Below are 72,089 nucleotides of genomic sequence, written 5' to 3'. Positions count from 1 at the left end.
TATTGCGGCGTTAGCCCGTTTTCTCTTGCTTTTTCGAGAAAGAGGAAGAGGTTGTGTTCGTTCCGTTCTCTACGACGCACTCACACGTATTACGGAAATTTTGTGCTCAAAAATAGGCATCGCATTCTTTTTATGCGATCCCTCATATATTATGGCTGTACACAGGCCAAGAAGGCAAGGCCGAAGCGCACAGCTTACATATGTATCGTGCTGGTTCACCAACCGCAGTGATCGCTGTGCTGAGCAGCGCCATCGGCCTCATGCAGGAAGGCTAGCGTAGACATATAGTAATTTGAAGCCTATACTAGACTTGAAATGCGCGAGAACGATGCCGGTGCATCACAAATATTTGACAGCGCCTGCCGCTTAGATGTTTCGTGGTTGCCTTAAGTTGGCCGTGCACGAGCATGCGCTCTTATGCTTTATGTTTTACTCCCTACGCCAAGCGATCAGATAGTGAGCAGATTTACCATTTCAAGCTGCTAATACAGAGACACCGATTTTCTTTGTTGAATTAAAACCGATATAAGCAAAATAGTTCACAACACATACACACGCCGCGACTGACAATGAGCGTACACCGCGGCTGACAAAGCGCGTCATATTTTTGCGCCCCCAAGAGATATTTCCGCCTACTGTAGTTACCGATGCACCGAAAGGCTTCCCTGACGACCTTATATGAATGGACATGGCGTAAATTTCGCAAAGTACTATCTAAAACATCTCGAAATCGTTCCGCAGCACACGACAGTAATACTTTTCAAGCAGCGCCGCGCCGGGTCGCCCAAGCCAGAGAGGAGAAAAGGCTCTCCGCGCGCCTTATCCTCCTCGCCCGATGAAAAGGTCTATAGGTACATCATTGCTACCCAAAGTATACGATGGCCACGCTATGAGAGGGGTAATGTCAATAAAACAAGGGTAACTGGAGATCCCTGGGAGGGACCTTTGGTCTGTAGTGGACATGATGATGATGATGATGATGATGATGATGATGATGATGATGGTCGACGGCAGTAGAGAGCACAGCAGAGTGTAAGATGCGCGTTCTATAGTTACCCGCTGTCCCGCTTGTCAGTGACCGATGAGCCCGGCCTGCTCCCGAACAGCAGCGTTTTCGGCGCCCTGCGGTCGTTGATCAGGTCCGGCAAGGTTCGGAATGGCAGCACTCGTTTCTTCCACACGAGGAGTAACTGTTCGACATGCCTCAAGAACACGCCTTGGTTACAAACGATGATGCGGGTCTGTCGACAGAGAAGGGTCGAACAGTAAATTAATTTTTAAAATTCTGAAAATTAGTTTCCCTGTAGACAAGAACAAGAACTTCCATACAATAACTTCGTCGAGTGAATATTGTAGAAGCGCTTACCTTTAATAGGGGCTTTACGCTTTCCGGTGCATATATTTCCGACTAAACTAACTATATTGCCTCAAAAGTGTTATAACATCGCTCATTAATGTGTACTGCAAAAATAAACTACGTAAAAACATCCTTAACTTATGTGAATAAACTGACCTTCCGAGTGCGAATTCCACTTCTCTCAACTCCTCCGAATGAGTTTTTAGAATGCCGCCATTTTACAATACCGCAACATTTATTTGTTTATTTTCATTTTTGTTTTTTATTGTCGTGTTTGTTTGTTCGATATAAAAAATACAAGCACAATCGGATAAACATTCTGAAAAATGTCCCGCGCATTGTGCAGTATTCTTTCTTTCTGCTTAGTTTTAAGGGACCTTAAGTTCAATTTCACAGCAGATAATGCATTCCCTTGAGGGAATGCATCGTGAAAGACACGAACCAATCAAGACGCGGAACAGAGACCGACGCACACACGGGCGCTGCACGTCTGCACGCAGGCGTCATCGTTCCGTTCTCGTCTTTCGCGCGGCTTTCGGATTCCACATGCCGAACCAAATGGCGCAGGTTTCCATACTGGCCACCTGTGGGACAACATTAAGCCATCGTTAGGTGGTCACGTGAAGCCAGTACCTTGTGCTGTAGCAGTCCATCTCGTCCCATGACCCGCGCAAAGACCTTGGCGGCTACGTGCACGTCCAAGGCGCTGAGAGTGTCGTCCACGAGGTAGACGTCACTGTCGCTGTACGCCGCGCGTGCCAGTGCCAGCCTCTGCTTCTGGCCTCCGCTCAGGGTTTCGCCCTGCCCGAGGTAGGTCGCGTGGGAAAAAAAGAAAAGGAAGTGCAACCACACGGAAGCTGCACTCACTCCCCGTCGCCTATAACGCAATCGCAACGTGTTGGTATAGAACGGGAAACATATGCGGCGTATTGCACGGTCTCGGCAGATTGCACTTCGCTACGTTTCTTGACGTTACGGCTACAAAAAAATAAAGACGAGACGCAATCATGCCTCCGTGATGACAAGAGAAACTGAGGCTTTAAATGAATGAAATCTTCATAAATGAACAGCGCGAAACGGACGACGGACGAGGATTCAGACAACACGAGTGCTGTGTGGGGTGCGTCTTTCGTCCGTTTCGTGATGTTCGTTTACGAAGACATGAAACCTGCCGACTCGCCCATCTAAACTGCCTGATAAAAATGCGAATAGCATTATCAAGAATAAGAGTAAAACAATGACCACCAGGAAGAGGCGAGTAAAAGATAAGCAAAAAAAAAAGTGATTTGTCAAAGCAAGTGACCTGGCGTAGAAACGAAACAAATCTGTCGGAACTAAATGTGCGACCATAACACATTATCGCTACTGGTATATTTATTGTTTACCTATTAATTATCAGTACTTGAACTTCGACTGAGATAATAATAATTTAGTATTTTCCAGTAGACAAAGAATCTAATGTAGCCAAGCTCATATTGTCATGCACACATTCATTGCTGAAGCCTACGTCCAAGCCACTCGTCTAATAGAACAAGAGCATATTGAGTGCAGCTCTGATAACCTTATCGTGGCTCCATGCTCAAAAAATGCAGCCAGAGAAACCGGAACAGAACAGAGTGCTAAAAGTGAATATTAAGAAGGAATATTTTCTGCAAACAGAGCCTTTTCCACGATGTTGATTTCCCAACTGCACAATGAGAACGGCCTACGAATAAAACAGCGTTGAGACACAATATGTATTACTTTTTTTTTAGCAAAAGTTGTTCTTGAAAAGTGACCCAGAACATTAACCTTCTAAGGGACACCAAGAATGCTGGTGGCTCATGGGGAAAACATTTGAGCCGATAATTAAGGAAAATCACAATGTCAAGAGAGCTCTACACAAAGTAAGCGAAATAATAATAATAATAATAATAATAATAATAATAATAATAATAATAGACCAACACTAGGACGCAGGCAACCTTAGAGGGCCGCACCTTCTCTCCAACTTCGGTGAGATCTCCAGCAGGCAACAGCTCGAGATCCCTCGTGAGGTCACAGGCTTCAAGGACGCGCCAGTAGCGGTCAGCATCCATGCGCTTGCCGAAGAGCACGTTGTCTCGAATAGTCATGTTGAAGATGCAAGCCGTCTGAGGCAGGTAAGCCACACTACCCTGTATTTAAATATGACGTAAGAATCAAGACTACACACGCATGCGATAAACCTGACAGTAACTTCTGGCAAATTTTGGAGGTATCGAGATTTTAACTTTGAAACGTAAGAATCACTGATAACCATTAGTTTCAAGGTCAGAATGTGAGGAGCCTGGAAAGAATTCGCTATCTATAACTTATGAAGTACGAAATACGAGACTGCTAGCAAGGAAAAGTACCTTGCGTGCTTCAATGCCAACGTCGTGGTAATTGTCCCGGAGGATGCCAAGGTTAACTTTCTATTTATGCGGGTCGATGAGCAAAACGAGAACAAGGTGAAAGCGGGAGCTTTCGTTTCGACCAGTGGGCTTGTCTTCTTCAAGGCCACATATGCTTTCCTCGGCATGGTATATATAGCTAGGCTTCTTCTAAAGTGGACAGGGAGAAAGCGGGTGGGTGCCGCAATGAGTGAAGGTGTGTTAGCGGCGAGATGTACAATTGAGAATAAAGGAGTGCACAAGGCCGGTGACACGGTCGTCTGCCAGCCACGTGTCAACGGTCGTGTGTCAGCCGGCGTGTCAACGCGTGCATGGCAGCCCTATATTACCTGCCTCGCTGGCGGTCGCGGGCTACCGTGTCTTTGAAAGAGATATTAGAAGGTGCGGCAGAAACCGGTGCTCGGGAGAAAATATATACAAAAAATACTGAAATGGAATAAATAAATAAATAAATAAATAAATAAAAAATAACAGGAATAAGAAACGAAATAAAAAACAAAGAACTAAGCAACCAAACGAAGTGTTGTTGCCTCTAGCTTGAAATTTAGCATAGCTCCCTTTGAAAGCACGCTCCAAGATACCAAGCTACCACGCCACCAAGCTCCCTTTGAAGCGTTTATGCTTACGGGTTGCAATGAAATTATGGGGTTTTACTAGCCAAACCACTTTCTGATTATGAGGGGCGCCGTAGTGGAGGACTACGGAAATTTGGACCACCTAGGGTTCTTTTAACGTGCACCTAAATCTAAGTCCACCGGTGTTTTCGCATTTCGCCTCCATCAAAATGCGGCCGCCGTGGCCGGGATTCGATCCCGCTACCTCGTGCTCAGCAGCCCAACACCATAGCCATTGAGCAACCACGGCAGGTGTTACGGGTTGCAATGTCCTGAACTTATGGATAAGGTATGATTTTCTGTATTTTTATTTTTGTTCAGAACGGGAATTTGACTGTAAGATGTAAAGTTTAACTTCATCAAAGTTATGACCTGGTTGGTTGAAATGCTCGGCGACGGCTTTGGGAGGAAGCTTTTTCGCTGTGTCCGCGCGATGTCCGTTTAAGATGACGTTGGTTGATTGTCCCGTTTCACCGATATATTGTTTCTTACAGAATGAACATTCAACCATATAAATAACATCGGAACTTGTACATGAAAAGCTATATTTGATTTCGTGTGTATAACTATTTGTGGCGCTTTTAATTCTGATGTGACTTTGAAAGTGCCTGCAGGTGTTGCACCTGGGGTGACAACGTGCTTTTATTACGCAGGAACAATGTTGGGTGATTTTTGCGTGCAGTAACATGTCTTTAATGTTTCTGTTGCGGTGATAGGTAACCCTTGGTACATCCGGGAACGCTTTGCTGAGACGCTCGTTACTTGACAATATTGGGTGGTATTTTCGTAGGAAGTTGTTTATGTTTGTAGTGCATTAGAATATTTTTTGTATAAAGGCTGGAGGTCAGTCAGATTATGGTGTAGGCTGTTTCATGGGACAGCTTCAATCTGTCCCATGAAAATGCTCGCGTACGTGGGAGCGAATGGTGTTCCCATGCTAGTGCCGAAAGTATGCAGGTAGTGAATAGAATCGAATTCGAAATAGTTGAGCGTGAGAACCAACCTAAGGAGGGACAGGTAAACTTAGGAGCGGGTGCTTGGGGATTGATTGCCAGGGATTTCGATGCGGCTTCAATTCGTTCAGTCATGGGTATGTTTGTGTAAAGGGCAGAAACATCCAAAGTGACTAGAATAGCGCGGTCGGAAAGAATTTGGTTGGCGTTGATGCCGTAGATAATTCGAAGCAAGTGGGGCGTGTCTTGAACAAAAGATGGGAGGGTGGTAGCTATGTTTGACAGGTGGTGATTTAAGAATTTAGATAGTGACTAAGTAGGTGTGTTATTTTTTAGACACAATATTATGTGTCTTGCCACCACCACCGCATTTCCTCTGCGGTGGTGGTGGCGCGCGGCATCGCAGAACGTGTAACGAAGTTCTTCGATACTTGCAGTTGCGGCTATCCTTCCCTGGAAACATCGCCCACGTGGCACCGGCGCTCACAGAGGAATCCTTCCATGATTGCATCCAGCGCTGACGTCATCGAGCTGCCTTAACTGAACAAGGCTCCCCTGGCATCGGTGCATCTGCTCTGCGGTAGTGGTGGCGAGCGGCATCGCAGAAAGTGCAACCAAGTTCGATACTTGCAGGTTGGTGCTGCTGCAAACTGTACCTTTTAGTAGAAGTGGACACGGCAACCAAGCCATGACGATGTCACCTAATGTGCCCCTACTTGTGTAGGTTGGTGGCTGGAAATTTGGTTATCGTAGTGACGATCCTTGCTTAATTGTGTTGCCGTGTCCACACACTATTATAAACCGCATAACTGTTTTGCGCTAGCAGGCCTTTTGCTTTCATTGTCAGGGAATGTCGAGGTAAACCCTGGACCTATTACGGATTCAATGTTCCAGAAACTATTAGAAACGCAAAAAACAATTCTGTTTAACATTTCGCAAATGCAAAAGAAACAGGCCTCAACCGAGTCCACTGTGATTCAAGTACAGAACAGATTACTAACCACTCAGAAGAAATTAGAGTGCATAGATAAAGTGTCAAGCTGCAAAAACTTTAGAATGCAATTGATAGGAGCGATATTGAAGTGAGCGCTCTGTGTAGACAGGTTGACGACTTAGAAAACCGCTGGAGACGAAATAACATTGTTATTAGAGGAGTAACAGAAGAGGGCCCCGAGAATGAAGACGACCTACTGAGGAAAATAAATCACGATATATTTGCGTCCATTCCTAATCAGAAACTGAATTCTATAGAAAGGATACATAGAGTGGGAAAGAAGTTTCCTGGCAAGGATCGCCCTGTAATCATTCGAGTTTCAGATTACCGGGTCAAAGTAAAAATATTGAAGAACTGTTTCAATCTAAAGGGCACTCGCATTAACATGAGTGAGGAGTACTCTCAACGAGTTACTGAAATACGGAGAAAGTTGTGGATCTCAAGTCTAGAAGAAAGAAAGAAAGAAAGGAGTGAATGTAAGACTTATTTATGACAACGTGCTCATGAACAATGCCCTATACACCTGGAATGAAAATTCCAAGGAAAAGGTCAGGTGCAAAGCATCTGCTAAGCCCAACCACCAATGACCTTTAAAACCCAAAGCAGTTGGCCTTAAAATCCTGAACTTAAATGCTCGAAGCGAGTTGAATAAGAGCCACTTCATTGAAAGTTTAACCCTAGAACATAATACTGACATACTGGCAATCACCGAGACATGAGAGAGAGAAAGGGAAAGGAAAGACAGGGAGGTTAACCAGAGATTATCTTTGGTTGGCTACCCTGTACTGGGGGAGGAGCAAGGGGATGCGATAGCTGAGAGAGAGAGAGAGAGAGGGATTAAAAAAAGGAAAAAACTACACACACACGCACGTACACACAAACTGTTTCGGTGGGTACTGTCACGCAGCCCGCAAAGGCGTTAATAGTGTTATGCAGTGTCACCGTACAATCCTGCTCCCCACAGTGAAGTCACAATCTGTCAGAAAGTCCAGTGTCATTTAAATACCGCAGCAGCGCCTTCATAGCCGATCGCTTTGATGTTCGCGTAGGCCAGTTTCCAAGGATCCTGTTTTCTGTCATTGGGCGCTTGTCCAGTTTGTCTAGGGTGGCTAAGAGGACTGCTCTTTGTGGGTTGAAACGAGAGCACTGACAAAGAAGGTGCGCGATTGTTTCTTTGCACCCGCAGAAGTCACAAAGTGCGCTCTTGGACATTCCGATAAGATAGGAGTACGCATTTGAAAATGCTACTCCAAGCCATAGACGAGCTATAAGGGTGCAGTCGCGTCGTGGAAGATCGGGCGGAATACGGAGTTGTAAATTAGGGTCCAGGGTATGACGGTGTGCACTTGTGAAATCAGATGAATTCCACTGAGGTAATGTCAGGTCGTGTGCAAGTACGGCAAGTTGTTTCGCTGCGTCAGCTCTCGAAAGAAGAATGGCAGCGCAGTTGATTCCGTCATGGGCAGATCGGGCAGTTGCGTCCACTCGATCATTGCCATGTATGCCACAGTGACTAGGCAACCACGGATATATGATATCGTGTCCTTCGCCATCTATGCGATGGTGTACTTCTCTGATCTCTGCGACGAGCTGTTCATGTGATCCATGGCACAGTGCTTATAGTACACTATGTAGGGCTGCCTTGGAATCGCAGAAGATTGACCATGCATTGGATGGTTCCTGCTGGATGAAATGAAGAGCCGCACGCAAGGCTACCAGTTTAGCAGCTGTCGTTGATGATACATGTGACATTTTTAGTTCTAATTTGACAGATCTTGTTCGTATCACCACAGCAGCAGCTGAATTTGCAGATGTGACTGAGCCATCGATATAAACGTGTACGCGGCCACTGTGCACCTCATGTAAAAGTTCTAATGTGCCCTGCTTCAGGGCAAACGACGGCATGTTATCCTTCTTCGTGATTCCTGGGATGGTGAGGCGTATTTCAGGTCTGTGCATGCACCATAAAGGTGAGGATGGTCTTGCTGCAGGCATGTAGTTCGATGGCAATGAGGAATGGAATGGAATGGAAAACTTTATTGACTCTTTTAAGGTTTTAGCGGGTCGAGGCCGAAGTCTTCATTCTTGAAGCTTGGGTCCTCTTCAGCCATGGATGGGCCCCTGGTCCAGGCCTCCACTGAGCCGGGCGCCTCGCACGCGTGCGCTATTAAAGCTCTTTGAGCCTCTAGCTCGCGGCTGGTGAGCCAGCTCTCCCATTGCTCCGCACTTGGTGTTTTGTGTTTGTGGAATGCCTGGTTTCTTGGCAATGAGGAAACAATTATACGACTGATAGTTGTGTGTGGCCTTTCTGCAGGTAAAGCGGCAAGCTGGTGAGAAGGTAGTCGGACACCGTGGCGAATATGCGCTCTGAGAGCGTCGGTTACCAAGTACGTTGATATTGGGTAATCTCGAGCTATGACAATCGTTGCCGCTGTAGAGGCACACCTCGGAAGACCGAGAAACGTCCTTAGGGCTTGAGCTTGTAGTCCCTGGAGTACACGCAGGTTTGTCTTGCAGGTGTTACTAAGCACAGGGAGGCTGTATCTTGCGAAACCGAGGAATAAGCCGTTATAAAGCTGCAGCATTGACCGCACCGATGTGCCCCATGACTTTCCGCCGAGATATTTGAGCATATGTATTATTGTGATCAACCTCTTCTTTAGGTATGAAACGTGCGGGCTCCGTGATAGGTCGCGGTGGATAATTATCCCTAAAAAGCGGTGTTTCCGTGCATTTGCAACTGCTTGTCCGTTGACACACACAGGGTAACGCTTTATTGCTTTCCGAGTGAAAGTAACAAGGCAGCATTTCTCTGAAGACTGCTCTAAGTTCTGTTTTCTCAAGTACAGTGATGTTAAGGTAGCTGCCTTTTGTAGCCGTGCTCATACCTGCAGTCGTGTTACAGCAGACGCCCAAATGCAGATGTCGTCGGCATAGATTGATACTTGAGCTGTGTTGGGCAAGCATATGACTAGGCCAACGAGCACTAGGGTGAATAGCGTCCGGCTCCCAACACTCCGCCTTGCGGTACTCCACGGAACGTTTGGTGTTGAGTCGGGGCGCCATCCTCGGTCATGACGAAGAAATGCACGGTCAAATAAATGCACAGCCACTGAAAAGTGCGGCCACCGATTCTAGCTTCAATCAGAGCGTCTATAATGGCATAATGTGCTATATTATCATAGGCGCCTTTTATGTCAAGGAGTAATGCCGCAGTGAGTCGTTTCAGACGTTTCTGATGTTGAACAAACGTGACCAAATTGATGACATTATCTATGGATGAGCTCCCACGCCGGAAGCCAGCCATAGCATCTGGGTACACGTTGTAATTTTCCGGGTACCATTCCAGGCGAGTCAAAATCATTCTTTCCATTATTTTCCCTACGCAACTAGCCAGAGCGATGGGGCGGTACGATGACAAATCTAACGGTGATTTACCAGGTTTGAGAAGCGGAACCAAGCGGCTGCATTTCCATTCACGTGGAACCAAGCCGTTGCGCCAAGACTCGCTGTGAAGGTTTAGCAAAGCATGAGTCGTGCTTTCTGCCCAAGATTGGCGAGCGCCGCATAGGTAACGCCGTCCGGCCCAGGGGACGAAGAGCGCCTGCAAGTCACCAGTGCCGCTTCAAGCTCCTCCACCGAAAACATTACATCCATGCGGGAATCCCGTGGCACAGGAGTGGCACATGGTGTAAGTGCGCGTTGGAGCTGCGAGCTGGCAAGTCTTGAGCAAAATTTTCAGCAATGTCTATTTCACTGCGACCTTGGTGCAAAGCGAGGGATTTGAAAGGAACACGCTCTTGCGGTGATACGCGAAGTCCGCGCACAGTTCTGCATATCTGAGATAATCGCTGACGTGGTTCCAACGGCTCACAGAAATGTTTCCATCTTTGAGATTGCAGTGCATCAATGCGGCGTTGAATCTTCTTTTGCATCCGCCTTGCCTCTCTGAGATCATGGATGGATTTGGGTCTCCCGTATCTTCAGCCCGCCGGCGAATTGCTCGTAGTCGTTGCAGTTCGGCTGCAAATTCTTCGCATTTCGGGAAAGGCTGAAAAGCACGCGTAGCATCTTGCATGGCTTTTTGAATTTCGTGTTCCAGACTTGAATGGTTCCCTCGCTGACATACTTCCTCCATGTGCGACCGGAACGCCGACCAGCCAATCCTCCGCAGGGTCGTGGAGGGGCGTTTAGACAGTCCCTTTATCTTCAGGTACGTCGGAATGTGGTGATTTGATGTCTAGAAACCATTGCACGTTTCTTTCAAGACGCCGAGTAAACAGGGACAAGTCTAGGCAGCTGCTGTATGTAAGCCCGCGTAAATGTGCTGGACTACCATCGTTGAGGCAGTAAAGGTCGTGCTGTGCGGCAAAGGATGCTAGTCTCCTTCCCCTGGAGTCCATCTTCAAGCTCCCCCAAAGCGGATGGTGAGCATTAAAATCTCCTGTAAGAATCGTAGGGCCGGGTGTCGCTGATAGCACGTCGTGCAGTCGTTTAGAGTCGAAACCACGTGAAGGAGCAATGTAAACAGCGACGAGTGTGAACCTAAGCTTATTCGTTTTCACAATTAAACAAACGTACTGGTTGTCGTCGTGAGGCGCGACTGGCTGCAACACGTATGTCAGATAACATCTAATATATACAATATTCTTGCTCACATCACCACAGGTAGAAGACATGAATGCTTCATAGCCAGAAATGCCTATAACATTCCGAACGTTCGGTTCGCAAATTACGAGGATGGAAAATCGGTTTTCGAAGACATAGTGTCTAAAATCTGAAATTCAAGATTTGAGACCACGGGCATTCCAATGCAATGGAGATGCTTTCTTGACTTCCTTGTGGAAGGGCAGTGAGGGGCGGGCCATGGTGCTATGCGATGCTTTCGAGTACTGGACTCAGCGCGTCCAGCAGTGCGCTACGAGCAGCCGGAGTGTCCATGTTTGTCAGTAGTAGACGCATGACATTCGTGAGCGATTTGAGCATAGCAATCACTTGTGAATCCTTGTCTCGCATTTGGTCAACTGAAGTGACATTTGACGTTAAGTGGTGAGTCATGTGCTGTGGCTCTGGCGCGTGGCATGTCTTCGGCAGTGCTGACCACACGTCACTTGATGAAGCAGGAATAGCAGGGCCGCATTTATCGTTGACATTCGTGCTTTTACTGGAGACAGATTGAACAGGAGGCGGCGTTGCCGGACGAAATTTTTCCCTTGAACAGGAAGAGGATTTCGTGGACTTTCGTTTCCGGGAGCGATGTCGCCTTATCGCTGCAGAAGCATCTCTGTGTGATGATCCGTCTCTGGCCATTTTTCGCAAGATTTTCTGCTCTTACTTTAGGCGTGGATAGTCTTTTGAGGATGCGGCGTGCGAGCCTTGACAATTTGGGCATTTGAGCTCTGTTGCACGGCAAGTGTCAGTGTCGTGTCAGCGCTTGTCTGTGGTATTTGTTTCCTTGTGTCCTCGTCTTTTTCGCGCTGTTTCACCTCAGTTCTAAGTGTCGTGTTGTTCGGAACAACGTGGGCATGTCGCTGTATTCAGGCAGACAGCACTCGCATGCCCAATTCTTTGACACCTTCTGCACTGAAGGGGTTTGGGTACAAAAGGTCGTACCACATGCCGACAGTGGCCGACTTTTACATTTGATCGTAGGCAGTCACCTTTAAACACGAGCCTTACACAGGTCGACTTGTCAAGGCACCGAGCTTGTAGTAAGGCAACACCATCTGTGGCAGGTTTGATTAAGATTGGCAGGCCGCTGTCGCCAATGGATGTACAATATCATAAACGACACCAGCCGTGGTTTCGTTGTCCTGCGAAATGAGGTAGGGGACATTGATGTTGCCCGGGAGCTTTACTGCCATCAAAGCATTGATTGCGCTTTGGTTGTGGACATCAATAGCCAGGACGTTCTTTCGAGTATTAATTCTGATATCCTTGATTTCTCCTGGGACAGGAGCCTCCAGAGAAATGTAAATCGTTTGTCTCTTAAGGAGGTTGAGGTTGTCGGCAGGGGCGTCCGGCACAAAAAGAATTGTGTGCGCCGATGGCCTTCACTATGGCATTACGGTAGACTTACTTGGCAAAGACCGTCCGCTGATGTTTCTTCTCTTGGCCTTGCGATGTACCACTCTTTCGAAGCCTTTGTCATCTGAGGCGACATCGCTTGAGCGGGGGTACAGCACAGTGTCCTCGCTGTCAGTTTGACTTGGAGGGCAATTTCTCTTCCTCGGGACGGTACCTGCCGAAGCAATCACGTCGCGTCGGCAGTCTGCCGACTCCACTGCCACTGCCGTAGCAATGGGAGCGGTGTCTCCCAGTAAAACACGGGAAAAAGCCGAAAATACTGCAGCGCGAAGGAACAGTGGTCTCTACGAGAATCACTTACCGAGACATGCAACCTGTGCAACCGAGACATGGTTGCACAGTGATGTACATGATGTGAAAGTTACACCACCAGGTTACGTCTTAATAAGGAAAGATCGAGACGGGAGAGGCGGCGGGTTAGCACGTATGATTAAAAGCGACATAGTGTTTCAAATTTTACCAGGTCCTGATGCCATTGAGGTGGTATGGGTTAAGATTAGATTAAATGATCTCCCTGTGTACATTGCAGTTATGTACACACCCCCCTGTTCCCCTGTTACGACTCTGACCGACTTAAGATGTTTTATGGATTCGAATATGCAACACAACGACAAAATAATTTTGCTGGGTGATTTCAACTTGTCAGGTATTCAACGGGCTTCACATTCACAGCACATTGTGAACATCTTTTAGACTTTGCCTTTTGTTTTAACCTATGCCAAATTGTGTCAGAATACACACGTGTTTTTAAGGCTGCTTCCTCTATTCTCGACCTTGTATTTGTATCATCGCTCCTGGAAGCGAACGTGAAATCTTGTGATGCAATTGAGGGCATCTCTGATCATAAGATGGCTATCTTTTCCTTAGATATGGCACCTGGCAAGTTGCATAGTCATTACGAAAATACAGTTTTGAATTTTGAAGCTGCCTATGAGTTCTCTGTTTTAGAAATGCTTGAAAACAATTCGATACATTTGTTTTCCTGCAAAAATCAAATGCAGGTACGGATAGACTATGGGATTATTTCTCGCAGGTGGTCACTGAATGCATTCAAATGTTTATTCCAACACGCCAAAAGATGATAGCAAAGAAAAATCCTTGAGTAACACGTGAGGTGATCCATGCCAAAAGGCAACTGTAATGGACACTCAAAGAAACCTTGCCCTGAGGGGAAGAGAAATTCACATTATGAGCACGGAATTGAGGCGTCTTGTTAAGAAATCCAAAGATAATATTTATAATGTTAAGTTAAAGAAATTCTTACACGAAGCGCCAGAAAAATTCTGGAGATACGTGAACCCAAAAACACAAACCAGTCTTAATGCCGATAAAGAAGACCTACAAGCACGTGCTGAAAGTTTTAATGCTTTTTTTTTGTCAGTGTTCACCCACGATGATGGACAAGTACCGACTTGTAATGAGGCTTCTGACACGCCGGCCATAGAGAAAATAGCGATTAGTGAACAAGGGGTATAGAACCTGCTCCTTAAAATCGATAAAAAGAAAAGCGCAGGACCTAATAGAATACCAAGTGAATTCCTATATAGGTATGCAGTTTGGGTTTAGAAGTATTTAACAATTATTTTCCAGTCCTCAATAACCAGTGGTTCCTTTCCCAATGCTTGGAAGGACGCTAAGATCGTACCCATACACAAAGGTGGTAGCACTAACGACCGCAAAAATTTCCGTCCCATTTCACTTACAAATACTTGTTCCAAGCTTCTCGAGCATATTGTCTCCAAACATCTTTTGGCATATCTAGATGTTCACAACGGAATATACCCTCAGCAACATGGATTTAGAAAAAGCCTATCCACGACTACTCAGCTCGTTGAGCTTGTTCACGATCTCGCCTCTGCAATAACCTCCCGGGGTCAGGTTGACATAATATTTTTGGATTTCGCGAAAGCGTTCGATAAGATGTCCCATGCTAAACTGTTGTTAAAAATAAATGCTATCTTTAAAAACCCAAACATAACGCGATGTTTTTCCCCCTATTTCTCCAATCGCAAGCAGTACGTTCAAGTCAACACTAAGAAATCTACATTTACTAAAGTTATTTCTGGAGTTCCCCAAGGTAGTGTCTTGGGCCCACTGCTGTTTTTGATATTTATCAACGATTTACCTAAAGGTATTACAGTCACTATAAGGTTTTCTGCAGATGATTGCGTAATTTATAATCCAGTTAAATGTCCTGCTTATCAATCAGAACTAAATCTAAACCTCCAGAAGAAAAATAACTGGTGCATTACTTGGCAGATGCATCTAAACGCGGCCAAATCCATTGCAATGAGCGTTTCCAGGAAAAAAGCTTCCTAGAATGGCTGTACTCCATAGGTGATCAGGAGCTTGCCAGAGTCGAACAACACAAATACTTGGGTTTATGGATAACTTCAGATCTGCGATGGAATTTACATACTGACTCCGCTTGTGCTAAGGCCAACAAAGCGCTGTGGTGACTTCGGAGAAATGTGCACAATGCCAGCCCAGAAATCAAATGTTTGGCTTACAAGGCACTCGTACGGCCAATCATGGAGTACGCAAAGGTGGTGTGGGATCCGTATACAAAAAGTAATTGCAGTAAGCTAGATAGAATACAAAGACAGGCTTCCCGTTTCATATTTAACAAATACCAGCGATTGCACTCGCCAACTCAACCTTGTAAACTAGCTCACCTTCAACTAGTAGGACAAAGGACAGAGTATGAAAGGCTTAAATTACTCTTTCTAATAATTAAATATCAAGTAAGAATTGACAGATCAAAGTACGTAGAAATAAAAACTGGGGTAACATCAAGACACCGGAATAACATGTACATTCCTCCTCCGAGACACCACAACGATTGCTTCAGGTACAGTTTTTTTCCGCGGGTGATCAATGAGTGGAACACGCTGCCAAATCCGACTGTTTCGTCTAAATGTGTGCTTTCTTTCGTTAAAAAACTTTCGTTAAAAAAGCACAATGCACGAGACTGACGTAGTGGCCGCGTCGCGGTAAAAGCTTGTCCTCCCTGCGTGGAGGGAGCCTAACCGACTCTGCAGGCATTTTCGCTAAAGTTGTTCTCTCTCTCTCTCTCTCTCTCTCTAAATGACTTAGTGTGTAAAGATGTATAGTGTATTTTATGCATTGTTTGCTGTGCTTCAGAGTCAAGAGCTTTGGTTATCCCTTGTCAATCATTGTTATATGTTTATAGTTGTTTGTATAAGGAGTGCTTATTTTTGAGTATGTATGCTCCTGTCCACCCCTGTTATAGCCCAAATGCGGCTGACAGCATAATGAAATGAAATGAAATGAAATGAAGTCTTGCTTGCTCCCTGCCACCACCACTGCTGCTTCTAAGGTTACTTTGACGCACCATTTTTTATCAGAAATGTCTCTGTCTGTACTTTGTATAGTCTGCAATGACAGCCTTCCAGAATCAGGCTCGTACCCAATGTGCACAGAATGCGGCTTTGGCTACCACCTCGGCGCATGCTCAGGCGTGTCTAAGTCCGCGTTTGAGGCAGAAGACGACGCGACGAAGAATAATTGGAAATGTCAGACGTGTGTTGTATTACCAGCCCGAATGGCCGCTGACGTGCGAAAAGAGAAACACGAACAAGCTTCAGGAGTTGAACGGATGCTGTCTGAAATTAACAAGGAGTTGATGCAACTACCTGCCATTATGAATAAAATTGAAGAACTCATGCTCCTGAAGCACACAGTAGACAAATTAGAGCAAACTGTGCAGCATTTCTCGGATAAGTAGGATCAAGTGCTGGCTACAATGAAAACACATTCTTCAGAGATAGCTGCTTTGAAAAGAAAGGTCGAAGAAGCGGTGGCAAACAGCGGCAAATAAGAAATTCCTAAACTGCGACAGCAAGTTAACCAACTTGAGCAGTATAGTAGGCACCAAAGTTTTGAAATTCATGGACTTTCGCACAGTGAGAATGAAGTACTGCTTGACAAAGTAAACAACTTAGCGAAAACACTGCAACTTGCCGAACTCTCTCGAGCAGATGTTGAACGTATGCATGGGCTTCCAGCTAAACCAGGCAACGAACCTGTAGTGCTCGTCCGTTTTGTATCCCGTGTCATGTGGGGCGTATGGATGACAAAAAAGAGTGATTTGAAGGCAAGGAAATCGAATGTTTACTTCCTTGAAAATTTGACGCCAGAAAACAAGAAGCTTCTGTGGGAACTGAAGCTACGATCACAGGAAAAGCATTACCAATTCGCTTGGCAGAGGGACGGCAAACTGTTCGTGCGCAGGCCTCAGGGCGAGCGCGCAATTCGTATTGCTTGCGAAGCTGATTTGAGTCTGATACGCTCACTTTCTCGTGCCCTCTGGGCGTTATAGATTCTTTCTTTTCTCATGGCTGGTCCATGCGCATAAGCTTACTATGACAGTTCTTTATTTGCTTCTGCCGTAAATGTCTCGTTTTTTCTAAAAGATAACAAGCTATCTATCGTTCATTTAAATGCTAGGAGCCTGAAAAAATAAATATATGGAAACTGAAACTTATTTGGAATCTCTAGAACATAAATTCGAAGTTCTTGCTTTTACCGAGAAGTGGTTCACAAGCGCAGATGATATTATTGATTTTGATGGTCATAAATGTGAAGGTGTTTATCGTAAACACCGCCGTTGGGGAGGTACTTCACTTTATTGGAAAAACGATCTGTCCTACGAGCTGCTGTCTGAATTCTCGTGTGTTACTGATTCCTATGAATGTGTTGCTGTAAAATGTTGTAAATATCTAATTGCATCAGCGTACCGTCCCCCTTCAGGTGATCTTGATGATTTTATTATATTCATTACCAAAATATTGGAATATACCTCTGAGCTGAGTCCCCCGGTTGCTTTGGTTGGCGATATGAACATTAACTTATTATTACCTACTGGTCACACTCAACAATTAAATGACGTACTACATTCTCATAATTGCACTAACACAATTTGTTCGCCAACCAGAACAACGCCAGATTCTGAATCAATAATTGATATATTCATAACTAACCACGATACAAATGATGTTTTTTCGGGAATTCTCACCTCTGATTTAAGCGATCATTTGCCAGTATTTCGTTTTTTGCCACGACATGAAAACAAAAGAAGGCGTTTTCGATGTCGGCTTTCTTTCTCTCGCCACTTTAACCATGAAAATGTGAGTGCTTTTCGCTTAGTGATAGAGAATACAGATTGGCCTAAAGTGTATAGTGAAAATGATCCGGATATTTCGTTTGATGCGTTTATTCAGATAATAAAGTCGTATTATGATGCTGATTTCCCATTACAACAAGTAAGGACCTACAAGAAAGCTAAGAAGCCATGGGTAACTCGAGAGATGTATAAAAGAATGGAGAAACGTGACAAATTATTGGATACATTTATTCGGTACAGGGATCTTGCTATACTACGTAAATACAAGAAAATAAGAAACAAGTTGACGTCAGACCTCAAAAAAGCTGAAAACAGGTATTATGAGCATATGTTTTTCACGGTATGAAACAATCCAAAGAAATTATGGAATGCAGTTCGCAGGTTAAAAGGAACACAGTATAACACAAACCCGAATACTCAAACGTTTGATGACATTGAATAGAGTGAAACTTCCTTGGCCAGTAAATTCAATGATCATTTCTTACTTGCTAGTGGGTCATACCACTCTAGTGGTTCATTACTGGCACCTGAAAAATTTCTAAACTACGAGACCTTCAATTCTATCTTCCTATCATCTTGCACTGAAATGGAAGTGTTTTCCGTTCTTAAGGCTTTGAAAAAGGATACTGCAACAGAGACTGATGACGTAAAAGCAGCACCAATCATGTCTGTTGCTGATGTCTCGGCTCCATTATGCCATATCTGTAACAATGCTTTCGCGAATGGCATTCTCCCCGATTCTATGAAAATTGCCAAAGTGATTGCATTCCATAAGGGAGGCTCTGTCGCTGATTTAAATCATTACAGACGGATATCCATACTGCCTCTTTTCTCAAAAGTGCTGGAACGGCTCCTAAAGTGCAAGCTAACTAAATTTTTAGATAAAAACCCCGCCCTTGTGGACCAACAGTTTGGCTTCCGTGAACACAGATCTACTGAAATGGCACTTGTTAAGATCAAAGAAAAACTTCTGAGTAACATTGAGAACAAACTATATACGGCTGGTCCTTTCCTGGGTATTAGAAAAGCTTTCGACTCCATCGAACACACCGTCCTATTTAATAAACTGTCATACTACGGAGCTCGCTGAGTGGCCCTAAAACTGATACAAGATTACTTCACTACGAGACAGCAATAGACTTGTTATAATGGGTTTTGTTCACAAAAGAAAGAAATTGCACTCGGTGTCCCTCAAGGGTCAATTTTGGGTCCACTATTCTTTATTCTATACGTAAACGATGTTGTAAACATACATACCGCTTACTCCAGATATAGTCTTGTATGCTGACGACAAAAGTTTGTTTTTCTCAGGTGATAGTCTACGTCTGCTAGAAATTACAGCTAATAATTGAATAGATCAATAGATCAGATAGTTCGGTTATCAGCGAACCAGCAAGTTAAACGTCACTAAAACTAAAGATGTGGTTTTTAAGCCTAGAAATAGGCCTGATGACGGTGGTTCTTGTGTAAAGTTCAGTAGTTGTGTAATCGGGCCGACTTCAGCTTTTAAATTTTTAGGTGTACTTTTTGGTGAGAACCTGAGTTTTACACCTCATGTAAATATTCATTCAATATTCATTCTAGTATTTGCAGGTCAATAGGCATATTGTTTAAGATTAGATACCTTGTTCCTACTTGATTGAAACGACGTCTGTATTATGCTTTAATTCAGTCCCATCTTAGTTATTGCCTGTTGGCATGGGGTACTACATTCCAATCAAACTTGGATCGACGGATATGTCTCCAAAAACAAGCAGTTCGCTGTGTTGAAAACCTTGCACCCCGCGATCACACGATACCTTTTTTTTCTTGAAACATGGACTTTTATAAATTAATCAACTATACGAACTTAAGCTCGCTATATACATACGAGGTGAACTTGAGAAAAATTCACTCATTTTCATCAAAACTACCTCTGAAGTTACACCCAATACGATTTCAAGCTTGACAATATTAGAGTTTCATTTTGCAGGACCAACTACGCTAGAGAACAACTAGCATACTTAGTCTCATCCTTCGTAAATGTACACCCTAACACGATCACTATCGCGCAAAACTTCAGATCATTAAACTGCTTTATAAGTGCCATGAAAAAATATTTGCTTTTCCTTTCTGATTGACCTAGAGCTAATTGGTTTCTTATGTGTTTTGTGTATAATTATTTTAAGTCGGTTTCATATTGTGCATGTATATATATTCTTTCGTATTCATATAACTCTGTTGGACCTTAACTGTTTTTACTTGGAAAGTTGTACAATGATTCTTGTATTTAATGCACGTATGCTTGTAATGTATGCTATGTATGTGTAATCCACGCTATTGATATGTGTGTATACCATATATTATGATGTGATACCTTACCGCTGAGCAATGTATGGGTAACAGGGCCTTAGTCAGGCACACAATGTTCTGCCTTTAGCCTTGCCATCCAAGACTTTCACTGTGTCTAAATCAATGCTGAATAAATAAATAAATAAATAAATAAATAAATAAATAAATAAATATGCCAACCTGGGATTTCTGCTGTAAATATTTCTTTGACCGGTACTTTATGTATTTTAGGAAGAAGATTAAAGCGGCCTGCTTTTTTGTTCTTCTGCATCATGAAGCGATATTCAGATTGTGTGATTAGTTCCCTGGACAGGAGCTCCGCTATTGTCTTTTTCACGGTATTGCTGTAGTCTGAAGTTGGGCTAGAGTCGAGTGTTGTGTAATCGGTGTGGTTGCTCAGTTGTTTGGAGGCCTCATTCTTGTACTTTCCTATGGGTCAGATTACAGCAATGATGGTCTGCTGGTTTTATTCCAATATCATTCCTTTCTGCGAGTTCTTTAAGGATTTGGTGCTGAGCGGGGCCAAATTTTTGCGTTTCCTGAAATGCCGCACTGACTAGTATTTCCTTTGAGGTTAGCTTTATGTATAAATTCAGGTGTGGGCACTGTTCGGCTTCCGGTGTCCACGTGCTAGGTGGCCTAAGCGAGCGTCTATCTTGTTTTTCTCCATCTGGCCTATCGAAAAAGAACTCCTTGATGCGCATGCATTTTGAAAACTCTGTTATACCTTTGTGGAGTTTCTATTCTTTTATTGCGTTGTTCGTGGGACAAAATGTTAGACCACGTTTCAGGAGATCAATTTCATCCGAGCTTAGACTCTGGGATACGTCTACTACGTTGCTGTAGTGCTCTGGATGCTCGCCTGTAGGACTATCGGTGGAGCTATGTGCTGTAGGGGTTACATTAGTTTTCTTTGATAGTCATGTAACAAAACCAGCACACAAAGGCGTCAGTATCGTAATGTGGCCCATAGAAAAGTACAAGAATGAGGCATACAAACCTCTGAGCAACCACACCCATTAAAGAAAACCCGACTCTAACCCAACTTCAGATTGCAGCAATATTGTGAAAAACACAATAGCGGAGCTCCTGTCCAGGGAACGAATCACGCAATCTGAATAACGCTTCATGATGCCCATGAACAAAGAAGCAGGCCGCTTTTATATTCTTCCCAAAATACATAGAGTTCCCGTCGAAAAAAATATTTGCAGCAGAAATCCCTGGTCGGCCTCTTGTGTCTAACAACAACACACCTACCGAATCACAATCTAAATTCTTAAATCACCACCTGTCTAACATCCCCACCACACTCCCATCCTTTGTTCAAGACACGCCCTACTTCTTCGAATTATCGACGGCATCAACGCCAACCAAATCCTTTCCGACCGCGCTATTCTAGTCACTTTGGATGTTTCTGCACTTTACACTAACATACCCATGAGTGAAGGAAGCCGTATCGAAATCCCTCGTAATCAATCCCCAAGCGCACGCTTCTTAATTTTACCTGTTGCTCCTTAGGATGGTTCTTACGCTCAACCATTTCGAATTCGATTCAATGCGCTACTTGCAAACGTTCGGCACTAGCTTGGGAACACAATTCGCTCTCACGTACGCGAATATTTTCATGGGATAGCTTGAAGCAGCCCTGTCGAATTCCTACCCTTTAATACCCCATACCTATATTCGTTACATTGACAACATATTTATAATATGGTAACATGGCAAATGCGCGTTAACCGACTAAATTCACCATTTCAATCGCTTTCAGCCGAGTATTAAATTTATTGCTCACCACTCTCCTAGTCAGATCAACTTCCTCGACACGACGGTCTACATAGAAAACTGAGAACGACACTTTACCGGAAGCCTACGGATAGCCATCGATATTTAGACTACAACAGTCATCACTCACGACACTGCAAGCCAGGAATCTTTGTCGGACAAGCGAAACAGATAAGAAGAATCTGCAGCGAAGACAACGATTATATCCACCACTTAAACGACCCTTAAACAAAGCTAGCACAAAGAAACTATCCACAAGTTGTTCTCAATAGAGCTTATGATGTCGCGTCGAGATTGGAGAGGCAGTCGGAATTATTGAAGAAACAGCCTACACCAGAATCTGACAGACCGCCAGCCTTTATAACAAAATATTCGAATGCACTCCCAAACATAAGCAACATCCTACGAAAATACCACCCAATATTATCAAATACCGAGCGTCTCAAGAAAGCGTTCCTGGACCTACCAAGGGTTGCATATCGCCGCAATAGAAACTTTAAAGATTTGTTAGTGCATGGAAAAGTCAACCAACATCATTCCTCCGTAATAAAAACATGTTGTCGCCCCAGGTGCAAAACCCGCAGGCACTTTCAAAGTGACATTAGAATTAAGAGCACCGCAAATAGTTATACACACGAAGTTAAATGTCGCTTTACTTTTACAAGTTCCCATGTTATTTTTATGCTTGTATGTTCCTTCTGTAAGAAACAATATATCGGTGAAACGGTACGATCAATGAACGTCAGATTATACGAATATCGCGCGGGCACAGCTAAATATCTTCCCAAAGTCATCGCCGAGCATTTCAACCAACCAGGTCATAGGAAGGGAGGAAGGAAGGAAAAACTTTAATGCTCTGTTTACAGCTTTCAGCGGCTAACAGATGTCTTTATGTTTTACTGAAGTCTCCGTCGTCTTGAGTGGTCGGCGCCCCTATTCAAGAGCACCGCTGAGCCTGGCCACTTTGAGAGTGTGTGGCGCCAATCCTTTTTGGACTGTGAGCACGCCGCTGGTGAGCAGGCTCTCCCACTGTTCCGCACTGGGTTTTTTTCTTTGTGGAAAAAGAAGTTATTTCTGCACTCCCATGTGATGTGATATAGTGTTGGGATGGCTCATACCATGGACATGTGTCCCTATATTGACCGGGAAACATTTTATGTAGGATGTGTCGATTGGAGAACGTTCCCGTCTGCAGCCTTCGCCAGCCGACTGCTTCGTGTTGTCATAGCTTCGATGCACTTAAAGTGTAAATCTTACAGTCAAATTTCCGTTCTGAACGAGAAAGAAAATACAGAGAATAATACTTTACCCATAATTGCAAGATATTGCAACCAATAGGCATAAATGTTTCAAAGGAAGCTTTAGAATCTATTTGTTATGCTAAATTTCAAGCTATAGGCAAGAACACCTAGTTTTTGGAGATGCAATAAAGAGGAAGAAGAAGTTGTCTGAGGTGGTGGCCCTGTTCCTTTCTGCTCGCTTTTAAATTCAGTTTTAGCTAGTTTGTTTACATTATGGCTGGACTTTATCGCTCTATAATTCAGGGAGAAGAAGTGTAGCGACCTACGAGCCCATTGAAGCCAGGTACGAAGCCTTGTTTGCCTTTTCCCTCGCAGACGTCTCCAACCGCGACGGCGGTCGGCAGCCGAGAACGGCGGCACGAGCCCTATGGCCGCCAGCGTGTTTTGAGGCACATGGGGGCATCGCGGGAACGCGTCCACGATTCTGCCAACACACACCATGTGTATGACATCATCAAGCCCGCACGGCTACACTCTAAAAAAATGTTACATCCCTTCGGTTCTTCCTTGCCACACAACGATAACCGGCATCTGCCTTGCTTGCGTTTCCTGTCTTGAAAACGCCGCGCCGGCTACTTTCCTGTCGGGAGTGCTATGTCATGCTGATAACGCGCTTGCAGTTCGTTACTGGGAAATACCGGGCTCGCAGCATTAAAGAAAGGAAATACGGACGAGACAGATGATGTTTATTGTTGTGTGGCAAGATACAACCCAAAGCGTGTAATTTTGTTTTAGAGTGCTGATCAAAGCGCTGATGCGGTGATCATGGTGGAGCCCAGCGAAGGTGAGACCAAGAGACTTCGTCTTGATGAGACATCCAATCAGGAGAACGACAGTCCTTCAAACTATGACCTAAGCGAATATGAAGCCATTGACTGTATTGAAGAATCTGTCAAATTCGTCACCTACGAAAAGAAAAGAAGTGAAGGAATCCCGGTAGTGTTCCGACCATCAGAAGGAGGACACAATTTTTCGCACGTGAATCCAAAATCATACTAAATGATTGTCTCGGCAGCAAAGGAAAAAGTTCAAACGTTCCGAGTAAACAGAGACGGCAGTTTTTCAGTTAGTCTTACCTCAGTGGCATCTGCGAAAAACCTGATTTTACCGCACGAAGTCGCAGGACTAAGAGTTAAGCCCTACATACCGGCTTCGTACACTGGAAATGTCGGAAAGATTCGTCATGTGCCACTTCAGTACACTGAAGGGCAACTGCTCGAATTTTTGAAAGATTTTGGAGTAATATCAATCTGCCACAAGCAAGATACTGCCGTCTGGAGGATGGTACAGTTGGATTGCGCTCTTTGCACAATTTGATCCTTCACTTCAGAGATGACAAGCCAATGCCTACGAGAATCCACTTGGGCTTCACCAGTCACCCGGTGGAAGAATACCTTGGTCCTGCCTTGAGGTGTTATAACTGTCAGAGGTTTGGACACCTGGCGAAAAACTGGTGGGACACGTCGGTGTAAAATCTGCTCCGAGAACCATGAGCATGCGGAATGCAAGTCTGTGAGACAACCTAAATTTGCAAATTATGCGGGTAATCACACGGCTTCTTTCTCAGGATGTCCACAGAACAAGGCCACATCCATGCTACGTAAACGTGAATTCGTTCATGGGAAGCAACCACTATACAAGGAGCCCCTTCCGAATCTAGATGCAGTTAGCCCAGCGAATAATCACCAGTTTACAGCAACTGAACAAAAATCAAAAGAACCATCGTATTCGTCGGCATTAAAGCAGCAAGCTGCGCAAGGGTCTCAGAGACAGCAGAGTCATCATTCTGCTACGGCCACTGAAGGCCACACATCACAACAATATCAACGACCTAACCTAGGACAACCTCAGCGATCTTCTCAGAACACCCCTCAACGATCACATCAGACGGCGACTGGAACATCGGCATTCCAGGATAACGCCGCGTCACTCAGTGTTGCACAGATGATTCTACCCGTGCTGCTTGCTGCAGTTCGAGCAATTGTCACAGCTCTACCTCAACCAAACAGCCTTCCAAAGGTAAAGGCACTGTTGTCTGTGGAACCATTAATGCGCCAGCTGTCCACATAAGTGCTACCGGATGGCAATCCTGAATAGTCGTTACGAAAGTGTCGCAATATTTCTGCTGATTTTCGCAAGTTAGTAGCACAATACAGCTTCTCTGTGCTGTGAATACAAGAGGCTGGAGTACGTGATGACTTCCGTCTTGCTAATTACATAGTATATAAATCATCTCGTCCAGCTAGAAACAATAGAACCATGCTCTCCATTCGAAAAGAGTCGTCTTTCAGTTATAGTGTGACATTAGTATACTTATGTTACCGAAATTGTTGTTACGATTTCACTATTCTTGTAATGATTTTTCTTGTTTTTTAGATTCCTATGTGAAAAACAGTACTTTCTTCCTTTCTTGTTCCTTTTAATTAATTATTTATTTATTTATTTATTTATTTATTTATTTATTTATTTATTTATTTATTTATTTATTCCATTTCAGTATTTTCTATATATATTTTTTTCACGAGCAGCGGTTTCGGCCGCTCCTTCTAATATCTCTTTCAGAGACACAATAGCCCACGACCACCAGCGAGGCAGGTAATAAATAGAAGGAGAATGTTTAAAAAACAGCGGTGAAAACGTACACTGGACAGCACAATAGAGGACGGAACGCACATAGAAAGATGCTGTGCACGCCGTTGACACGCCGGCTGACACACAGCCGTTGACACGTGGCTGACAGTCGGCCGTGTCACTGGTCTTCTGCACAGCACTCCTTAATTCTCAATTCTACACCCTCACCGCTGACACACCCTTCGCTTGTTGCCGCACCCACCCGCATTACCCCTCTCCCCTTTAGAAGAAGCCTACCTATATACACTGTGCCGAGGAAAGCATATGTCGCCTTGAGAAAGACAAGTCCACTTGTCGAAACATTGGCTCCCACTTTCAACTTGTTCTTGTTTTGCTCATCATCTTGAATTTCCATCTCTCACCTTTCGGGTGTTACTCATGCGCGTGTTATTTCTATAGGCACTACGCTGCATCTTCGCAATAGCGTACAGTAGCGCGAAATTTGCGGGTCTCGTCATACAACCAGTATATAGAACGAGAGAAAGGTAATTAAGGCAGACAACTGGGCTAGTTTGAGCAGTTTGACATACTTAAAGCACTGAAAAAGCACAAGCCCACCACACAAAGAAGATAGAATTGATCAGCACCTGTTCGGTGTTTCTGGCTTCTCTCTTTCGGTTTCTTGTTGCTTTCAAGCGCTTTAAATATGGTAAACCGAAAGGTATGCTCGTCCATTGCCCACTGCTGGTCGCCCTCTGCGCGACGTCGGCTGGATGGAAGTTTCACAGAAGTATCAGCGGTTCACACTAGGTGAACCATCCTGCTTTCTCTGAAACACGCAGCCGGCTTTTGTTGCTGATCGGCTGAGAAGAGCCCCAGCATTCCGTGCACTGTACAGAGTTGTTTAGTCGCGGTGCAGGGTATTGGGAGAGAGAGAGAGGGGCTCTTCAGTGAATCCAGGAGGTGTTTGCCTGGAGGCACGTTTAGCATGCTATACTCCAGAAGGGTATGAAAATAATGAAATGGTATGCATTGAGGTATTACGGTAATGTGTACGCAACGTTAACGCTTTCATTTCTACACTTTCCTTTTATAGGTATATGGTAACACAGCAACTATTCCCCTTGAATTGTGCAGTGAAATATAGTTGAAAGCTTTGTTCAATCCAAAGTCCCAGCATTAGCTCTGGCGCTTTGTTGTCACCTCGTTGCACAATGCAATGTTCCGTATTTCCTCCTGTTCCGCAACAATGTCCGCAACATGTGAAACCTTGCTTTCCTAACAAAAGTACAGACAATTGTCGCATCAGTAGCCTTCGCTTTTCATTGCTGGCCAGCCACACAGACATTTAATGAAATGCGCACGACTAGGCCTAGTCTTAGCTGTAATTCCGACTTGCGGTAGCAAAATATGTACAAAAGCAGAAAGAAATACTAATGTTATTTGTTAGGCTTCAGAATCTTTTGCCACAGCACTGTTAATTCTAAGTACGGGTGCATCTGTCCGCGTAGAAAAGTGGCGAACTTGTGCTTAGAATTATTTTTATATTCGTTTTTTTTTCTTGCTTGCTTGTTTGCTTTTGTTTGGTTGACATAACACATTTTGTGCTAGAATCGGAGAAGCTATCCCTTTAGTACACTACACACCTGCTGATAGTCTTAAATAGTTCATGGCTGTCCGTAGGCACGCACGAAGCCTACTGGCACCACCGAGTGCTATCTACGTATATTAAGTTGCTACCAAAAAGCGACGGAAAGCTACGCTAAACTAGACTTTTTTACCGTTTGATGACATCACCTCTGCTCTCACTTACGTTTCGCATTTTGAAATAAAGGACGCGCCCGCGTTCTACAGCTTCCTTGTGCTGCTTTCGTGAACATCGAATACCAATGGGTGAGCTTACACCAACGCGCATGTCTCCCTCGATGCAGCGCAGGTCGCCGAGCACAGCTGCCAGCAGTGCGCTCTTTCCGCTCCCCACGAGCCCAGCAACGCCGACAAAGGCGCCTGGTGTGATGTCAATGCTGACGTCGCAAAGTACCGGCTTCTCCTCCCCAGGTGCCTGCTCTCTGCCTCCGTCCTTGCCGCTCCAGATGAATGAGCACTTTCTTAGTGTCACAGCGCCTATGAACCGGATAGTGTCGTACTAAATAGTATGATAGTTAACCGCCACTCAAAACATTGTGCAATAATAAGTTGTCAACTTTTGTTCAGATATGCGGCAAATTGTCTAAGAGGAAAGTGAGGTAAACTCCAATTCCCCTATTCATATATGCGTAAAGCGCGGAAATTATTTCATTAGACAACCGCTGAGCCAATTTCAATATATATATATATATATATATATATATATATATATATATATATTCGCCTTTAACAAAAATGGTTAAGCTTTGCCAGCAAGACGGAGCAGAAATTTAATTTATGACCTCATCCTCTATTAAAAAAATAGAGCAAAATCGGCAACATAAAATAAATTGACGCAGAAAGGTTGACATTTCGTTTCTGTTCCAAAAGCCAACATCAGAGGTCTATAAGCAGGATCTCTTACAGGGTCTAAAGCACGGAAATACGATATATCAGTGTATCCTTAACTGAATTTATTAGACATTTTAGTTACCTGTGAAAATTATTCCAGTTATTCATGGCTTTGATAACTCGCCTGGTACAATATTTATTAGGGTTTTGCGAAGGACGTACCTTGAAGTTACTGCTAAACTTCGTAGCGGCGCATAATTTATGTTAGCTTTAGATTATCGATAGGAGCAGCTTTCTTATTACTATTGCTGAGTTACAAAACTTTAAATTTATTAGCTGGTTCTTTTTGTTCTCTTTATTTACTTTCTATTGTCGGCATAATCTGAATTTTTTCTAATAGATGCTACAAACCGCACCAAATTCAGTGTATTCGATGCCCAGGCGTACAATTCCTCCTTTTCCCGTGCATTGAGCGGCCGCTCCTGAGGCAAAGCTTCCTCTTAAACGAAACGTGTGCAGCGCTTGCTTCAATGCAAGTTATAAACAAAACACCCTACACGGGCAACATATATAGTGCAGATGTTGCTATTTTCCATTCTACTTAAGCATAACTGCAGAGATCATCCAGTCAGAAGCCAGTTTTAAACTCCGACAGCATGCGCTAACAAGACATTCCAAGAAGAGCCACGAATAGTTTGTCAGGCTAGTGTGTAAAACATATGAATGCGAAAAATGCCAACATGCCGCAACAAAAGGCCGCGAGTAGCCACAGCAGTCACAAATAATCCTTGAGCCAAGCCTCGCCAGCCCAAGACTTTGTTCCAGATTAGCACTATTTGTTGCTTAATACGCAGGTGGTGCAGGTACCCCAAACCACGCAGTCGCGCAAAAGATGACTGCGCTGGCAGTCTCTTCATTAAGGCTGCGCTGGCAGGCTGCGCTGGCAGCCTCTTCATTAAGCGGCGCATTCTGTTTTATACGCTCCTTTTGCACTACTCGAATGCACTTGTGGAGTAGTAAAGACAGAAGGTCAAGTGGCAGGTAAACAAGGCACAGAAAGAGAGAGGCTTGGAGTGATCACCTGAAATGGCGAACAAGCAGTGTCGCTGGAGCCACAAGGTGATTGTTTTTTGTCCTTTTCTCCAAGTGTTGGCTGCAGCGACGTTCCTTGTTCGACCACTATTATGTAATCCCCAGGAGTAGCATTCAAGAAACACTAGACTGACAAACGCAACAAACGCAGGCGGTCAGCGAAAACAGAGGCAACGCGGAGAACCACCAACCTTTTTTCAAGTTAATGCTCTGCTTGTTATTATTCCTTTCGAAGGTCTCTTCCTCAGCGGTGAGAGTCTTCGTCATTCTTCGCAAGCCTTCCGACACCTGAGAGGTCGGTACGCCAGAATTAGTAGGTGTGCCGGCACTGTCGAAGCATCACCCTCAATTGGGACACTCAGGCCTCTCCACACAAAACATAAAATACACGCGTATGACACGTCACGTGAGTGACCGGCTAACACTGACCGACAAATTCGAGCGCCCACCTGCTGGTCAATGGTGCAATGCCCGTACGTGGTCTTCTGCATTCCTAAGGATTTTGCAACTGCACTAGCTGAAAACCGTGGCGTCGGCATCACTTTGAAAATCCGTTCTTCAACTGCTGAAAATTTTCAGGCCTGCACTATGCACCCGGTGTCCGCTATGGGCAGGAACATCAAGTGTTCAGATTTTTTAGGAATCCACCGATGGTTTAAGAAAGAGACATTTCTTTGAAGTGGTTTGCACAGCTACAGTGAGTCACTGAGGTCAGTAGACTTCCCGCACGCGTTGCTTTGCGAAAGTGCCACGTATGATGCCATGGAAGAAGAAAGTCTGTCTCCGAAAATGGTCTAGACTCACGCCGTTTTAAAGAATGTCCTTTAAAGAAAGTCAAAAGGATGTCGCACTCCAAGTCATCACGAGTACAAAAACATAAGACGGGTAGTTTGTTTAAAGCTTCACGCGTAGTACACGGGTGTTTTGGCCATTTCAAATAGGGAAGCAGTAGGCTTTCGTAAACTCCGCCTCTAGTCAGGGGCAGCACATTAAAGCCCTGTCGCGGCGTGACAGTTGCAATGCAATTTGCTGCTTCAATGAACCATGACTGCAGATTATACTGCACACAGCTGCTATGGCTGACCGCAGGGCCGGAAAGCTAGTGAAGACCTAACTTCTATTTATATGTTGTTGTCTCCTGAAAGTGTCCGTAACTAGAGTTTTTGATTAAATCTCGGCCAATGCAACGCCTCTCCACACAAGTAATGCATGGACTATGCGTGAAATAAATCCGGCGCTGAAATTCAGATGTGGTATGATAGCTTGAAATGGCCTACGAAATACGCACCATACTTCGATTGCGGAGCACAGAAGCCATGTTGACTACCACAACATCCATAATAGACAGCATGTAGAGGGCGGAGAACGACCGCGCTGCTGTCAGTGTAGCCGGCCTGTTAACAGCTGCGTACGTTCCGAGGAGCATTATGGTCATCTGTAATGAAAGGCATTTCGTGATCACCTTCGTGATATTTCCGGAAATAAAGAAGAAGATCGTAATGCAAATGTCGAAATAAGGGAAAGAGTGGGAACGTGCTTGCGCTATACAGTATTCATACAATACCGAAACCGGAGGTGCAGGGGTGCCAGAAACAGTTGTGACCATGGCACCCTTCGGGCGGTGCACGCAGGTTTTTGCGCCGTTGTTGCTTTTGCAATCTGTCTTTTTTTTTTCATGAATGTTTACAACTTTAGCTATCGCTCATTCTTCAATATTTTTTTTCCTTTTATTTTTTTTTAAAAGTACTAAGTGACCGGTTAGTTGTTGGCCGACAAAGGCAAATAGTTTCACGCAAGGGTCACTCCTATGTCGCTCTAAAACTCAGTGTGCTGCAAGCATAACTGTCACTTTCGCTATTTCTAATTGTGGTACACAAGTAGAGGTGCTTCTCGCTTGTAAGAACCGGTGCAGTTCGTTCCCGCCACCTGAAAGTCGGACATCGGGGTCTCACCATGGAACTGGAAGAGTTCTGTAGAGAGTCGATGAAGCCATCGAGAAGGTTGGCGAGGAAGATGAAGAACACCTCCCTCTCGCGGAAGCGACTCATCACCCGGACAACTGCGTCTTCCCAGGCGTAGAACTTGACCAGCCGGACACACGACAGAGTGTCGGCCATCTTCCTCAACCGCTCGTCCCGGTGGCGGTTGACGCGCTTCTGTTAATGCAGCGTCGAACAAGAACGTATAAGGCTCAACCACATCAAAATTGCTGCATGACACGTTTTTCATGTGTAAGCATTCTTTGGCGAGGTCCCAATCCCTGTCACGCGAAAAATTTAATGCCATGTATCTGCACAAAGTTGCGTAATTTGCAAAGTTGACATTTAATCGTTATGATAGTGTAAATGTAGATGATTGGAAGCTTTTAAGTTATAAGGAACAATTTAATGCAATAAGAAATAAAAGAAAAAAAGAATAGCCACCGAGATACCCAGGGCTCCTTAGAAAATACCTGGGGAAGCTTATAGTAAGCGTGGGCCAACTTAAATATTGGGCGTGGGCCAAATAAAATTTGAGGGTGGGCCAACTTAAATTAGGGGGTGGCCAACTTGGAGGGTGGCCAAACTTAAATTTGGGCGTGGGCCAAATAAAATTTGGGGGTGGGCCAACTTAAATTAGGGGGTGGCCAACTTGGTGGGTGGCCCAACTTAAATTTGGGAGTGAGCCAGCCTAAAATTGGGGGTAAGACAACTTGAATTTCGGACGTGGTCCACTTTCTCAAATCGCACTGGAAAGCCTAAATAGGCACGCGAGCCTTGGATCCCTCGTTGATTGTTAAAGATGATACAGCATTAAAACACCGTGTACGCAAAATTTGTGAAATCAAGAGACCCAGGGTTGCTAGCAGAATTCAAAGCATATAGAAATCAGCTTACGTCTATGCTGAAGAAGCAAAATATTCGCATTATATCAATTTATTTTGCGAGAAAGATACGCAAATGCCGGAGGTGCTATGGCGCAAGATAAACGCGTTCATTTACCCAGCCAGATTGCCAGCTATCTCGGATAGCATTTTGAATGAAGGTGTTTAGCTATCAAGGCAATCGCTCGCGGTTGCCTTTACAGCGTCTTTGCGCAGCCGTCACATGACAGCAATGGCCAAATTGTTAAGAACCCTCTCTCTGGTAAATATTTTATTGGGAGCACTAGCCCGGATTCGCTTTTTCTTAGCCCTAGCTAGTTGCGCAGAAGTTTTTCCTTATCTTAATTTAATGAAGAATAGCAGAACCAAAGACGCAGATGGAATTCAAGCAGACCCCGTATAATACGTCCTTGACATTATTACCCCAGTCGCCACGCGTATTTAAATCCTTTTGTCAAGCGGTCTTTTTTTCCTAAAACGGTGCAGATTGCACGAGTGGTGCCAACATTTAAGCACGGTGACAAGAACATTTTGAATAATTACCGTGCTATATCAGTCCTCCCGGTATTCTCCAAAGATATAGAGAGAAAATAATGCACTCTCGAATCATATCGTACCTTAATAAGCATAACCTTCTTCAAAATTTACAGCACGGTTTCAGAAAGCATCGTTCCATCGATGCGGCACTAGCTACGCAAAAATAAATTACCATGGAAGCGTTCAATAGCAAGGAAATCATAATAAGTCTGTACTAACTTTTGAAAAACATTCGACCTCATTAATCCCCCCCTTCTTCTTTTAAAGCTCCAGAAATACGGCGCCCGTGGGACAGCACATGCGCTCCTCGAGTCATGCCTTACACGCAGAACACGGGGCGTAGATATCGGCAATGCGAAGTATTCTGTGCAGCCTGTTAGTCCCCCAAAGCAGCGTATTAGGACCATTGCATGTTATTGGGTATATATGTAAATGACATCGTACACATCACAGATAATGCACAGCTTGTCGCGTACGCCGATGACACTACAGTATTTATTTCAGGAACAGTAGAAAGTTAATTAGAGCGAACAACCAATGTGGTTTTCGAAAGCTTGGAGACTTGGGCAGACATTACGCGCCGTGGTTGCTCAGTGTCTATGGTGTTGGGCTGCTGAGCACGAGGTCGCGGGATCGAATCCCGGCCACGGCGGCCGCATTTCGATGGGGGCGAAATGCGAAAACGCCCGTGTACTTAGATTTAGGTGGACGTTAAAGAACCCCAAGAGGTCAAAATGTTCGGAGTCCTCCACTACGGCGTGCCCCATAATCAAAAAGTGGTTTTGGCACGTAAAACCCCATATTTTTTTTTGGGGGGGGGGGGGGGGGGCAGACATTAATCACCTAAAAATAGACTCTGCAAAAACAAAGGTGATATTATACCGACCTAAATGCAAGAAATTATCACACATAATTAAGGTTCACTTAGGCAATGACGGCATAAATTTTGTAAGCTCCGCAAAAATTCTTGGAGTTAATTTTTCAGAACATTTAAACTGGAATGAGCACACTGAGCACATTAAAACTAAAATTTACAGCGCTTTCGGCATTATATGAAGGTTAAGGTACATACTTCCTGTGAAAGTTAAAATTTTGCTTTATAATTCACTTGTCTCCTCCCTTCTAGAGTGTAGTATTGTGTAGTGCACAACTGTTGCTACAAATCTAAAAAAGAGCTGCATATCCTTCAGAAAAGTGTAGTCCGGTGTATAGCCCCCCAAATGTCCCTTACCTCTACCTTTCAAATATGATATTTTACCGGTGTTTTCTTTATTTCACTACAAGCTAACGATGATGTACAAATGCTTCCTCTTTTATAACGAAAATTATTCTCTCTCTTTAGCGAATTTGAAACAAAAAACCATGTGTAAGGAATATGAGGTTCAAAGAACCATGGGCTGTGCCCACTAGCAGAGCATACGGTTACACACAATCATTACGTTACACGATGCTTGTACTAATAAATAAACTATTCAAGAAGGACTTTCATCCTCTGTGCGCTTCTACTAGAGCCATCGGAGAGGTTTAACTTGTCCGGTAGTCGGGTAAATGCAGGCGGACAGGGCGTGGGGTCGGAGGCGTAAACGTGAGCGTCCTACATGGTGCAGCCACCGCGTGGCGCATAGCTCAAAGAGACAAAAACAGCTAATATTACAGTAACTAAGTGTATTTTAATTCGCTGCTGATGTAAATTTTTGGTAGCAACACGATTACACCAGTGCCGAAAATTTACACCAGCAGCGAAGTAGAATACGCTCGGTTGTTTTTGTTCTTTAGGCTTTTAGTGCACGAAAAGGGACGAGAGACAGAGGTACGACGCGGACACAGCGCCAACTTCCAATTGTTTTATTCTACGAAGCGGCACACATATAGATAACAGACAACAGCATACGCATGCACATATGTACTGGTTTCTAATCAAATGAGAGAGCAACGAGACATGTGTAATGGAAAGTTAAGATGATATCGAAGATGAAAAAGCGACCATGCATAGCCCCCCAAAATTTTTTTTTTGTAATTGCAAGATTACAATTCTATCACCATCAAGCCCCCCTCTGTGTCACGTTTAAAAAATCGAATTCTTTTTTTTTTTTTTTAAAGATCGATTGAAGGCGCGCTAGCACAAGCGTTCCCCAAACTAGCGATTGTCGCCGCTTCAATAATCTCACGTGTTGTTTGCGTTGGGTTTCTTCCTATCACACCACAGTGCACTGCACTGATTATAAATGGGACTGCATCCATGCTTTCTGCAGTGAAAAGCCAGATAGATGCCCCACTCCTCCAGTTCGAACATTATTTGCGTGTTCACGCAACCTATCATTTACGCACCTTCCCTGTTTGGCCGATGTATTTTTTGCCGCACGACAGGGGCAGTTCATACACGATATTGTTCTCGCAAAGAACAGACTTCCCTGTGATTTGTCTGGCAACTGTTCTTCTCAGAACCACAGTAGCTGGCCTTGCACAAGTTGGACAGCTTGATTGGCGCTGAAAAATGACGCTTACATTTGCGTTATTGCCAATCTTCTTCAGTCTGTGCGAGATATCGTGGATGTACGGTATTATTGCGCGTTTCTACTTCACTCGCGCAATTTCCGGTGAAGTAAACTTCTCATCCTGTCGCCCGCGTTTAGCGGTCTTAAGGAGACCTTGGAGGGTTAACTTAAGGAGAACCTGGTGGAGTGGGGCATCTGGCTTTTCCCTACAGAAAGCATGAGTGCAGTCCCATTTATAATCAGTGCACTGTGATAGGAAGAAGCCCAACGCAAACAACACGTGAGATTATTGAAGCGGCGAAGATCGCTAGTTTGGGGAACGCTTGTTAGCGCGCCTTCAATCGATCTTTCAAAAAAAGAATTCGGCTTTGTAAACGTGACAAGAGGGTGGCTTGATGTCGATGGCATTTTAATCTTGCAATTACCAAAAAAAGTTTTTTTTTTATTTTGGCTGTGCATGGTCGCTTTTTCATGTTCGATATCATCTTAACTTTTCATGACATATGTCTCGTTGCTGTCTCATTTCATTAGAAACCAGTACCTATGCGCATGCGTACGCTGTTGTCTGTTACCTATATATATATGTGTACCGCTTCGTAGAATGAAACAATTGGAAGTTGGCGCTGTGTCCGCGTCGTACCTCTGTCTCTCGTCCCTTTTCGTGCGCTAAAAACCTAAACGCTATGGAATACCAACAGGCACAAACCTACGCTCTTTCATGTTTTTGTCTCTTTGAGGTGTGCGCCACCAGGTGGCTGCACCATGCAGAACGCTCACGTTTACGCCTCCGCCCCAGCGCCCCGTCCACCTGCGTTTACCCTAATACCGGACAATCTAAACGTTTCTATTAAGTGTTCTTGTCGGGACAAACTGTCATGGTATAGCAGTGTCCTCTTACTGTATTATTCGCTTAAAAGTTCTTTTTGTTTTCTATTTGTCTATGCAATATAAAATCACCTCCTTGTACGCGTATTTACTTTGATCAGTGTTCTAAGTATTTGTCGTTATGAAGGATGTTCGCTCTCCGCGACAGCTGTACTGCTACGTAATAGGGAGTTGGGATCCTTGCGAAGTCGCTACTGCGAGTTTTAGTCCCGTCTCCTCCTTTTTGACGAAGCAAACTAAAATAAATTGGAATGGGATGAAAATTTGGGGTGGGACAAGTTGAAATTTCTGGGTGGGCCGACCCGAATTTCGGGATGGGCTGACTTGAAATCTGGTTGTGGGCGAAGGTAAATTTGGAGGTAGAGCCAACTCAAATTTGGGGATGGGACAAGCTGAAATCTGGGGGTTGGCCAACGTGAAATTTGGGTGTGGGTAAACTCAAATTTCGGGGTGGGTCAACTTAAATTTGGGGATGGGCGAATTTGAAATCTGGGGGTGAGCTAACTTTAATTTGTGGGTAGGCCGAGTTGAAATTTGAGTGTGGGCCAACTCAAATTTGGGGCTGGGTCTATTTGAAGTTTGCATGTGGGCCAACCTAAATTTAAGGGTAGGTCAACTGAAATTTTGGGGTCGGCCAACTTCAAATTTGGGTTGGGCTTACTTGAAATTTGGGGTTGGCACATCTGAAATGTGCGGCTGGGCTAACTTGAAACTTAGGGCTGGACCTACTTAAATTTGGGAGTAGGCCAACTTGACATTTGGGTGTGGGCTAACTTGAGATTTTCGGGTGGCCCAATGTTTAATTGAATGCTGCTGAACGTCCTTCGAGTAATGAAGACCGCGCGGGCAAGCGAGCCCGTTTAGACGCGTGGCGCGTTTTCATCGGGCCTCACCGAGGCGCAGTCAGAACGCTACGAGAGGCTCTGCGGACAAAGAATGCGCGCATAACAACAGCGAGGGTGACACGGCATCGCGGCGATGCACTCTGCCCTCAACTGCGGCGGCCGGCGTTCACCTGTCGACCGCTCTGCTCCGTCGAGGCGCGCTCGTGCCCGGCTCGATCGCACTGAAGGGGCCGCGTGCGGCGAGAAAAGTTGACCATTGCCTACTGAAGCCTAAGCATTCTTTGCCACCGGAAAGGCCATGCAGAGACGCGGATCAGCTTGGAAAAGCAAGTAAGCAAAAACGAAGCCGAGCCAAACAATATTTACGCATGAGCAGACAATTCGCAGAATTTCTGTAGCTTTCTTAACGAGATGAATGTGTTTAATGCAGTATGAAGAACACAAGATACACGCATAAACTCGCATTTTGCTAAATACTAGCGTATCAGCAATAAAACTGCCATTTAGGCGAATTGGAAATTCTTCATTTCAATATATAACAGCGCAGAAAAACCAGGACAAATAGGAAGAACGCACACACCACAAGCGCTGACGACTTGGAACTGCAACTTGAAACTGAAGGGTTTAAATTGATGTATTCACAGATATCAACAAGCACAAACGAACACGGGCTTTTCTCCATGTCCTGATTTTCGTGCGCTGTTATAAATCGAAACAGCGTCAACATTCACACCTACGTGCCCAAAATAATAATTCGGTACGACAAATTTCTTTTTTAATCGAGTTGTAACAATATGGTGTAGGTTGAAGTTCCCCTATATCCAATACGATCGAACTGATTATGTCCGTCAGATTTTGCCCTTTTAAGGCGATATGATTGCAATGTATACCGAGTGCTCAGGCTATACAGCACTTGATAAGGGGGCTCGAGCGATGAACTTGCCCTCCGTATCTGGAAAGCTAGGTGCGTTTGTATCCAGCGACATACCACCTGCTCCTCTACTTTCTCCTCTTCCTCCTCCTTGGCGACACTGTTTGTACTGTTTTAGAACACAAACCCTAATGTTACATTCCGATGACACTACGGGGATAGAATGGCAACGACGCTTGCGACCGGGACAGATATGCATGCTAATCAACAGTGGTGGTCACCCAGCAGGCCCCAGGTGCATCGGTGTGAATCTATAGTAGCTTGATTCTGTCGTAATAAAGGCTACGTTTTTAAAGTAGATATACGCAACGTGTTAGAACACATCCAGCCTTCAACAAACCTGTAACGTTTATCAGTGGGGCAAAGTACTTGCCCAAAGTCCTGTCTGCACTTTCGAGGCCGGGATGAAAAGAGTTAGAGATGCCAGCTGCCAGGCGACGCAGCCGATGACGGGCAGAACACCGACGCGCTTGGCCAGCATCCACAAGACCAGCGGCAAGCAGAGGAGGCCGCTCACAGATTGGGAGATCACAATGGCAGCGACGTTGAGCTGTGCGCAATCCACTCCCACCAGAGAGACGAGGTAACCGGTGGGAGTCTCCGCAAGGGCGCGGGCACTCATGCGCGTTGTCTGAAAAGGGAAAGGGTAACAAATTGACGCTCAATACAACTTCTTTAACTACTTCATCCATTTTAAGCCTATCTATCTATCTATCTATCTATCTATCTATCTATCTATCTATCTATCTATCTATCTATCTATCTATCTATCTATCTATCTATCTATCTATCTATCTATCTATCTATCTATCTATCTATCTATACTCTTACGCCAAACCAGTGACCGAAGTTGTCTATCATATTAGGTCATTATGTGGTCGTGATGCCGTCGTGGTCGTTCCATCGTCGTCATTCCCGCTTCGTGATCTGACTCTCGTCATGCCGTCGTCGTCCCACACATCTGCGATGACCCAGTGAACCAAGATGTCTACCAACTTGGGTCACAGGGTATATGTTTTCGTGGTCGTAATGCGATCGCAGTCGTTCATCATTGTCATCACAGCTTTGCAATATCGTCATTGTAACTTCAATATCTGACTCCCATCATGCCGTCGTCGTCACATAGTCGTCGCCGTAATGTCGTCATCACGCAATCGTCGCCATGGTGTTATCTCACCATCATCATATTGTGATGATGGTATGATGATGACAGTATTCTGTAAGAGACCTTCTAGTGGATTGTCCATTTCGGCGGCTGCTGATTGAATGCAGCTGTACGAGCGAGGAGGAGACGAGTGGCCCTAGCCAATCAGGAACGGCCGAAATAAACAGTCCAGTCTGTGGACTGTTACAGAATGCCTCCCCAGAAAGCGTATTTTCTTTACACGATGCATGCAACGACATGTGCATACGTGCTTACTGCAACATGGGCCTAAGGCTTATCCAAAAGTTTTCGTCTGTTTGTCTGTCCTTCTTGCCGCTTGCCTGCGGCAAACGGCCACTGCCAACTCTCCTGCCCCCTCTCCCCGGTGTGCACTCTCTCACTACAGCTCAGGTGTTCACGTTCCTCGCCAGTCATATAACCAGAGTCACGAACACCAGGCGCGGTTACATTCGTGTGGGAGAAGTTTTGGTTTTCCCAAACTAAAAGAAAACGCTGTGAAGCATGAGGCGCGACTAACCTTCGTGAACAGCGCTGCTTCCATGAGGGCCTTTAGTTGTACGGTGCATCGCAGGGATACGTATTCCATGAAACCAGAGAGAAACACGTCCATCACGCAGCTCGATACAAAAAGCACGGTCAACGCTCGGTCAGGCTGACTGCTGAAGTCCTCAATCAGTGCCCTAGAAGGAGATAATTTCTCATGCACTTTATGGTACATAAACTGTGCACGAAATCCTTCTCGTGGCGCGTTATTTACAATCACACAAATACATTTGAAATACGATGCACATGAAAATGCATATGCAAATTTCGACACATAGTACCGCATATTTACCACTCACACAAACAAACTAAATATGCTGCAAAAAGAACAACAAAAAATTTAATGTTGTAATGACCAATTTGCAAGCAGCATATATGTTATATATAGTAGATATTTATAGATACTCAACCTTTTACTAGCAAACAATAGAACAAAAGAAAGAACGTAACTGTTTTTTACTGCAACTGGTTGTGTTTTCATGTGTTTAGTGTTGTTGGGACGTTGTATGCCAAAGTTTGATACTTATAAGTTGTACGAAATCGAGGTATAGACCATATATGGGTGTTTCTTGTAGGTACTGTAATAACACCACGCTCTAGACATGATAAGGCTGTAATAAAGTACGAGAGTTCTCTGTTTGAAAAGTAGAGTGTGTTCAACAAACGGTATGAGTAAATGTTGTGAACGCGAACTATACTGAACCTTTGAAACGATTTGCAAGTGGTTCCCAGACGTTCAATGTTTCCAATGTAGCGAATTATCCTTTTTTGTAGAACAAGTGTTTTATTTATGTTTGTTTTTGTTGTTGTGCCCCAAATCAATGTACAATAATTTAAATGTGAGTTAAACAATGCGTGATATATTTGAAGTTTGGCCTTGAGTGGCAGCAGACTACGGCAGCGAGACACGACTCCTGTTACAGATGAGATTTTCCTACATAGGTAGTTAACGTGAGCATCCAAACTTAAGTTCGATGAAAAGTAAACCCCAAGTATTTTATGCGTATCAACAATATCTATTCGCTGTGAATCAAGAATTACTGGCTGGTGAGTAGGCACTATATTGGTTTTAGCATGAAATATAACAGCTTTAATTTTATTTAGATTAATCTCTAGTCTATTTATTTTTGACCACGACGAAGTCTCCGAAAGTACGTCGTCAGCTCTGGATATTAAATGAGGCAGGTTAATGTCAGAGATAAGTATCGTTGAATCATCTGCGTATATTACGTACTTAACTGTTGTGTCCATGTTCACAATATCGTTGATATAAACATTGAACATCAGGGGACCCAGAATACTCCCTTGCAGTACACCGCAAGTGGTAAGAATGACGAGCTACATTTATTAATGTGTACACTCTGGAATCTATTTTGAAGATAAGATTTAGTAAAGATAAGCAACTACCACCAATGCCATCTGATTCTAGTTTGTGCAAAAGAATGCTGTGGTCGAGGGAATAAAAGGCCTTGCTGAAATCTAAAAACATACCGAGTGTGAATTCGTTTTTTTTCAATGTGATGAACTATAGCTTCTTTCAGTGTCAGCAGTGCAGTTTCAGTAGACCTGCCGCTTCGAAAGCCAAACTGTGCATCTGTTAGAACATTAAATTTATTGAAGAACCGCGTAATTCGATCAAAGAGTATTTTTTCTAGGCTCTTAGAGAAGACAGGAAGGACAGAAATAGGTCTGTAATTACTTTCTATGTTACGATCTCCTCCCTTAAAAATGACTGATATTCTGGCTCTTTTCATAGCTTCTGGAAAAACTCCAGATTCTATAATTAAGTTAAAGATATGTGCAAGAACTTCTGTGATGAAATGTATAACATGTTTTATAGGAGAGATCTGAAAATCATCGGCATCGAGTGATTTAGTATTATTTAAGCGCATAAAAGTGTGATACACTCCATTTTTATCTGTTGGATCAAGAAAGATGCTCTGCTTCATATTACGGCGTCCTGTAGCCAATTTCATATGTTCATTACATGGAGTTATTGCGTTTAAGAAGTGGTTGTTGAAGTGATATGCGAGTGATGTGCCAGTTAAATCGCGACCGCCAAGTGTTAAGGATTCAGACAGAGCATGTTTATTTTCACACCCAAGTATATTATTGATGAGCTTCCAAGTGGCGTTACATCGTTGTCGACCAGCATTTTCAAAAATACGACGATAATAGGCTTCCTTAGCACGTCTGAGTTCTGCATTTACTCCATTCCGAAGTTTATTAAATTCTTTCAACACGGCCATAGAGTGTGTGCGCAAGAATGAATGATAACAGATATTTTTACTTTTTATCATTTTCAGATGCTCACGGGTGACCCAAGGTTTTTTAGACTTTTTCACAGGTTTGAAAGTTTTGAAAGGAAAATGTTTCGCGTAGATACGAATAAAAATTTTAATGAAGTCATCATAAGCGTCATTTGCAGTTTTCTTCTCCTTTACAGTGGACCAGCTTTGATTCATTATGTCGTTTTTGAATAATTCAATACTCTCAGCTGTTATTTGTTGAATAATCAGCTGCTCCTGTCGTAAATTTTTATCTAGTGGTTCGTTATCGTAATTTAGAAAGACAGGACAGTGGTGACTAATATCAGATGTGATAGTACCTGCGCTGTAGACAATAGTGTCAATATTTGTCACGATAACATCTAAAGCCGATGCTGTGGAACATGTAATACGAGTGGGTGTCGTAATTAAGTTAGTAAATCCAGTGGAATTTAACAGGGTGTTTAGTTCGCGGGAGACATTGCTTTCTTCCATCATATTAATATTGAAATCTCCTGCAGAAACCAGGTGTAAGCTGTTATTGTATTCCAATATTGTATTCATTGTACTCCAATATGAAGTAATACGCAATTTGATCAATACTTAATCTAAAAGCGCTGTCGTTTCAAGCTGTTCGAGCAGTTTTACGTCCGGGAGTGTGGCGCCCTCTCTGTGCGCCCCCCTGACTCACAGCGCGCATTGAGCTGCAAGCAGAACATAGCCTCCGAGATGGGCAGCTCATAGCGGGCCTCCGACGCTTTTTCGAAGTGTGCGTGACGCACCTCCACTAGTTTTCACGGGTGCGGAGGAAACGCGCTGTTTTGCAATGAAGGATTAATCGGTGCTACCTTAGCTCTGAATTTCTGATTATTGCCCCTACCAACACGTAGATCAGCGTTTCAACCAGAGACTTCCATCGGAAGCGCAGGAACCACTTTGTGACAATCACATCTTCACCGAAGAGATTTTGTTGTGAGGTGGCAATGGTGGCGCTGGCTACGGCTGTCACAGTTCTTGGGCCAAGCTCAATCGCGGTTCGTGCGAATTAACCGTGCGCGCGGACCGTGGCAAAGCGAGCGGCCGCGGCTTCACATTGCGTCAGCATCTTTGGAAGTGGCACATGGAGAGGCAGCGCCGTCGTCCCTGATACGCGATTGGCTCGACGCGCATTTGATAGCGCTGTAATACGATAGCGCACGAGCGCAGTCACGTGGTTTTATTCCATATTTCGCAGGCTTTCCTTAAACGCCGAAAAACAATCGCCGCGCACCATGTGCGTTGCCACAAAAAATTTGGTCGGTCGTTTCAAAACCCGCTTTACAACACAACGAAACGCACCTCGCCCTAAAGCGAATATTAAAATTTTTGCATAATGCATCTTAGTTAATTACCTAATTAGGCGGGATATAAAAAATACTCTAAAAAGCGTCACCAACAGCAAAGCATATGCCGTTGGTTTCATTCAGCTGCGGTTAACCACTTCTTAAATCCTTGGCAAAAGTTACGTGAAACACCCTGTATAAACCTTTCCTAAACCATTTTTCCATATCATACACATTTTTGTCTATACGATATTGACAGGCTTACGTCAGGGTACACGTAATCAGTGTTAACAAGCTAACTTTCTTATCAATTCGTGGTCACAATCTTTTCAAAAACTCTGTAGTTAATAGTCGAATAGAAGCGCGAAGCCATAAGCACATAGCCTTGAAAAGACATTTTATACGAATCTCTGACAACTCCTGTGGAAATTGCACTAAATAAACTTTGTCCTCGTCACGAAATAAAATTTCGCACAAGGTGCATTAGACGCGCCCCTTTACAACCTGTGCTTCTAGAAGAGCGCATTGTATTCTGAGCTCAAGGAAACCGTCAACTATTTTACCTTTCTTCTGTATTGATTGGTCCGGCTACACATAGCGTAAATGCTAAACTGTAGGCGAAAACGAACAACAACAAAAGCGGATGCCCAGATTGCTCCAATGCAAAGCTCAAAGCAGAAGTAAAAGAAGTTCGTGGCATGACTCACTCAAGTAACGGCACCCGGATCATGTAATTTGCGAAGAATGCGAATCCTGTAATGACCACCCAGAGAGCCTCATACCACAGTACGCGTACGAAGCCGCATAAAATGTGAAATCCGGAATTGTGTCCAGTCCTGCAAACGAATAAGTTTCAGGTCGAGCAATTTGTTGTTGTCGTCATGCGTTGCTAACAAGAAAAGAGATTGATTGTTTGCGTTAAATTACTATCGTTCATTGCGCACCAAGTCTTATCTTGCGCACCATAACTTATCTGCTCAGCATTATAGTTTTGACAAAGGAAATTCGAGCTATACAATCGCATGTCGTGATCTGCGGCACCTTGCACGAACATTTAATAACGAAAATAATACTGAATTTAAGAACCCATTCTGAAATGTTCCATAGAGAATGTTATTGTCCGCACAAGAGCGCGTTCTCAAATTAGTTATTATTTTCGTTATTAAATGTTCGTGCAAGTCACCCTTGGTCAACATGCGGGCGAACAAAGGAAGACTCAGACTGGCGTCAAAGTTTCGACAATGGGACAGCTAGGTCTTCTTCAGAGCAGCTCTATGGACTGAGACCGCTGCACTATACGGATATTTGACAGCGCTAACATGGAGAAAGGACGGCGAAAGAGGCGACAAACGCCGACTCTTTCGCCGTCCTTTGTCCAAGTTCGCGCTGTCAAACATCATGGATCAACACCTGTAGCTCGGCCGCATACCTTACTACACTACACGGGCTTTCAAAGTTAAGCCATCAGTAAATCTAATAAAAATGCTATGCTGGCTATGCAGTTCTGGTTTACACAGATGGTTGGTTACTTTAGCGTACACAATCGCCGCGAATAAGTACAAGCAGCAATACATATTTCGCAAAAATTTGTCAGATCGCTTTTATTTTAGTATCGCGATTATAGTATAAGTCTTTATCAAGAACTTCCCAAGCGTCGTATTCAAATACAGCTACATTTTGTTTCATATCTCCAGAGCGTTTCTGTGACGAGATATTCATTATCAAATTTGACACTGAGAACGCGAAGTTGACATTTTCAAAGACGACAGTCCCCACAAAAAGACTAAATTTATTTATTTATTTATTTATTTATTTATTTATTTATTTATTTATCCAAAGAGAGAGCTCTTCGTTAACGAGTGTCCTGAGGTTATCAATGTAAACAACACCTATAACATAATCGCGGTCCGTCTTTCCACCAGTGTGTTTTCCCGTGCGGCTATGCTCAGCGAGATGCAGGCGGATTTGGCTATAGTCCGCTGCCTTCCGCACTTTCTCGGAGCCGCATCGGAGAAATCCTGCGACGCATCCCGCGTGGTGGTCAGGCGGAAGCACTGCGAGCAACGCGTGTCGGCGGCGCATCTGCCGTGACCGCCATGCGACCCACGTGCAGTGTCCGTTCTGCAACACACCTATATAGAAATCGTGAATGTGAAAAACTTCCTTCCGGCGTCTCCCGGACTTCCTCGAGCCCGTCTTCGCCATCTCCTGGGCAACAAGCGCCCACCCGCAACGTCCTGCCGATCTCGAACGCGGATTCCATCAAAATCCCCTCTGTTACTGCCGAAGCCCCCAGCGGTTGAAGACGGTGGCACGTAGAGGGCTGTATATTCGTCGGCCCTTCTACCATTCCTTATTAGACTTTCTACACGAAACAAATGTGTCGTTTACCCATACACCTACCTTCGTATTAGGTCTAACAGAGAACTTCTTAATATAAATAGGCTTATTAGCTATTTCGTCAATTATGTATTTGACGACATTAGTTCGTGAAAATTTTGCTCACCAAACTGCATACACCACCTGTGGAAGCAGGATTTGCGAAACCCTAGTAGCCTTCTTTTTTTTAAATTATTGAGTGTCTAACTTTAAGGGCTCTTTATACAGCTCTATTAAAAAGACATGCATATTCATTCAGTGTAGGCATTCATACCATTTGTGCAGCGAAGAACGTAAATGGCGGACAAGAAGCCGGCTTTTGATTCTTCGTATAACCGGAAGAATGTCGCTCTTCACTGTCCTGGACCGAAGGCCAGCATTGATGATATGCCTGTGGTGAAGAGTAGTTCCAACAGGTCAGAGGCAACTGCTAAATGAAGGTGTTCTTCCAAAACACTTTGCACACCTAGGCGTCGCGGTGATATCATAATATAACCACGCAATCTGTGCAGGATAGTTTATTTCTCTGATGGCCGCGACCTCACAAATTCTGAGCCACATTTTATGTCCCGAGCAACTGTTCTGCCTATTACTATTACAAGTCCCGATACGTAATTATCCAGGGAAAACACGGGGAAGGCGCGAGATGGAAACTCAAGACGATGAGCAAAACGAGAACAAGGTGAAAGCGGGAGAATGTTTCGACAAGTGGACTTGTCTTTTTCAAGGCGACATATGCTTTCCTCGGCATGGTATATATAGCTAGGCTTCTTCTAAAGTGGAGAGGGGGTAAGCCGGGTGGGCGCGGCCACGAGCGAAGGTGTGTTAACGGCGAGGGTGTAGAATTGAGGATAAAGGAGTGCTGTGCACAAGGCTGGTGACACGGCCGTCTGTCAGTCACGTGTCAACGGCCATGTGTGAGTCCGCGTGTCAACTGCGTGCAGAGCAGCTCTCTATTAAAAAAAAATAAATTATGGGGTTTTACGTGCCAAAACCACTTTCTGATTATGAGGCGTGTCATAGTGGAGGACTCCGGAAATTTCGACAACCTGGGTTTCTTTAACGTGCACCTCAATCTAAGTACCAAGAGTGTTTTCGCATTTCGCCCCCATCGGAATGCGGCCGCCGTGGCCGGGATTCGATCCCGCGACCTCGTGCTCAGCAGCCTAACACCGTAGCCACTGAGCAACCACGGCGGGTTAGCAGCCCTCTATTGCCTGCCTCACTGGTGGTCGGGGGCTATCTTGTCTGTGAAAGATGTAATACAAGGAGCGGCAGAAACCGGTGCCCGTCAAAAGAAATATATATAAAGAAATACTGAAATGGAAAAAAAATAAAAGGAAAAGAAAGAAAGAAAGGCGAAGAAAATAAACGAAATAAAGAAAAGGAAAGAAATGTAAAAAAAGAAGAAAGATGAAAAAATAGACAAAGCAACCAAACTAAGTTTTGTCGCCTATAGTTTGAAATTTAGCATAGCGAATAGATTCTAAACTTCCCATTGAAGCGTTTATGCCTATTGGTTGCAATGTCTTGAACTAATGGATAACGTATGATTCTCTGTATTTTCTTGCTCGTTCAGAACGGAAATTTGACTGTAATATGTAGAGTTTAAGTTCATCAAAGTTATGACCTGGTAGGTCGCAATGCTCGGCGACGGCTTTGGGAAGCTTTTTAGCTGTGTCCACGCGATGTCCGTTAATTCCGACGTTCATTGATTGCCCGTTTCGCCGATATATTGTTTCTTACAGAAGGAACATTCAAACATATAAATCACATCCAAACTTGTACAAGTAAAGCTAGTTTTGACTTCGTGTGTATAACTATTTGCGGTGCTTTTAATTTTAATGTCACTTTGAAGGTGCCTGCAGGTTTTCCACCTGGGGCGACAATATGCTTTTATTACGGGGTGCTATGTAGACCGTCGTGTCGAGGAAGCTTATTTGACTAGGAGAGTCGTGAGCAGTAAATTTGACACTCGGGTAAAAGCGATTGAAATGGCTAATTAATCGGTTAACACGCTTGTGCCGTGTTCCCATATTATAATTACGTCGTTGATGTAACGAAGATAGGCGTGGGGTTCTGAAGGGCAGAATTTCAACAGGTCTGCTTCAAGCTGTCCCATGAAAATGTTCGCATACGTGGAAGCAAATGATCTCCCCATGCTAGTGCCGAAAGTTTGCAGGTAGTTAATAGAATAGGATCCGAAATATTTGATCGTGACAACCAACCTAAGGAGCGGCAGCTAAACTTCAGGAGCGTGCGCTGGGGCATTGATTGCGAGAGAGGGATTTCGATACGGCTTCAATTTCTTCGCTCATGGGTATGTTAGTGTAAAGGGCAGCAACATCCAAAGTGACTAGAATAGCGCGGTCGGAAATGATTTGGCTGGATTTGGTTAGAAAGGATTTGGGAAAGGATTTTGATACGTAGTTATGTTGCATGAATGAGAAGATACGCAGTTTCATGCCGTAAGGGTCGCATACGTGGGAGCAAATGATCTCCCCATGCTAGTGCCGAAAGTTTGCAGGTAGTTAATAGAATAGGATCCGAAATATTTGATCGTGACAACCAACCTAAGGAGCGACAGCTAAACTTCAGGAGCGTGCGCTGGGGCATTGATTGCGAGGGAGGGATTTCGATACGGCTTCAATTTCTTCGCTCATGGGTATGTTAGTGTAAAGGGCAGCAACATCCAAAGTGACTAGAATAGCGCGGTCGGAAATGATTTGGCTGGATTTGGTTAGAAAGGATTTGGGAAAGGATTTTGATACGTAGTTATGTTGCATGAATGAGAAGATACGCAGTTTCATGCCGTAAGGTTCGCATACGTGGGAGCAAATGATCTCCCCATGCTAGTGCCGAAAGTTTGCAGGTAGTTAATAGAATAGAATCCGAAATATTTGATCGTGACAACCAACCTAAGGAGCGACAGCTAAACTTCAGGAGCGTGCGCTGGGGCATTGATTGCGAGGGAGGGATTTCGATACGGCTTCAATTTCTTCGCTCATGGGTATGTTAGTGTAAAGGGCAGCAACATCCAAAGTGACTAGAATAGCGCGGTCGGAAATGATTTGGCTGGATTTGGTTAGAAAGGATTTGGGAAAGGATTTTGATACGTAGTTATGTTGCATGAATGAGAAGATACGCAGTTTCATGCCGTAAGGGTCGCATACGTGGGAGCAAATGATCTCCCCATGCTAGTGCCGAAAGTTTGCAGGTAGTTAATAGAATAGAATCCGAAATATTTGATCGTGACAACCAACCTAAGGAGCGACAGCTAAACTTCAGGAGCGTGCGCTGGGGCATTGATTGCGAGGGAGGGATTTCGATACGGCTTCAATTTCTTCGCTCATGGGTATGTTAGTGTAAAGGGCAGCAACATCCAAAGTGACTAGAATAGCGCGGTCGGAAATGATTTGGCTGGATTTGGTTAGAAAGGATTTGGGAAAGGATTTTGATACGTAGTTATGTTGCATGAATGAGAAGATACGCAGTTTCATGCCGTAAGGGTCGCATACGTGGGAGCAAATGATCTCCCCATGCTAGTGCCGAAAGTTTGCAGGTAGTTAATAGAATAGAATCCGAAATATTTGATCGTGACAACCAACCTAAGGAGCGACAGCTAAACTTCAGGAGCGTGCGCTGGGGCATTGATTGCGAGAGAGGGATTTCGATACGGCTTCAATTTCTTCGCTCATGGGTATGTTAGTGTAAAGGGCAGCAACATCCAAAGTGACTAAAATAGCGCGGTCGGAAATGATTTGGCTGGATTTGGTTAGAAAGGATTTGGGAAAGGATTTTGATACGTAGTTATGTTGCATGAATGAGAAGATACGCAGTTTTATGCCGTAAGGGTCGCATATCGAATCAACAAGCAAATAATGTGTCTAACAAGAACTGCATAACCACACGGATGTTCTGCTTAAATCTTTTTTTATCTGGAGCTTGGGTTGTAGCACCGGACGGGCTCAGGACAACCCGAAAGCCCGAGCCCGGCCCACCCCGCGGGCCGGCGCGTCTGACGTGTTTTTCGGCGGGCGCGGACCGGTCCCGGGCCGTGCTCTGGCACCTTCATTGAAGTTCGGCCCTCGAGCCCACGCGAGCGTCACGGATCGCATGGTCCAAGGAATTCTGTGCCAAACTGAAGTGACAAGTGCAAATAGCTGGCTTTTAGTAACCTTAGCAAAAAAAGAAAAACAAATGAAGCTCTCATTTTTTTTTTTTCTTTTCCAGAAAAACGAACATCGCTTCCGCGTAAGGAAAAAAAAGTTATGCAAGATACCTCTCTTCAGATCATTTCCGTGTTACTGTTTTTGCAATTGCACGATTAGGAACCTTGATATTATTATATCATTGTAGCGCTGACGCAAGAGGTGCATCTTTCTACTTGTGCGTTTATTTTATGCGGTATGCGCGTGAATTGACCTGTTTGTATATGTATAGATATTGTGGCATGTTGAATAACCTCATGGGATCAAATCGTACAATCAAGGTAAATGCATGCGCACAAGCGGAAGCCCCAGGCGATAGGCCAGACCTGAGGTTCCCATGGGAGAAACAAATATTTCGGTATTTCATCGCTTATACACTGCAGCCGATTAGAACCCCAGAGGGTGGGGCGGACACATACGGCACAATCTGTGAGTCGCGAACACAATTTTAGTTCAGCCGGGTATGTACTCCAAGAGAGGAGGACCTGCTTGAAGCCGGATGGCCTGGACAATCTGCTCTTTTTGCACAAGAACCTTTGCACGCTCCTATTTTTGTGACATCGTTTTCGGGTACAATCCTTTTATGTCATTGCGTGTTATTTTAAACGTATTTCCTACGTTTATTTAGAAAAAGGCAGGGACCTTATATCCGGGATAGCCTGAAGCATGGTGTGCGACAGCCTGATTATATAATTTATATTGTAGCTCTTGATTACGTTTTCGTGTGAAAGTTAGAATATAAACGATTAACATTTCATCTACTTTTGCTTGCTGTTCACCATATACAACCTTGCTGCAACAAATTATTAATCACGAGCCTCTTTCCAAAATTTGTGTAATCATTATTGTTCCCAACGTGAAGTGTAGACAAAATCATCAAAGAGAATGCCCTGAGTTTCCTTCTATCCGCTTTTTCGTGCTAGTTGTCACTATTTCGTGTAATTTGTCACTATTCTTTTATTGTAATGACTTTTCATGCATCTCATATCCTGCGGTATTATGTGCCAAAACCACGATACGATTACGAGGCCTGCCGTAGTGGTGTCCGGATTAATTTCGATCACCTGGAGTTCTGTATCGTTCTGTATCTACACATGGGCATGTCACCCCCATAGAAATGCGGCCACCGTGACCAGGAATCAAACCGGCGTCCTAGAGGTTAGCAGCGCAACAGCTCAACCGCCGAGCTACCACCCCGGGTAAAACAACATTTCAATGCATGTACACTCCGGATTTTCTGCCTGAGCATCCTCTACACAAGGTCAGGCACCAATAATAATAATGATCATCAACGAATTCTATCCAGCGTGCCCGGGCCAGGACGGGTCTGGTCATGCACACGCGGGCCCTGGCTAAGCTTAGTAACGAGCGCCTGGCCCCGGGCCGGGCCCAGCCTTATTAACGCGGGTCCGGGGTGGGCCATGGCTTAGAACCATGGACCCAGGCCAGGCGGGGGACCCACGCCGGGCCAGCCTGGGTCTCGAGCCTGTGCATGTGCAGTGCTCTAGTTTGGGTCACTCGCTTATACGCGACCACACATTGGCTAGGTCGGAATCAATACACGATGATGTAATTATAAATAGTTATACTTCCTTTTTCGCAAGGCTCATGAGTGTTCCATGAGCTCTGAAGAAGTGGAAATATGGTAGAAAACCGGATATTTATTTGCCGAGTCACGCTTTCAGAGAGCTCCTTGGCTCGCCAGCTGTAACGTGCATTACAGTTTTCGAAGTCAAACACCGCGAAACGGACCTGCGACAAAGGCTCCGACAACATCGCTATAGTGCTACAATACTTTGAAACAAAACGTATGCTTCGCATAACCAAGCAAGAATATCAAGTGCATAAGCAGTGCTGCATAATACATATCGAACGTCTTCGTGTCGTCAGGCGCCTTCTTAATAGAAACATCATCTGTCGTTCTGTCTTCCGCCTCTAGGCAGGTGTTAGAACGCAATACGCAATGAAGTTCTTTATAAAACCAAAGCAACGTCTCCAGGGTCAAACGGTGCCAGGAGTGACACGAGGTACAAACTCATCAAGACTAAATTTCACTCACCGATATACTGCACTGCCCACGACCTTACCGAAAGGTGAAAACGTTTCTTCACTCGCACCACGTCGTACCTGTGAGAAAGAGAGAGAGCAAACAAAAGGGGAGAGGCAGAGAGGTTAAGCTGATTAAGTGCCGGTTGGCTATTTTGCACAGGGGGATGAGGTAAGGGCAGCAAAGATGAGAAAAGAAGAGAATATTAAAAAAAACGCACCATTACGCACACTATGGTTTTTCGATCAGTCCAGTTGCTCTTAGAAAGCACACTAGCGTTTTTAAAGCAGTCCGGGCCCACGTCAGTGGGAGCAGGGTATGCCAGGGTCCAAGTATTTCGGCTTCCGTAATGAGATGGTTGTTAATCTTGCTGAGAACTTTCCGCTATCGTCTCTTTGCACCCGCAAATTTCCCCTTCCAGACTTGTGGTCTTTCCGATGAGGTACGGGTACTCCAAGCCATAGAGGCACGACAAATAGTACGACAAAACGGAGGTAACTCTCATTCGTCGCACCTGTGAATAAAGAGCGAGTCACTACCGTTTGCCAAATAGATTGCTAAACTATAGCCTCCTGCGCTTTCAAATTACTTTCCGAGTAGCCATACAATGCAACTGCGGGTGGAGGGATGGATGGATGGATGTTATGAGCGTCCCCTTTGGAACGGGGCGGTGGGTTGTGCCACCAAGCTCTTGCTATTATACTGCCTAATGTCCTCCTTAGGTTAAACAATAAAAAAGAGAAAAACAAAACACTATGAACTACCCCACCCAAATTTTCTGATCCCCTATTTCGAACTGTGCTATTGTACGTCTCCGTTTTTTGTTGTTTCCCTACTTTTCTTCCACCAATCCTCAAATCGCCTCTTACTAATGCCTACTGCGGACATGTTTACTTTTCCACTGCTCTCGTTGAACCCAAGTGCTTCAAGGAGGCCAGTGGCGCCTAAATCGACCGCTGGGTAGACGTCTTCACATTCCAATAAAACAAGCTCCATAGCCTCCCTAGCTTTACCGCAGCAAGCACATGTTTCTTCTTTCTTCTTATATCTCGCTTTATAGGTGCGTGTTCTAAGGCATCTCGATCTCGCTTCGAAAAGTAATGAGCTTCCCATTGAGTTATCATGAATTGTTTCTTTCCTGATTTCGTTTTTTCCTCTTAAGTAGTTACTCATGGCAAGTTTCTTTTCCATTGCCGCCAGCCATGAGATTATTTCAGCCTCTCTGACTTTCCGCTTGGTCTTCTTTGTTGCTGTATTGCCCACCCTACAGGCCGCATACTTGCTGGTAAGCTTCCTAGTCCTTTTCCTCCACTGTGAATCAATGTTTTTCCTGTACAGATACCTGAACACTCTCTCCACCCATTTACTTTCATCCATATTCCTCAGCCGTTCTTCCTACTCAATTTTGCTGCGAGCTTCCCTCACTTCAGAACTAGTCCAGCCCATATTACCCTGCACAGCTTCATTTGTAGTATTCCCGTGAGCGCCCAATGCGAGGCGACCCACTGACCTTTGGTTGCCGTCGAGTGCTGATTGTACCCCTGATTTAAAGCAAACAACCACATTCCCAAAAGTTAGTCCTGGAACCATTACACCTTTCCACATACCTCGGAGGACCTCGTACCTATTGTATCCCCATAGCGCTATGTGCTTCATTATGGCTGCATTTCTCTTCCCCTTCACTGTTATTGTTTTTTCCTGCGTTTCCATATATCTATTGACTTCTTTTATCCATATACCAAGATATTTATATTCTGTTACCCGAGGTATTTCCTGGTCCTGTATCTCCACTGTCTGTTCACTGTTTTCATTGAATACCATCACACCTGATTTTCTAACACTAAATTTCAAACCTAGATTGTTGCCTTCCTGCCCACAGATATTAGCCAGACGTTGCAAATCACTTCGCTTGTTAGCTAGGAACACAATGTCGACCGCATAAAATAAACCTGGTAGCTGCTGCTCTATTACTGTCACAGTAATAGGACGGCCACATTTAGAGAGCGCCACCTACGTGTCGGCCACCGCTGCTCTTACAGTGGCATTCGACGTAGGAGGTAGGAGTAATGTACGCGAATGCTGTCGCGTGTGCTGACAAGTGTAAAACTGGTGCCGACCTGGCTTCGCTACTGCAGAATACTGTGGATTTCGGCGCATATGCGCTGCCGTTGTAAATGCGCAATATGCTAAGGCTTAGCTGCATGTTGCAAGCGACTCCGAAAAGCTGCGATGATGTGCTTCATTGCTTCTTCCTCGCTGATTGTTGTTTCTCAAGTTCAGTGTCTTTAGCTCGTAATATGGAACTTAGCAGTAATATCGACAATTTCTCTCTTTTTTTTTTTACTGTTTAGCTGTTAGAAATGAATACACGTGCGCTCTCACCTCAATTTTATCCTTGTCGTAGACGGGACTGCTTCGAAAAAATGTGCACAAGAAGCTCCCCATTGCGGCAACCATTAGCAGTAAGCGCGACGTGGTCGCCAACGACAGCTCATCCGGTCTACTGTAGACAGCTTCCTGGAAGAAGAGATGGATTAATAACCTTTTTTTTTATCCCGGCCACGGCGGACGCATTTCATCATCATCATCATCAGCCTGGTTATGCCCACTGCAGGGCAAAGGCCTCTCCCATACTTCTCCAACTACCCCGGTCATGTACTAATTGTGGCCATGTTGTCCCTGCAAACTTCTTAATCTCATCCGCCCACCTAACTTTCCGCCGCCCTCTGCTACGCTTTCCTTCCCTTGGAATCCATTCCGTAACTCTTAATGACCATCGGTTATCTTCCCTCCTCATTACGTGTCCTGCCCATGCCCATTTCTTTTTCTTGATTTCAACTAAGATATCATTAACTCTCGTTTGTTCCCTCACCCAATCTGCTCTTTTCTTATCCCTTAACTTTACACCTATCATTCTTCTTTCCATAGCTCGTTGCGTCGTCCTCAATTTAAGTAGAACCCTTCGATGGGGGCGAAATGCGAAGAGATCAGTGTGCTTAGATATTGGTGCACGTTAAAGAACCCCTGGTGGTACACATTATTCAGAAGTCCCCACTAAGGCGTACCTCGTAATCAAATCGTGTTTTGGCCCATAAAACCACATATTTTCTTTATTTATAAAATTTTGCAGAAAGTGGCACTGCAGAAATAAGGATAAATATTGTAACGTTGCGACATTGGATAAATAATGGGATGTAACACAACTGTGAAAAACGAAATTAACTTTTTGTAGGGTGAACTAGTGACCATAAAAGCAAGTTACATTCAAAGCACAACGATAGCGGCGAACACAGTCGGCGATCGTGGAAAATCTGATCAGCTGGTCAAGCGCGTCGACCTTTATACATGAGTTGTCGGAGGATCCAGAGTAATCGCGGATGCCTGCGTGTCTTCCAGAAAGTACTACACAACTCTCGTCGCGCTTACAAGCAGATTACACAAGGTTGGTCACAACAGACAACGGATAGAACCACCGATAACACCCGAGAAACTTCCGATACATGCAGGTGCGTTCCGCCGTGAGCGACAAGGTTTAACATTCGTTAGCCGGTGAAAAAGAGTCAGCCGAGAGATGTAAACAAGTAGGCGTGTCTATATATTTGTGTGCGTTCTTAACAAAGCGTACTCACTTTAACAGAAGAACTTGACAAAGGTAACACAAGAATTGTTCAGTCTTAAAAACTAGCTTTAATGGAGGACAACTTCCATTTCACTATTTATAATTGTGTAGTACTTTCACGTATACATGTAAAACGCAAAAATGCTCTCATCACTCAATTGCTATAGACTTTGAATATGTGCTGCACTTAAAAACGAAAGCAATATTCTACCGACTGTAGACAGCAGAATCCAGATTTATTGCCTCTCACACTTTATTTACCAAAATTGCCAAAAAGCGGCAAGTATAAAAAAGCGAAAGAAGAAATTGCACGAAATGTCAACGTTTATTTTAATTTTTTCGACGTGCACAATACATTAGCACAGTTTAAAAAAAAACTTCGGAATAGCCTGCTTTTAGAAGTCACCGCCCAAACACTCCGTAAAAATGGTTAACCGTTAAAGCTGAAACGTGCTGCACCAGCGTTTATCAGCGGGTTAATACCGGCGGTTCAATAAATGAAGTCTTGATAGGCTGCCAGATCCTCGTGGCGCAGTTGCTGCTTGCGCTCCGCTGCACGAGCCTGTTCTTGTACCCGGGCTGCAGCATCGGCACGGCGTAGACGAGCTCGTTCTCGGTTCTGCTCGCGGCGTTCCTGATCGAAAGCTGCCTGCTCCTCAGGAGTACGTATGATGCGTGGCCGACACATTTCGGAGCCGGAGAGCAACTGCTGTGCGCGCACTTGGCTGCGATGGAGAGCAACGACATCACTACTGGCGCAGCCAATCGCGCGCCTCTCTTTCTCTCTCTTTTTTCGTGCATGCGCATGGGGTTGCGCTGGAGGAGTTTTCGGCGTACAGGCGATAGACGGACTGACGAATTGGCTAGCCATATATAGCTTCGCTGTAAAACGTCAAAACGCGGGTATCAAACTTGGCAACGGCTGCCGCCTTTAGATCAGAATCAGAAACAGTCTTTATTTTCCTCAAGGAAAAATGGACCCCACACAAAAAGCTGCTCATTGAGCAGCTTGACGAGGCCTGGGGCCCTACAGGCAGTGGCAACAGCGGCCAAACAGCAGTGTACGTCGTACACCCGTACGAGAAAAAAAAAGCAACATCGAGAAACAACGCAAAAAAAGAAAGAAACCGCTCGCACCAAGCTGTGAAGAATGAGTAAAAAGAAATTTACATATACATACACCAATACAAAACTATATTGTACACTGACATGTTATATTCACACGTACACGCGCAAACACCCGCGCACAAGTGGCGCGCATACGCCCATATATACGCATATATATATATATATATATATATATATATATATATATATATATATATATATATATACACAACTCAAGTGCACAGATGTATACCTTCAAGTTGAATATTTTATGAAGAATGAACTGCTGCAAAAACAGAGAGCGAGAGAGAGAAAAAAATCGAACTTAGTCAATGCCTGCAAAATCATTCCAAACTAATCCACACAAAACAACGCACCACGCCGAATGTAAACCACATGATATAAATCTGCTACCGATTAAGCAATTGTGTCTAAATAGTGTTCCATTAAAGCACGTTTATTGACTGCGGGGCCAGCAATTAAGGTTGTATTAGCGTTCAGGGTGTAAGGTATTACACACTTTAACATTTGTTGACCGTAATTCGTGCGAGTTTTGGGAAGACACCACTTTTCTAATTGTCGAGTGTTGGCTGCTGGTACGCGTTCTTTGAGTGCTGATATTGTGATAAGGAAGTTAATACGAAGCGTGGCTTTAATGGTGAATAAAGAAACAATGATGTGCGGAAGCATCACATTAAACGGCAGAGTTCTTAACCGAATAAAAAGCGGTTTGGAGTGTGCACAGTACTATTCGTCTGCAACGATAGGAATCGCTTTCTTTTGCAGGCTCACAATTATATTCATGTTAGTCGGTGATGCCGTGCCCCAAACAAGATGATAATATGCAATGTGTGATTGAAATCATGAAACATATATCTGTTTTTTAATGTGCACTGGAATAATGCCACGACACCGGGAAAGTGCTCCAACAGCTTTTGATAAACTTAGGGCTACGTAATTAGTGTGCTCAGTCCATCGAAAGTGCTCATCAAATATAACCCCCAGTGTTTTGTGGCGGCTGACGACCTCAATAATATTATTACCTAGGTTAACGGTTAACTTAGTTCCTATGTGACGCTTTATAGAGCGGAGAACAGCTTTTAACTTAGTTGTATTTATTTTGAGATTGTTTAGTTTAGACCAATTTAAAAGGCTGTTTAGGGTATTGTTTGCTTGTGAAATTATTTCTATAGCCGAAAGACCGGATATAAATATGGAGGCGTCGTAGGCATAAATTACAAAATCAGCTTCTGTCGAAATTGTTACCACATCGTTTATGCAGACATTGAGAAGAAAAGGTCCTAATATGTTGCTGTGAGGGGCGCCGCATTTCATATAACGTTTGGATGAACGAAAACCGTCACTGTTCACTACTTGTTCATGGTCTTTAAGATATGAACTAAAAATTTGAAGTGTCCTTCCCCTGACTCCATCCTTATTTACCTTATATAAGAGAATGTTATGGTCTGGACAATCGAAAGCCTTACTAAAATCCACAAAGATTCCTAATGTTAAGAGTTTGTTTTCAATATTCTGTAAAATAATTTATTTTTGGACTAATAAAGCTGATTCTGTAGAAAAACCTTTACGGAAGCCGAACTGAGACTGTGATATTAACTGATTAGTATCAAAGAAGTTCTGCAAACGTTTGAGCAGAATTTTTATAGCACTTTCGAAAAAAGGGGTAGAATAGAGGTGGAGCGATAATTACTCATAACGTTTTTCGAGCCTTACTTGAAAATGACTCTAACCTTGCCCAGTTTCATTCTTGCAGGGACAACACACGATTCTAGTGAAAGGGTAATGATATGACACAGAGGTAGTGCAAGAAAGTCAGCAACAAACTTTACTGGTTTAGTTGTGAGGCCTTCGACATCAGAGCTGGAATTATTTCATAAAGACATAAGAATGGTAAAAACTTCTGATGGATCTGTTGGGCTAAGAAACACTGAGCTGGTTGTTTTACTTGAAACAACAGAACACGTATCTTCGTTATATTTTGATGTTGCTTGCACGGTGAAGAATTGTTGAAGCAATCGGCTAATAGTACGCTTGATTTTGGTGACCCGTTAATAATCAATTCGCCAATGCCATTCGATACATTTCTATTGCTAATTACCTCATTTATTGTACGCCGAATTAACTTTGGATTATGCTTGCTTCCAGCGAAAATTCCCGAGTGATGGTCACGCTTGGCTTTGCGCAAATCATTATTTACTTTATTGTTAAACTGCTTAAACACAACGTAATCATTAGGATTTCTGGTTACCAGGAAGCTGTGGTACAGGCGGTTCTTTTTAATCATTCTTAAAGGCTAGGTGAAACCCATGGTTTCTTTATTTTTTGGGATGATTGTCTCGTTTTTAATGGAAAACTTAATAAAGCCCTTTAAATTTATCAATGAACGCATTATAAGCCTAATCCATTGAACAATAGTTGAGACACTGTGTCCATGATGTCTCACTAATCAGTCGCCTGAATGATTGTAGTTTGGTATTAGTAATTGCCCGAAAGGTTACCGGTCTGCTTCGAACTGGTGCAGGTTGACGCTTGTCTATTGTAATAAAAATAGGACAGTGATCGTTTAGATCACAAGACAGTGTACCCGAAGATTTTAGCGTGATATCTATGTTAACAATAAACAAGTCAATAATGCTTGACGAAGGAACCGTGATTCTCGTTGGAGATGTGATGGTGTTGGTGAACCCATTGGATTCAATGGCCGTAAGAAATGTCCGTAGAAGACGGCCAAATGCGAAAACAGCCGCGTACTTAGGTTTATGTGAAAGTTAAAGAACCCCTGGAAATTATTCCGGAGTCCATCACTTCGGCGTGCCTAATGATAAAATCGTTTGTTTTTTCTTGCCCCGTAAAGCCCCAGAATTCAGTTAAATTTAACCTAGAAGGTCAGGCCTAAGTTTTCTTATTCTCTTACACATGAAATGCAGAAAGAAAAGAGAGTACTGCTGACTGATTGAAGTAGGATCTTGGTATAGGGCCTCAAATTCATGATTGGTCTTGCCTAAACTCAAGCAATAAAACAAAATAATATAAACATGAACTGTGTAACTCGGAACCAGAAATACCCACCACAATTCTACAAGCACTATGTATTTACGAAACCGTAAATGCTATACGTAACAGTGTGCAAAGCAAGAAGTTTGCATCAGGTAGCAGCACCATCGACCCAAAACCTAAACCTGTTATTTACGCATTGTCAGCACACTAACTTCGGAATTTACAATGTGAAAACATTCTTCGGCAGCCAGCATGTCAGTCACTGAAACTGTTTTGATGGCTGCATTTATTTCTTCTACTCTTATCTTTTATGAGGGCGTCAAGTAGAATAAACAGAGTGATGGGCAACTTTGTTAATGTTTCCCTGTGATGTCTAATACACAAGCTTCCATTAAATTCTCTCTCTCTATTTTCGTATCTCCTTACCCCCCCCTTCCCCATTGTAGGGTAGCAAGTCGGATTTTTTATTCTGGCCCAACCTCCTAACATTTCCTTTTTCTTCTGTCTATCTCTCGATGTTATTCTTACAGAAATGATGTACATTCAGTAATACGTCATTATCAATTGCGCACTAACGCTATGGGGCACGCGACATAACTGAGACGTCTGTCTATCGAGTTTCAGTGCTTTCTTTGCGTTCATGCTCGTTTGACCGAGACATATACAGCCATCATAGTAAAAGTTATTTACGGATCTCTTCGCCTAGTGCAGGTAGCAAACCGGAGGCTTTAACTCTGGTGAACCTCCCTGCATTTCTCTCATTTGCCTCTCTCTCTCTCTCTCTCTACGGATCTCTACTTACGATATACTTATAGTATTCTCGATTACTGTGATCACTTCCAATTTACTGCAGTAACAAACATGCCATGTTCTGTTATCGCAATTTGAGATGCTATAAACTGTCAGTAATATTATATAAATGCGCAAAATTATTGATCGCTACTTAGAGCCTTGTTGGTAAAGAAAAATAAAACACAGCGAAGTGAACGAACGAATGCCTGACAACGCTTGTTTTCCTCTTCGCAGCCGCTATCCTTAATTCCGAGGGTGTCTTGTACACTCGTAAGCCAACCATTGGCAACGAACTGCTGCGAATGTTTAAATGCTGAAGCATTTCTATGGTTGCCCTGCGGGAAAACTGTCCGTCCATCCTTCCTTCGCGTAAGATGATCGCTTTCAAGATAGAGCCAGCCAGCTGTGGAAGACGACGACGGCGAACGCGCGAGAAGTGGCACGAAAATTTGGGGTGAGCCAACTTGAAATCTGGGGCTAGGCCAACTTGAAGTTTGGGGGTGGGCCAACCTAAATTTGGGGATAAGTCAACCTAAATTTGGGGATGGGCCAATTTATATTAGGGCATAGGCCAAGTTGAAATCTGGAGGTAGGCCAACAAAATTTGATGGTGGGCAATCTGAACACCTCGCGGCAAGCGAGCGGGTGGAGACGCTTGGCGCGTTTTTATTGGGCCTTACCGAGGCACAGTCAGAGCGCAGGCGAGAGCTTGTGTGGACAAGCAACGCGCGCATAATGCAGGCTTTCGTGAGTGACCGCGAGGGTGACACGGCATCAACCGCAAGAACGGCCACTCCCATAGAGCTCAGCGGCTGAATTGACTGTAGCGCACCAAGCGGAAGGCATTAACTTCCGGTTTTGGGCGCACGCGTTTTGAACGCCACCTGGCACGTGCGACGCCCACTGAGCTGTACTCGGCGCTTTTTTTTTTCTGCTGCTGCTCAATCGCGCGCGGTCATAGTGCGGAAACGTTTATTTAATTAAAACGATTGCGAACGATTTTTACAAGCCTCCATCGAATCTGTGTCACGTGCTATTTCATAAAGCAGACTCAAGACGCCTTGTAAATGAGGAAATTTTTATTTTGCTTTATACAAATGGCTCGTTCTGGGCTTTGTGTGCGTTGGTCCAACGTGGTGGCACCAAGTAAGCAGCAGTAGTTCCCGCACGAAGTTGCGCCGGACGGCATAAGCTGAAGAAAAAAAAAATTACAAGCATGTGTCATTTTGGCATTTAGCCCTCATAGGAATACTGCGTGTAGAGGGGAAACGTGCTAAAGTGATGAATGGGCGACATTACAAACAAAAGCAATTAGCTATTGCATACATGGCGTCGAAAATACCCGACTCATTCCAAATCGTGCTATAACATGAATAAAACATCTGATTTCCAAGCATTCCCCCATCCCTGGGCACTACTTCCTGCACTTTAAAGCACAAATGCACGGGCGACTTCGCGTTTCCAAAACAACTTGCCATGGCCGACGCGATGGTACGCTACATACACAGAGGTGGACACAACACTGCTCTCAGCCAGACCATGCTAGATGTTCCCAGAATGCCTTTTACTCACGCTCAAGAGAAATGCGTAGGTGCAAAGCCTGCTTTCAGTCGTTCACAAGACAGAATTCTCGAGTTCTTGGTTTTTTGAGCTCCTCGGCGTTATCTCTTGCGCGCTCTGCCGGCGCAACCAACACGCTCCAGTCTTATCACTCTTGGCAATCGCTCGTCGCGTCTTCGACAAGCGTGAGTACCGAAAGTATACATGTTGCGGCGCCTTAGAAAGGGGGCCATAAACTTGTTTCAGTAAGATTCAGTACACGCCAAACTAACTGTCACCACGGCAGGCTTGCTTTTCTTTTGTTAACTGCTTCACAACCCCAGACGCGGCGAGCGGGCCTCAAGAGTATCCCAACAAAGTTACGAAATTAATTACAATAATTTTGGGGGTCAGAGAATGCGTCATGAACTTGTCCCAGTAAGATTCAGAACATGCGAAACTGAGTGCGTCACACAGCCGAGCTGCTTTTCGATAACTGCGTCACAACGTCGGGCGCGGCCACTGTGCATAATGAAGTAGCCCAAAAAAGTAACGAAATTAGTTACGATAATGTTATGGGGTCAGAGAAAGCGCCAAAGCTTGTCCCGGTAAGATTCAGTACACGCGAAACTGCGTCACACGGACGAGGTGCTTTTCGCTAACTGCGTCACAAAGCCGGGTGCGGCGAGCGTGCCGAAAAAACTACCGAAATAAGTTATAATAATGTTGGGGCTCACAGAAAGCGTCGCAAACATCTCCCAGTACGAGTCATTAACTCAAATGAACTACGCCAGGACGGCCGAGCTCTTTTTCGCTAACTGCGTAACAAGTCTCGGTTCCGTGCCGTAAAAGCCAAAACTGCTTGAAATGCGTCGCAGACTGTCACACAAAATATCTCACCTTGCTGTAGTCCAAAAGTTCAGTGGTGCCGTATCAAAGCGCTGAAGGAACGCAAGAATACTCCGGGAGCCCAACAAACACGCTACATCCAAAAGAAATGGGTCGCCGAACAGGCGAACTTCACGTGCGCAAACGTCCTCGCTGGCTTCGGTGGCCTTTCTGGCGCATGACGCATGCATCTGTCGCGCCTTGCGGCCTTGCGTGCCGCTAGCTTGTTGCTAGGTGACGCAAGAAAAATAAGACGCAAAGTATAAGCTCAGCTATGCGCAAAGCTCTTTAGTTTTAGCGGGAAAGAATAGAAACAAATATAACGTCTGTAACTTCATTTCACTTTCTTTTTTCGCTGCTCGCACCCACTAGCGGATGGGGTTAACACTAGCCCTGACGTGTTTCCTGTTGCCAGTTTTCGCCGAGTGCCCCCTCTTGTTGAATTCCTTTCTCTATGGCATCGCGTCGATGCACTCTCCCTTCACGCAATGCCTCAGGCGAAACTGCGGCCGCGGTGCTCCGCCGAGGCGCGCTCGTTCCTGGCATTCCGGCTCAATTGGTACGATTTTATTGAAGCGGTTCAATGCGGCAAGAAAATCTGTGAAATTGTCTACTGAAGCCCAAGCATCCTTTGCCACCGGAAAGGCCAGGGTAAACGCGCATAAGCTAGGAAAGGCAAGTAAGCAAAACTAAGCAAAAACGAAGACACAGCGGAGCGAGCAGTGCTTACGCTTTAGTAGACAATTCTCAGAATTTGTGTAGTTCTTTTTGTTTCTTTGCAGCCCCGGCGTGCTTACTTAGAGCACTTGCACGTTACGGAGCTGTGCTCTCTTCTCTCCAAACGTTTGCTCGATAGTGTACGTTTAGGTAGTCGCAAAAGCGGGAAATGCCACTCACTTGAGCAAATGTCAGGTCTTTCCTAAACAAGAAGTCGTTCAATGAGGCGACGAAGTAAATTGAGTGCAATGCACAAAGAAAATTGGAGGCACTCATGCCTTTGCAGCGCTGCGTGACAGCGCTGATTGTGAGCCACACCTGTCAACGCAAAAGAAAAAGAAATGTGCCAGATCAGCTTGCAGCACATTTGTCTCATTAAGATGCAACTTTTCTGCAATAGCAAAGTCATACAAAATTTGTTACGAGGATTAATATTTCCTTCTATACAGAGCAACGTGCTAGATAGTAAGATTAGCTTCAGAATTCAGAGCGGTTTCAGCGCGAAGGCACAAGGCACAGGAAAACTAGATGTAAAGAGCCTGGTCATGCGCCTGTTGTGTATAGTTCTCATCCTGTCAACGGGGCCCTTGCGCTACAACTGCATTACTAAAAGCATACTAGCGTGCCAACGTGGACCGCTTGTGTTAAGTTCAGCGCATCATGTATTCAAAAGAACTGACTGGTGAGCTAGTTCGTATTGCATAACGTGAGGTATAGCGCAAATGGAGCATGCAGGACGACAGAGAAGATGCAGACACAGCGCTGCTTCTTCATTTCCTCATGGTATCTCATATGCTGGGCTGACTTTGATCATTCAAATTTCTTATTAGGCAGAAAAGCAAGTTCATAGCCTGCCGTAGCAAACTAAGTACTAATTATTTAAAATAATAAGTGAGTGATGTTGCAAAGCATTCTTTGGCTTATGCCAGGCAGTTTGCAGCTAGGTAGGGTCTTGTGTCGCCTCGTTTCGCGCCATTTCAGTAAAAAATCGGCGCCCAAGCACTCCATACAGATGGTTAACCAGCGAAGCTCGACGGTTCATTAAACGACGGCTTCGTGGTAGGCTGCCGGATCCTCGGTACGCAGTTGGGGCTTGCGCTCGCCTGCACAAGCCTGTTCTTGTGACCGCGCTGCAGCATCGGCACGGCGTAGACGAGCTCGTTCCCGGTTGTGCTCGCGGCGTTGCTGACCGAAAGCTGCCTGCTCCTCATGAGTACGTTTGACGCGCGCCCTTCCCATTTTGGAGCCGGAGAAAAACTGCTGCGCGCTCGCTCGCTGCGACGCAGAGCAACGACATCACTATCGGCGCAGCCAATCGCGCGCCTCTCCTTTTTTCTTTTTCTTTTTTCGCGCATGCGCATCGCGCACACCCAAGACCAGTACGCTCGGTACGTGGGCGCAGCGGAATACAAGCTGGAAGGCTTCGCGACTGTGGTCGTTGTTAGTCGTGGCGGCGGCTACCGGCAGCACGACGACGGCAGCGAGCGTGCACTGCACGGACGCCACAGACGCCGAGGAGGTTGCCATCGCTCTGGCGATCTCCCGGGCCGAGTGTCGCACCGTGCTCAGCGACCAGAACACCGTGCGCTGCTTTGCCAAGGGGCGAGTATGCGCGCCGCCGGCCCCCATCATCGTCTAGCTCCAGCTCAAAGACCGCGGCAGCGCCATCCGTTTCAAGTGGTTCCCGGCGCACGCCGGCGAGTGTGCCTCCTCACCGAACCACAACGAGACGTACCATGCGGCGGCGCGAGCGCTTACCCTCCGCGCCCCCCAGAGTGACCGTTCCGTGTGGTGGGTCGAAACCAAGGACCGAGTGACCAGTTATGGCGAAGTTACTAAGTGTTACCGCTTAGCTCGATGGACAATGCCGCCTCCCCACCCGGCACTCAGTCGGGAGGAGGCCGTCATCCTAAGGCATATACAGACCGGGTCACTCCTCGCCCCGGCAATACTACACGTGCTTCACCCAGAACTCTATCCAAGTGGTGTGTGCGGTGTTTGTGCAGTGGATCCGGCGGACCAATGGCACATCATGTGGGACTGTGCCAGGTTCCCGACCGAAGCTACCTTCGGGGCATACCCGCCCGAACTTCAAAGTGTAGTGCAGTCTATAGACAAGGACGCTCAACTATGGGCCGTCAAGCAGGCCCGGGGTGCGCTCGAAAAGCACAAGCCTCACGACCCACCACAAACGGGCCGAACTGGGGTAGTGCAGAGTAGGACATAAAGTATAAACCCCATGCAAGCGATCTTTTGCGCGACAGCGACAAGCGACGCGATGGAGATGGCTGTCGCGTTCGCTCGCCGCCCAGAAGTCAAACTCCAAGCGAGCGACCGCTTCGCGCGGCAGCTCTCCAGTGTTGCCGGTATTAGGGAATCGAGTTAGAGCCAAACCTGGCGTGGCACTTGCTATAATTATTTAAGTTGATTTTTTTGGCTGTACAAAGCAACATAAAGTATTTCTGAAGGTCTTGCAATAACTTTATTTTGTTTACATATCAAAATTTGGTAGTTTGCTCGTTCCGTTTGTATACTGAGAAGCGCGCACCTGCGCGAACCGGTAGTACGTCACTAATGTACATCCCGTTCCGGCTGCCTGCTATTGGCTAGTCGCTCATAGCACTGCAGGGCGACGAGCGACGAATTCTAGATTATCAGAACCGAGCCATCGCGCGACAAGACCGAGCGATCTGTTCAAGCGACGGCCCGACCCGTCGCTCGAAGACGTCGCTCGTCGCTGTCGCGCACAAGATTGTGCTCATGGGGTTTAGCCTTAACCCCGGGTCGACGCTTGGCCGATGTCGCGACGCGTTAAACCGTCGGTTGCCGGCATTGTAAAAAACGTTATTCCTATCCTATCCTAGCCTGTTTCATGTACAAATCCAGAAAATAGTACAGTCTATATATAACTGGCACCGGGGACATTGTGTATGTATTGGCACTAGAGTATGGGCCACCGGGGCCGCTGGGTACGTGAATACCGATGGCTTTGACGATGGTCATTGCCATAGACGACGATGATGATTGCGATTGTCATGATAATCGTGGTGGTCATAATGACAATGATTATGGTGATGATGATGTTGATGATTGCTGTCGACAAAAATATGGAAGGTGATTCCACCTCTATGATGATGAATATAGTATTTTGTGGCGCAAGGGCCAAGTATGACCAAAGAGCGCCAGGCCTATGGTAATGAGTTCAAAGTGAACCAATAAATTACGAGGAATGGATGTGACAGGGCTGTAAAGGGGCCTAAAAGACGGTCGCTGTAAAGTGCGTAAGAGCTACATGTAATAAAACTATGGCAATGACTATGAAGTGTGCCAAGTACACGAAATATTCATCGTGAAATAATTATGTAGTAAAATTGGTCACAGGCTCAAAATTCCAGAAGCACTACTGCCTTAACAGAGCCCTTGAAGCGCAAGGACATGATGTCGTGTACTATCCAAGGACTACAACCACAGCTGTATCCTCTAGAGAGAGGACACGCTACGATACTATTTAGCTATTAACATGCAAGACCACATCGTTCAAGAAATCTAGGACAGCTTTGGTGGTAAAAAGGGGTTCTTTACCAAGAAACATAGCGGGATGGAGAGGGACACAAGAGCGGTATGCTAGAGGAAAATGTTTTCTTCTCTCTCTTTCGTTTTCCCAACACTCCACGAGGACGTGGAGGACGGTGAGCCTCTCACCACATTTACCACCGGTTGGAGGTTCATTGCCAGTTAACAGAAAATTGTGAGTGCCATATGTGTGTCCTATTCTGAGTCGACAGAATAGGACATCAGTTCTCCGTGTTTTGGAACAGAGGTCCAGAAACCTAAGTTTGGCTTACTCAAGGGGAGCTTATTATTTCTTTCAATGTCCCACAAGCGTTGCCAGTGGTTTCGCAGTCTTGTTCGAAAAAAAGGCTTGAGATCTGAGGTAGGAATAGGAGCTGTAGGATTAATAGCTTGCGATGTGATTGATGTGACCATTTCGTCTGCTCGCACATTACCCTCGATGCATCTATGGTCAGGAACCCAGCATATTGTCACATGTCTACAAGATTAATAATTATTGCACACGTAAGAGTAAAGCTCAATCAAAGTGCTTTTACAGCACTTAACGAGTCCGCGAATATTATTGCTTTCTCTAGCTTTAATTTCTACATATGTTTAACCGCAGAGAGTACTGCATAGGCTTCTGAAGTAAAGATACTTGTATGAGGGTATAATGCACCTGATTCAGAGAAACAGGGACCAACAGCCGCATAAGACACGCCAGCATGCGACTTTGATGCGTCGGTGTAGAATTCGGAGCAAGAGTACTTCGATTGAAATTCACGGAAATTCATAGCGATATCAAGCTCAGGAGTGTGCTTTGTGATCTCTACAAAGCATACGTCACATTCAATCACCTGCCATTCCCATGCGCGGTAATAGCTTAGCTGGAGGCATTATAGGTGATGTTGGAGAATTGGGACATCCATTTCTTCGGCGAGTTCTCTCACACGCAGTGAGAAAGGTAGTGTCATAGAGAGTCTATTACGAAAAATTGTAGAACGTGTGAAGTCGGTAACAGTTGTGCAACACGGATATTTCTTATTAGAGTGCACTTTCAGAAAATAGGTGAAGCTGGTGTATGCTCTGAAAACGGAGTGACCACTCATCTGACTCTACGCACAGACTTTCGACAGGGCTTGTTCTAAATGCGCCAATGGCCAGGCGGATACCTAGATGGCGGACAGGGTCTAACACCTTTGGCGCGCTCTGGGCGGCAGTTATATACCACGGCACCATAGTCCCATTGTGATCGAATTGGGCTCCTGTAAAGATTCAATAAAAACTTCCTGTCGCTACCCCTTGTTGTATGGGATACGATCTTTAGTAAGTTCATTGTTTTTAGACATTTTACTTTACGACATATTATGTGTGGGATGAAAGTAAGCCTGGAGTCAAGTATGACACTTAGAAATTTGTGCTCTTTGTTGACAGGTATTTGTTGTCCGCACAGTCCTACAAAAGGATCTGGAACCAGGCCTCTGTTTCTTGTAAAGAGAACATAATAACTTTTCTGGGGGTTGACTTTATATTAATTTTTTCTGCCCACTTGGACACCTTGTTTAGGTCCTGCTGTACCTGTATTTCACACACTGTAATGTTACAGGATTTGAAACCTATTTATATGTCGTCAACGTAGACGGAATAAAACATAGCTGGTGGTAATGATGTATCAAGCGTGTTCATCTTAACGACAAAGAGCGTGCAATTGAGTACGCCACCCTGGGGTACCCCAGTTTCCTGTGTGAATGTACACGACAGTTCATTACCTATTTTCGCCGAAATTGTACGGTTGTTTAGGCAGCTTTCTATAATGTTTAAGATGTTACCGCGGATGCCCAGCGCCGACAGGTCGCGCAGGATTCCGTACCGCCAAGTTGTATCGTACGCCCTTTCTATGCCAAGAAACACGGATAAGAAGGGGAGAAAAACGAGAACAAGGTGAAAGCAGGAGCCAACGTTTCGACAAGTGGACTTGTGTTCTTCAAGACAAGTCCACTTATCGAAATGTTGGCTCTTGCTTTCACCTTGTTCTCCTTTTGCTCATCCCCGCCTTCCCCGTGTTTTCCACGGATAAGAAAGATTGTTTATGTACGAAAGCATCACTAATGCTTGCTTCGATGCGCACGAGATGGTCGGTTCTAGATCGCCCTCCACTAAAGCCACATTGAAATGGGTCAACATTTTGCTGGACTCTAGGAAATCTACGAGACGGCGATCGATCATTTTATCGAAAATCTTACAAAGGCAGCTCGTAAGCGCTATAGGACGGTAGCTGGTGAGCAATGAACTATATTTACCGTGCTTCAAAACAGGAATCACAATAGCTTCCTTCCAGCTAGATGGGAGATACCCAGCAGACCATATAGTATTGAAAAGTGTGAGTAGCGTGATTTGTGTGTCGGAGTGCAGGTGCTTAAGCATATCGTACATGATTGTATCGGGGCCCGGTGCAGAGCTCTGACATGCTGATAAGCAAGCTTTAAGTTCGCCAATGGTAAAAGGACGGTTATAAGTATCCTTTGGGATACATTTCCGATTCAGTGGCTTAAGTTTTTCTATTCGTTTATGTTTCAAAAAGTTCTCCGAATAGTGAGTGGAGCTAGACACGCGCTCGAAGTGTTCGCCGAGAACGTCGGCCTGGTCTTCCAACTTGTTTCCTCCTTTGTCAACCAGGGGTAATGGATGGATTTGTTGTCTCTTAAGTCTCCTTAGCCCGGTTCATACTTTTGCCTCCTATTTATCAGTCAATGCTGGACAAGAACCTCTCCTAGCTTGTCTTCTTAGCTTGCCGTCGCGTTCGCCTTCCCTGTGGTTTAATGTTTTTAAATTGTATCAAATTTTCTGCAGTTGGGGGTCGGCGCAGTATGCACCACGCTTTATTTTGTTTTTTCCGCGCCCCTTGCACTCATCATTCCACCACGGAACTCGTTTTTTTGGGGGGTGAGCTACCGCTTGATAGTGGAATGAAGTTATTCGCTGCCTCGATTATAAAAGCGGTAAAATACGCTACCGCGTCATCACTACTAAAATCGGTGATAAAATGTAGTGATAGGTAGGTTGATTACTTTAAATGGTCCCAGTAGGAAGAAGCTAGCTTCCACCGATGCCCATATGGAGGGCATTCAGGTTGTTCAATTAAGTTTAAAATTACAGGAAAATGCTCACTTCCGTATGGATTTTTGATTAACACTCCACTCTAAGTAAGGGATAAGAGCTGCCGAGCCAATAGATAGGTATATAGAAGAATGGGAATTGTGAAACGCATTATAATAAGTCAGTTCATTTTTACTGAACAGGCATGTTTCGGCGTTCACTGAAAAGTTCTCTATGAATCGACCTCTCGCGTCACATCATGAGTCTCCAGAAATCGTGTTGTGAGCATTAAAATCTCCCACGAGTATACAAGGCTCGGGAAGCTGGCTAATGAGGTTACAAAAGTGTGTTTTTTCGAGATGATGGTTCGGGGGTATATAAATGGAAGATGCAGTGACGAATTTATTAAAAAGAATGACCCGGACTGACACTGTCTCAAGGTGCGTCTGAAGGGCGACGTGTCGGCAAGTTACAGTCTTGTCGGCTACTATTGCTACATTGCCAGAGGCATGAACCTCGTCGCGGTACTTTCGGAAGATGAAGTAACTACGAAGAAAATTAGTGTTCATAGGTTTCAGATGTATCTCTTTAACACACAGCAACTTTTGATTATGTTTGTATAGGAGTTCTCGAATATCATCAAGGTTATGAAGAAGTCCTCTAACATTGTATTGTACTGTTTGTGTTTCCATTATGAATGTGTTTTGTGCTGTGTGTAACCGCAACCGCCGGGGCGGGGCGGGGGGGGGGGGGGGGCGGCGCAGGGCAGATGGCGTCATTGCCGACTTACTGCTTGCAGGCCGGTCAGCCGCCGGAAGCTGCTGTGTCGCTGCCCCCGGACGCGCCACGTCGGCAGAAGTGTTCTTGGGCAGATAGGATACCCACCTGCGTGCCTCCTTGAAAGTAGTTTTCCTTTACTTTAATTGTTACTATTTCCTTTTCCTTTTTCCATGATGGGCACGACCGCGAGTATGCGGCATGCTCCCCATCACAGTTGATACAAGGGAGAGAGTTATCGCAAAATTCAGAGGTGTGTTCATGGGCACTGCATTTCGCACAAGTTTGGCGCCCTCGGCAGCTCTGCGAACTGTGGCTAAAGCGATGGTATTTGAAACATCTGGGTGGATTTGGCCCGTATGGCCTAACACTGAGCTTGATGTACCCAGCCTCGTTGGACTCGGGCAGGACACTTTAACCGAAGGTGAGTATTGGGTGACTGGTCTTGATTTCTTTGCCATCCCGCCTTATCTTAATTCTTTTGACATTGACAACATTCTGCTCACTGAAGCCCTCCAAGAGCTCAGCCTCTGTTAGATGGAGCAAATCATTGTCCGAGACAACGCCGCAGGTGGTGTTCATAGTGCGGTGCGGAGTCAGTGTCACTTGAACGTCCCAAAATGACACAAGACTAGCCAACTTTTTGTGCTGTTTCTGATCATGGAGGTCCAAGAGGAGACCACCACTTGCCATTCTTGATTCCTTGTAGCCTGGACGAAGAGCCTCAGTTAAAGACTTGGAAACAAGAATTAGGGAGATTGTTCGTACTTGTTTATCTGATTTTTCCGAGTGAATGACGTGGAATCGTGGAAAGTTCAGTCTTTAACGTCCAAAGAACTGGAATACATCTTCAGTGCGCCCTCTTTTCTGAGGGCGATCAGGAAGGGCGGTGGGGAAGGAACTCGCCATAGAGGAATGTGTAATTTCCGGCAATAACGCCAGCCACCCACCGCGAAGTCGTACAAGGGGACGCTACAGTGACTGTAAAAACAGGTTCTGCGAACGCCAGCTGTACGTTATCAATATAACCAAAGATGAAACAACCTACGTTTGCTATTCCCACAAGGTTAGCCCTTGCTGCCTGGAAAAATTGGAAGGGGAAGCCAGTAGAAGACAGGAAAGATGGAAAGTGAGAAAAAGATGAAGGCTGGAGGGAGAGAGAGACAGGAAAAGGCAACTACCAATTTACCCTGGATGGGTCAGTCCGGGGCTGCCGTCTACGTGAAACCGAGGCCAAAGGGGCCTTAAAGGTTCGAACACTCGGCATCGGCTATACCCTAAGGATCCCCTTTTCCCTGGACACGGCTAAGCCACGCACGGTTAGACGCGGGAGGGTCCAAACCTCGTGTGCTTGGGTACGTGGTGCCGCCACAC

General features: G+C 44.8%; 1 protein-coding gene and 2 long non-coding RNA genes across 3 annotated transcripts in view; all 3 read right to left on the bottom strand.

Moving 5' to 3' along the window:
- LOC129383393 (uncharacterized) overlaps positions 1–2,187 on the bottom strand; it is a 3,601-nt gene extending 1,414 nt beyond the window's left edge. Inside the window, exons 1-2 of the long non-coding RNA XR_011889980.1 lie at positions 1,991–2,187; positions 1,057–1,241 (exon numbers count right to left, since the gene is read on the bottom strand). This is a non-coding gene — a long non-coding RNA (uncharacterized lncRNA). The remainder of the gene's footprint in view (positions 1–1,056; positions 1,242–1,990) is intronic.
- Positions 2,188–38,028: 35,841 nt separating this feature from the next.
- LOC126525993 (uncharacterized) lies at positions 38,029–51,685 on the bottom strand. The gene is made up of 5 exons (XM_050173997.2): positions 51,623–51,685; positions 45,627–45,743; positions 43,681–43,809; positions 39,359–39,521; positions 38,029–38,307 (listed from the first exon to the last, which is right to left on the bottom strand). The coding sequence occupies exons 3-5, from the start codon at positions 43,701–43,703 to the stop codon at positions 38,029–38,031; spliced, it is 465 nt and encodes a 154-aa protein (XP_050029954.2). The 5' UTR covers positions 43,704–43,809; positions 45,627–45,743; positions 51,623–51,685.
- Positions 51,686–61,207: 9,522 nt separating this feature from the next.
- Positions 61,208–63,050, bottom strand: LOC129383235 (uncharacterized). The gene is made up of 2 exons (XR_008611118.1): positions 62,586–63,050; positions 61,208–61,338 (listed from the first exon to the last, which is right to left on the bottom strand). It is a non-coding gene; the product is annotated as an uncharacterized lncRNA (long non-coding RNA).
- Positions 63,051–72,089: the final 9,039 nt, after the last annotated feature.

The sequence above is a fragment of the Dermacentor andersoni genome, chromosome 8 (genome assembly GCF_023375885.2).
Source record: "Dermacentor andersoni chromosome 8, qqDerAnde1_hic_scaffold, whole genome shotgun sequence".
In the NCBI taxonomy this organism is placed as follows: domain Eukaryota; kingdom Metazoa; phylum Arthropoda; class Arachnida; order Ixodida; family Ixodidae; genus Dermacentor; species Dermacentor andersoni.
This window is presented reverse-complemented; position numbering and strand designations above follow the sequence as displayed.

Coding starts and splice junctions, on each gene's coding strand:
- LOC126525993 (XM_050173997.2), bottom strand. CDS start 43,703: ATGATCCGGGTGCCGTTACTTGA. Junction 39,522..43,680: donor ATCCGGGTGCCGTTACTTGA/GTGAGTCATGCC, acceptor ATCTCCTTCTAG/GGCACTGATTGAGGACTTCA. Junction 38,308..39,358: donor AAGCAGCGCTGTTCACGAAG/GTTAGTCGCGCC, acceptor TTCCCTTTTCAG/ACAACGCGCATGAGTGCCCG.